The sequence below is a fragment of the Micromys minutus genome (assembly GCF_963924665.1).
Source record: "Micromys minutus genome assembly, chromosome: 1".
In the NCBI taxonomy this organism is placed as follows: domain Eukaryota; kingdom Metazoa; phylum Chordata; class Mammalia; order Rodentia; family Muridae; genus Micromys; species Micromys minutus.
In genome coordinates, this window is record NC_137969.1 from 142,088,003 (window position 1) to 142,160,091 (window position 72,089).

At 40.3% G+C, this 72,089-nt stretch overlaps 2 protein-coding genes and 1 pseudogene across 3 annotated transcripts; 2 read left to right on the forward strand and 1 right to left on the reverse strand.

The window, feature by feature from the left end:
* Nucleotides 1–974: 974 nt before the first annotated feature.
* MOB1B (MOB kinase activator 1B) lies at nt 975–26,591 on the forward strand. Its single transcript, XM_080930703.1, has 6 exons — nt 975–1,172; nt 9,892–10,058; nt 11,692–11,785; nt 14,945–15,078; nt 17,956–18,119; nt 20,798–26,591. The coding sequence occupies exons 1-6, from the start codon at nt 1,159–1,161 to the stop codon at nt 20,873–20,875; spliced, it is 651 nt and encodes a 216-aa protein (XP_080786829.1). The 5' UTR covers nt 975–1,158; the 3' UTR covers nt 20,876–26,591.
* Nucleotides 26,592–29,565: 2,974 nt separating this feature from the next.
* Nucleotides 29,566–46,438, forward strand: DCK (deoxycytidine kinase). The gene is made up of 7 exons (XM_080941308.1): nt 29,566–29,850; nt 33,808–33,923; nt 37,670–37,863; nt 38,863–39,010; nt 40,731–40,846; nt 42,155–42,245; nt 44,539–46,438. The coding sequence occupies exons 1-7, from the start codon at nt 29,760–29,762 to the stop codon at nt 44,563–44,565; spliced, it is 783 nt and encodes a 260-aa protein (XP_080797434.1). The 5' UTR covers nt 29,566–29,759; the 3' UTR covers nt 44,566–46,438.
* Nucleotides 46,439–62,546: 16,108 nt separating this feature from the next.
* On the reverse strand, nt 62,547–63,035 carry LOC308423237 (putative ribosome biogenesis protein RLP24; annotated as a pseudogene). Its single transcript has one exon. The product of its transcript is annotated as a putative ribosome biogenesis protein RLP24 (transcript).
* Between the last annotated feature and the right edge of the window lie 9,054 nt (nt 63,036–72,089).

The following is a 72,089-nucleotide window of genomic DNA, read 5'->3' on the forward strand; positions in this document are numbered from 1 at the left end:
CAGGTAAATGCCAGGTGGGCATAGCCACTCACCTATAATGCCAATGGCTCAGAAGAAATGACTGGGGTCTCCACAGGAAGTCAGCTAGATTCCTTAGTGAGCTCAGGGGTCAATTAAGAGTTTCTGCCTCACCAGATAAAGGGGGGAGAGCAATTGAGGAAGACTACTAAAATCAGCCTTGTGCGTCTACACATAGGAGCACCCATACACAAGCTACTCCACATGCACGCGCACACACACATCTTTGAATATAAAACCTTTGGTATGCTCACACTCCAGAATAGAAAAAAAATTTATAGGAAGTGGAATAACCTATGTACTGTTAAAGGAGAATTTATCATTAATAAAAACATCTATTTGAATGCAATTCTGATTCCAAAATGCCTCCTAGTATACTGAAGACAGTCACTGCTTGATTTAAAGTCTAACCTTGCAGAATTATACTCTGTATTGTTAACATGACATTTTTTTAGGTTTTTTAAGGATGCCAAGTCAAGAAGGCATTTCCAGCGCAGTTAGACTTGCAGAGGCTTCCTTCCCTCTGCCAGTCTTTTCCCTGATTCAGTATCAGTGTGGGTGTAGCGCAACTGGGGACGTAGCTCACACAGTTCATGGGGTGCTCGCCTAAATCAGAGCCCAGAAAGCGAGTCCAAGGCCTGCCGCCGTCCTCTTGGATGGCGACTCCCTCCCTCTCTACTAGCCCCAGGCGTCTTGGAATGGACGTCCACTTCCCCGCTGGGCTCCGAACCCCGCGGAGCAGCTCCGGGCACCGGGCCCCGACCCCGGGCCACGTGCTCCGGCAAACTTGCTTGGGGGTCACCGTGGGAGGCCGAGGTGACCCGAAGGTGATCCCCGAGGTGGGCGGGGCGCCGGAGCTCGCTCTCGCGAGACTTGGCGCGGGCGCGCGGAGCTGGCGAGGAGGCCGCGGCGGGCGGTGCTTCCTCCGCCGCTCCGCTACTAGTCCACCGAGCCAGCTGAGTTCAGGTCCAGGTCTTCCACTTCCGCCCCTCCGCCGGCCGCTGGGAGTAGCGAAGCCGGAGAAGTCGCGGCCGCTTCGCCGCCGGCGTGCGTCCTCCTCCCTCCCTCGCCTTTCCTCTGACTCAAGGCCGCCGCCCCAGGTTTTGCTCCGCCGAACCCGCTGCCCACGCCGTGGCCGACATGAGCTTCTTGTTGTAAGTAACCGGGTCGCGCCGGCTTTGTTCCGCCATCCCCTGGGCCCCGGGCTCCCCAGGCCCCGACCTCCGTGTGCTGTCCGGCCCTGCCTCCCTGTCCTCTTTGTGTGTTGGGGGCCTGCCTCCCCGTCTCCTGGCGTTGCCCGGGCCGTGCGTCTCAGTCTTCTATGTGCTACCCGGGACTTGGACCCCAGTGTCCGTGTCCGCATTTCTCTACCCAGCTCGGTCTTCGCTCCTCTGCTTGTTTGTTGTTTCTGCCTGTCTCTGTCTTTTTGTCTCATTCTCTCGATATAGATTGTGTGTGTGTGTGTGTGTGTGTGTGTGTGTGCGCGCGCGCGCGTGTGTTTGCAAGCTCACCTCCCACTCTTGTGTGCATGTGTGTGGGTGTTTGCAAGCTCACCTCCCACTCTTGTGTGCATGTGTGTGCGTGTTTGCAAGCTCACCTCCCACTCTTGTGTGCATGTGTGTGCGTGTTTGCAAGCTCACCTCCCACTCTTGTGTGCATGTGTGTGCGTGTTTGCAAGCTCACCTCTCACTCGTGTGTGCATTTCCACGATTACCTCCCACTCCTGTCATCTAACGCTTGCCACAGGCTCAGTGCCAGCTGCCCATTGCTGTTTTTCTGGAAGATGGATTGTTCTTATCTGGCTACCTCGGACCCCTTTAACATCTTTGTTAGGTCTTAGGGTTGAGAAATTGAGAGCCAAGTTCCACGGAGATGATTTCAAACCAGCCCTTGGGGGCCTGAGGGCTTTAGCACCCCACTTGCAGTGCTGTCTTGATTAGTAGAGTTTTTTTTTTTTTTTTCATTTACCTTCCAGATAGGGTGTGGGTAATATGCCCAGGGTTAATTTAGGTCCACTGGGCTGTAGTTCTCCAGGTGTTTGTTAGTAACAACTTCACTGTTAGATTTAGTGCAGGGCATCATTTTACCCACCATTCATTTCAGACCACTTTGAGGTGAAGGTGGGGATCAGTGCACAAAAATAAGACAGCAAGGGTTTGGAGCTTCAGCTCTGTGAGGCTACACTGAAGGGTAATTCTTTTGAAAGCCTTTTCAGAGTCACCCAGATACTTAGAAAGCTAGTTTAAAACCAAAATAAAAACAAACCCTTTAGGGTTGTAATCCACCTCATAAGCAGACAGAATTTAGCCATCCTTTTCTCTTCAAATTCTTTCCCTACCACTGTTTTCATATGCTCATATCTAGGGTATCATCTCTTTTTAGGGTGTTGGGGCAAAGCTGAACATGATGAAAGGCTCACCCTGGACACATTTTCTCCTAGGCACAGGGTCTGGCTTGTGTTAACCTGCCTGACAACGTTTGAACTCAATAGTAAATTTATCCTGGGGCTGATCCTGAGTTTGTCAGTAGTAAGGAGAGAATCTGGTGGCTTATAGAATAAGTTGTCTGCCTCATTGTTTACCTTTAATCAACATACCCAAGCAACTCCCATGCTGAGTGTAATTCCACATTGCTTATATTGCTCAAGAATGTAAAAGCTGTAAAATAGCAACTCGAATGGTTGCTGCTGACACGCCTGTGTCTTTTGGAACTCATAAGCTGACATGGTTGAAGTGTCGGAGGGCCATATTTGGCTGAAACTTGGTGATTGGAAAGGGGCTAGTGCTGCTTCCTGAATACAAATGTAATAGTGTCCTGTTTTTATGTGGTCAGTGTTAGGTGCAGACATATGGTAGGTTAGTTTATTTTTTAACTGATGAATATTGGTTATATAAGACAATATTGCTATAACGAATGTGATCATCTGGAGAGTTTGTACTATTTGGGAAACAATTTTTCTAGCAAGGCCACAGATACAAAGCTTTCTCAGAAGGATTGCCCTTAACATACTTTGAACAGGTTTTGCCTATCAGTTTAAAATCCAAAAATGTTAATCTGAAGGGAGCCAGGCATGGTAGCATACAACTTTAATCCAGCATTTAAGAGGCAGATTCAGGTGCCTCTCTGTGATTTCAAGGTCAGCCTGGTCTACTTACAGAGTTCCAGGCCAGCCAGGGCTAATAGTGAGACCCTGCCAAAAAAAAAAAAAAAAAAAAAAAAAAAAAAAAAAAAAATTAATCTGGCAATTTTTATTCGATAGTTTATTATACAGGGGAAGCAGAGAAAGAAAAATTAGTAGAGTGAAGTACAGACATCTTTTTGAAAGGTTACTGTTAGTAAAGTGGAGGAAATAGGCTAGTGAGAGATAGGGTGAGGGCAGGATGAGTCATGTCTGAGGAGGAGAGCGATTATAGCCCCACAGCCTTACTGTGTCGTGTATGGGATAGACAAGTGTCCTGCCTAGTGGGCATACTTCACTCAGTGACCAGTGTGGAAGAACAACAGAAGTGCTGTGGGACAAATTAAGGCAGGGTAAAGAACTCTTGGCTAGGGACTGGAGGCAGCTAATGGCAGTCCCATTAGGCACACAGTCAGTCCTCCAGAGTGACACTTTTGTGTAACTTGTACAGATGCTCAGGGTATATTTTCCTTGCATTGTATGAAAAGGCCAGGCTAGACTGTGGATGTGTTGTACATTGGCCTCTGCATGTCAGCAGAGTAACTTGAACTCCTAGATGTTGAGTATAGGAACTGGATAAAAACCTCAATTAACTTCATAGCCTGTGTGGTACTCCAGAGACAGTAGACTATGTCTTTCTGATGGTCACAGTGCAGTTTGTTCTACGCAGGTTTCAAGGAGGTTCATGAAAAAAATTTGTATGATATTTAGTGAAAGGTAAGAATTCTCTAAGAAAGGGAGAAATTTTACTTTTTACTTCTCAGTAAATGGGATCTTCAAAGTTCACTATTCTACTGGAGGAACAAAAATCACAGTAGCCAGCTGAGGATTGCTGGTCCTATCTTTGGAAAACAGGTGTCTTTTTACTTAGGTTTTTGTTGTTGGTGGTGGTGGTGGAAGGTTTTGTTTATTTATTTATTATAATTTATGTATGTAAAATGCAGAGAAATGAGAAAAGTGATTTCAAAATACCAGGGAACCATGAGATTCCCAGGACCCAACGAAGATGACTTTAGCTGGAATTCGCAGAGAAGGGGAAGATAGATCCTGTAGAGACCTCCTCCAGCAGTTAGGCACAGCTCCTGTTCGAGGGATGGGACACTTACCCATCTCAAAGTTTTTAATCCAGAAATGTTCCTGTCCAAAGGAAGAACGGGGACAAAAAATGAACAGAGATTCAAGGAAGGGCCAACCAGGGACTGTCCCACCTGGGGATCCATCAGGCAGACAGGAAACCCAACACTGCTGCTGTGGTCAAGAGGTGCTTGCCTACAGGAACCTAGTGTGGCAGCTCCTGAGGAAGTCCGGCCAGCAGCTGACCAATGCAGATGTTGATGCTTGGAGCCAGCCATCAGAAGGAGCTTAGGGAACCTGGTGGGGGAGATGGCAGAAGGACTGGAGGAGAGGAGGGGGCTTGCTATCCCATTAGAAGAACAACATAGGCTGGCCTGACCACTCAGTTCTCCCAGAGTCTAGAACACCGACCAAGGAGTGTACCTGGAAGATCCATGGCTCCAGTACATATGTAGCAGAGGATAGCCTTGCCTGACAGTAGCAGGAGGGGAGACCCTTGGTCCCATGAAGGCTTGATACGGTAGGGGGGATGCTGGAGTGTGGAGCAGGAGAGTGAAGGTGGGTGTGGGAGCACTCAGACAGGCATAGGGTAGGGAGGAGGGCGGATGTGGGATGGGAGGGGGCTGGTGGAGGGGTGACCAGGAAGTGGGATATTATTTGAGATGTAAAAAAAAAGAATGATTAATTAAAAAAAATGATGGTTTAGGGATGTGAATGAGTATATAAATCTTTCTATATCTATACAGGAGAAACAAAAGTGGTTTGGGAATGGAAGGGAGAAAGGAATTAGTTACTATGCTGAATACCTTCCATCTTTCTATTGTAATAATAACTGTAAAAAAAAAGACCCAGACTTTTTGTTTGTTTTTTTTTTTTTGTTTGTTTCTTTTCTTAATTTATTTTTTGTTTTTGTTTTTCCAGACAGGGTTTCTCTGTAGCCCTGGCTGTTCTGGAACTCACTCTGTAGACCAGGCTGGCATGGACCTCAGAGATCCATCTGGGATTAAAGGTGTGCACCACCTTCTACCCAGCTGAGGTCCAGCATTTTATCTGAGTTCATATTCACGTGTTTTTCTCTCTTGTCCTCTTTTCTGTATCTAACCCACCATCCCTATTTTTCATTTTTAAGCAAATAAGTTAGATGATTTTAGTGCATTACTGTTTTCCTCTATACCAAGTTAATTAGTAGCAAAATATTAAAGATTTATTTATTATATAGTAGTACACTGAAGCTGTTTTCAGACACACCAGAAGAGGGCATCAGATTCCATTACAGATGGTTGTGAGCCACCATGTGGTTGCTGGGATTTGAACTCAGGACCTCTGCAAGAGCAGTCGGTGCTCTTACCTGCTGAGCCATCTCTCCAGCCCCACACATTTTTAAAAGGCGTTTTTCAAGTCGAAGCTGTTTCTAGAATAGTCTCTGTTAGCAGGTACTATGTTTGTACTAGTAAAGAGACTCCTTTTCTAAGGCTTTGTCACCAATACAACAGGAGGACAAAGAAGAAACTTTAAAACAGTATTATAACTCATTCTTACATTAATATTAAATTAGTTTACTGGAGATATTACAAAATAAAAAAAGAAGAAAATAATTCCTGGTAGTCATGCTGGTACATGTCTGTAATCTCCAGGAAGCAGGAAGATTCCAATTTGAGACCTTGCCTCAAAAAGTCAGAGACTATAATTTATCACCGATAAACAGATGGTCTTTCCCATACATAGGCATGTCAGTTTCTTTGTGATGGTGCGTATAGACTTGTGGGCCAGTGAAATGGCTCAGCTGGTTGAAGGGTGTGCATGCAAGCCTGATGACCCGAGTTTGACAGGGACCCATTGTGAGGCTGTGGCTGCTAAGGGTTCTACCACCACGCAAGAACATCATCTCCTTGAGCAACAACAGCCCCTTTAGCAAATTAACCTTTCAGGGAATACTGCCTATGTTCAAACTATAGCACTAATGAATGTAAGACTATTTTTATAATATCTTCAATTCGATAGTAAGCTGTTAAATAATCATAGAAAAATTAATTAGAATTTTTAGTAATTATAACAATAATTAAACCTAATAATAATAATAATTACAAATTGCAGCTGTAAAATCTTCTCTTTGCTGAATTGTTTAACATTTTATGTTAGCCAGGCACAGTGGTAGAAGCCTTTAATCTCATCACTCGGGAGGCAGAGGCAGATGAATCACTGAGTTTGAGGCTAGCCAGGGCTACAGAGAGAAACATTGTCTTAAAAACCAAAACCAAAACTTTTTAAAGAAATTTTAACAATATATAATTCTAAATCTTTATCTGTATACAAAGCCCATATTAATGTAAACAAATACAACCTTAATTTTGTATCACTATACAAAGATCTATACTAATATAAGATTTTTGGCTAGTAGTAGCTCTATTGATTTCAGAATAGATTCAATAATCTATCTATTCTTTATTCCTATAATTTTTCTGTTTCCCCTTTCCCCCCAGCACTAGATAGGAGAGAAGTAAGGATAGAGACCTCCCTCATTGTGTTTCTTCTGTGCTTGGTGCCTGTGGGTGCCAGAGAAGGAAGGCATCAGATTTCTTGGAACTGGAGTTGCAGACCTTGGTGTCAGTGCTGGGAAGTGAACCTGGGTCCTCTGCAAGAACACTCAGTGTTCTTCATTACTGAGCTGTCTCAAACCCAAGTTATGGTTTCCTAAGGGACAGGAGTAGACACTGGCAACTGAGGAAACAGGAGAGCACTGTAACTGTGGTGCCAACAGCAGTACACTGTGCTGTCTCAGACAGTTGTTTCCACACTGAGGCTGTGCTTGACTGTAGCTCATGGTGGGCTTTGTACCACCAAGTCTTTCTTTATTACTCTGTTATTCAAGTTATTCAAGTTCAGGAAAAGGAGAGAGAGTGAAACCTGCTAACAGTTAATTGCATAGTATTTTACAGTTTTAAAAGCTTTTTCCCATATGGTTTTTATACTGTTCCATGACACAGAATTGGAGATGCTTTGCATTATTAGGCTTTTAACATTGAAAAAAGTAAGCAACTACAAAAATCAGGCTCTGGAGAATTTGCCTGAGAAAATATCTTAAATTGAGAGTGGTGAGCTACTAAATAAAGCCCTAGGGCACAGGAAGCTGCACCTGGTGAATATCAGGCAGAACTAAGCTAGAATGACATCACGTTTCAAAAAAACAAATGAGTACAAAAACACAGTAACACACACGAAAGCTGGTATTCTGTAACATCAAAACCAGATTCTTTTTTCTAATGTAGTGAAAGACTTTATGTAGTAGATTTTAGTTTGGTGAAAAATCAACTCTTAGAAGACACTGATCCACAGATACCTCCTCAAGGAAGAGGGGTGTGGTTGACAGAAGGCAGTGAGTTTCAGATGAGACCCAGACACTCCCATTGAAGCAGACAGCCCTTCTCAGAGCTGCATACCTGGTTTGTTCTAATTTGTATTGCTCTGAGCCAAGTGCTTAAGGAGAGTATGTAATGGACTGCCTCAATATTTGAACTACAGGAGTAGTTGTGAGTACAGCTATTTTCATAACCGATCATATAGATTAGGGAGAATACCCTTTTGTAAAATATAGTGGTAAAGTATATTACTCACTAAATTTTGATGAGAAGGCCTAGGGATGTAGCTCAGTTGTGCAACACTTGCCTCAGCTTTGTTGGAAACCTTGAGAAAAACAATGATGAGAGGCAAAAGGGAAGGAATGAAATAAGCCTTGAGTTTGGAAAAAAAATATATACATACATAAATACATACATATATAATTATATATAGTTATATATTATATAAAAATATATAATTTTAGAGCTGTTTAGAGAGTTTTGTTTTGTTTTTTGTCTTTTAAGACAGGGTTTCTCTGTGTGTAGCCCTGGCTATCCATGTGTAGACCAGCCTGGTCTTGAATTCACAGAGATCCACTTGCCTTTCCCTCCTAAGTGCTGGGATAAAGGTGTGTGCCACCATTGTCTGGTTAGAGATTTTGGTGTTTAATGCATTCAACTGAAGAAACATACAAACATTTCCGTGTGTTTTATAGCTTGACCTTATCCAGCATTTCACCTTTGGAGTTACTCTGAGAGCATTGGGAGGCCACTGAGTGGTTCTCAGAGGAGGAGTGACATCTAGTTATTAATGTTTTAAAGAGATTCCTTAGCTGTTGAGTAAAGACATAGGAGGAAAATGTGTTCAGGGTTGAGAAATACCAATTTAATTTTAATTAAATACTCAAGAAGAGACAACATTTAAATGAGAATGTCAGTAGAGTAATACCACCACTTGACTTGGATATTTGGGCTGATTGTAGACTTAGCTTACTTCAGGATCCTTGGTTATAATGTAAAGCTAGGTCAAAAGCATAGCTGTACCTTGGGGAAAGAGGGAATGAATGTGGAGTTTCAACTTCAGAAAAAGGGTTGAGGATTGAAAAACCATGGAACCTGTAATGTTTCACTGACTTGTATTCTCTGTGTTCTATTTCCATCTTCATATCTTCAGGTGCTGATGTTGTTTGTTTGTTTGTTTGCTTTTGAGGTGAGGTTTCTCTAGTCTTGGCTATTCTGGAACTCACTTTGTAGACCAGGCTAACCTTGAACTCTCAGAGATCGGCCTGCCTCTGCTTCCTGAGAGCTAAAGTTGTGTATCGCTGCAGTATGCTCTTATTGTTTTAAAACCATTTCTAAACACACACACACACACACACACACACACGCTTGTTCCTTTGCATCCACTAGTGATTGGGTCCAGGATCCTGCAAAGAAGAAAGTCTCTGTGTGTCTCTTACAGAAAGTTAGGACTGTTGCATGTATACCATATTTACCCTCTTACGACTTTTCAGCTCATACCTTGTTTACTCACACAGTCTAAATGCTATTGTGCTGCTTAGAGAATGACAGCAAAACATTGTGTGTGTTTTGAAAAGATATTTCCTCAAGTATTTTCAGTTTTTTGTTTGAGTCTACAGATGTGGACTCATGGAGAACTGACTGCTATGTGTATGGTATGCACACCACATTACATGTATATGTACATTCTGAAACGAGCACAGCAGTCATACTAACTACCTGTTTACCTAGAACTCCTGCATTAAGATTGATTGCAAATGCTTCCCATAATTGGGTAGAAAAACACTGAACCTCTTTTCTCTTTGCTCTTGGATTTTTGTATTTTATTGATATGAAAGTGTGTCTGTATCTTATAAGAGAATACACTTCTGTGTATTAAAATGAAAAATGGGTTGAACAAGAGGTAAAATTACTAATTTATTATGGAATTGCTTTTGTTCTCATTGATTACAGTTCCAGAATGGTTGGTTTATTGTGAAGAGCTGAATTAGCTACAGCTTAAAGTTCTTTTTCTCCTCCAGAGTTAGGTTAGAGAATGTAGAGGATGTGTGTATAGGTTTAGGCAGATGACATAGATACAGTAACCACTTTACTAATAGGGTTAATGTAGCTAGTATAGTTTAGGTTTGGGGACTAAAAGTGTAATTCCTATTAATTCTTAGATATTTAAGATGATGTATTCAGTAATAAATGTAGATCCCATTGATATGTATTTAAATAATCAGTATTTCCTTCCTCCCCTCCCCCCCTTTTTTTTATTCATAGTGGTAGTCGCTCTTCTAAAACCTTTAAACCAAAGAAGAACATACCAGAGGGGTCTCACCAGTATGAGCTCTTAAAACATGCAGAAGCCACACTGGGCAGTGGCAACCTGCGGATGGCCGTTATGCTTCCTGAGGGAGAGGATCTGAATGAGTGGGTTGCAGTTAACAGTAAGTTGTCCTTTTGTTTCTTAGCAGATTCTGAATTGGGTCAGTGACCTCCTTAGGTTGAGGTGCTGTCTGTTCTAGGATCTATTTATGATGCGATGCGGGAGTAGTCTGACTATTACAGTACAGTGATGACACTCTAGCTTTGGTCTTTATATGACTAAATTTCTGAATATGAAATTTTATGAAATGTCAATAGAACTGTACTGTCACTATTTTTGAATTATGCAATTGATTATTAGTGATTATAGTTTTGGACTAAGACACTTGTTATTAGAAATGAAATAGTTTTTTGTTTTTGTTTTTCATTTTATTGGTGATTTTTGTGACATTTCAAAGACAATGAGAATAAATTACTAGTGTATATGTACATTATTACAAGGTCTCACTGTGTAGTCCTGACTGGTTTAGAGTCACGATGTAGATTATGATGATCTTCAATTTAGAGAGATTCATCTGCTGCCCAGGCACTGGGATTAAATGGGTGTGCTAAACATGCCTGGCCCTGCCCTTCCTGTCCCCTTCTGTTTGCTGCTCCTTTTTCTTCTTATATTTGGCACTTGTTTGTACTTTTGTACCTTTGAAAGATCATTAATTACCTTATTTAGTTATTTAAAGTTTTATACTTGTGCATTCACACATATGTGTTAATGTGCATGGGTACACATGCCACAGCAATGTGGAGGTCAGAGTCTCTACTGTGTGGAATTTAATCAAATTCAGGTTGTCAGACTTGGTGGAAAGCACCCTTTTTTTTTTTTTTTTTTTTTTTTTTTTTTTTTAAGATTTATTTATTATGTATAAGTACACTGTCGCTGTCTTCAGGTACGCCAGAAGAGGGCATCAGATCTCATTACAGAGGGTTGTAAGCCACTATGTGGTTGCTGGGATTTGAACTTAGGACCTCTGGAAGAGTAGTCTGTGCACTTAACCACTGAGCCATCTCTCCAGCCCAGGTGTTTTTACTTGCATACACTGCCATATTTTGCCAGCATGCATATACTGATTAAGAAGTATGGCTGTGTAGAACCCTGTATTGTAGAACACATAACATTGTCTTAAGTCTAGAAGCAGAGTTCTTTCTGTCTCAGTTGCTGGACCTGAGTGTTGCTAGAATAGCACATTCCTCTTCTGGCCTCCACATTACACACACAGACATTTACAATATATTGGCTAGTCTTCGATTTTTATATTTTGAAGTTTAGTTGTGGGGGTGGCTTTGGAATGGCAACCCATTATCATTTAAACTTGTTCCATTATAACCAATGTTTTTCCATAGAATTATATGTTTATCTTGAAACTTTTTTATGAGGTGGCATTTTAAATTGTTAAATTTACTGGTGTGTTGTCTTTTCTTATATAGTTCTTTGTTTTATATACATATATATGTTACATAATATTATATATATAAAATAGTTCTTTGTTTAAATTTTTTTATGTGAGTTGCTGATACTTTTGTTTTCTTGCTAATACTCTAATACAAGCTTCTAACTTTTTAATAGTATAGTCAGCAGTTGAGACTTCGCTGTGAGCTTTTCTGATTGTAGGAAAATACCTTGGATTTTACTTAAATAGAGTCTAAATTATTACTTTCTTTACTATTTAAATTTACTAATGATGGACATTTGCTTTGCAGCTGTGGATTTTTTCAATCAAATCAATATGCTTTACGGGACCATCACAGACTTCTGTACAGAGGAGAGCTGTCCGGTGATGTCAGCTGGACCAAAGTAAGACATGCTAATGACCAGTTTCTCTTACCACTGTTATTGGGTTCTTAGATGAGAACCTGTGACCAAAACCAGCTGGGTCAAACAGCAGGTTCCCCAGGGCAGGAGTGAGGATTAGACAAAACTGCAGCATGACCCCCAGCTAGTTCTGAGGCTAAAAGGCGGGTTTAATTCCTCCAGTCTCCCTTTATACCATTTTAATTACATGCACATAATAATAAGGTCAGTTCTAGGTCAAGGGAACAAGCAGGACAGTGAACCCAGTCAGGGAACAAGCAGGGCCAGAAACAAAGTCCCATAATCACTGTTTCTAAGGGCTTGTAAAATTGACCAGATTCTCTGAGCCTACTTCCCTGTCCTAGGCCAAGTCATACTCTTGCCTGAAGCCTACTTCTTTGTTCTAGCCTAAAATCAAATTCCTGCCTGAGCTTACTTCCCTATCCTAGCCCAATGTCAAATTCCTGCCAGGAGTAGCTCTACTTTCTTGTCCTGGCCCAGTGACTCCAAAAGCTCTCCACAAAGGTGTCTAGCCATGCAATCTTTAGGTTCTGGCAGTTGCCTCGGTGGCTTCCCTGTCACTGGTGAGCTTGTTACTACCATGCCTGCCTTCCAGATGCTTTCTGCCTTTCCTCTCCCTACACTGTATCTTTCTCCATTCTTCTGAACCAGCTTTCTGGAAACTCCTTGCCAGTCACTCTGTTTCTTCTGAAAAGCTGCCTCATTTGTCCTTGGACATTTTCCTTCTCTTCACTTTGTTAAATCTTACCCTTGTTTACACTGTGTGTGTGTGTGTGTGTGTGTGTGTGTGTGTGTGTGTGTGTGTGTGTGTTCAGGATCAAATCTGGGACTTCAGGTGTGCCACTTAATTCTTTATTCTTTTAAATCTGTCTTAGTGCAAAGATAGCACTTACCACCTCCTCAGCAATCAATAAATATTGGTTGGGCCGGTGCCCTTTTCTGTAGACAGAAAATGTAGATGCCTTTTGTTTCCTTTTCAAAATTTTATTTTTAAATGAGCATTAGTGCTTTGCCTTCATGGATATCTGTGAAGGTGTTGGTTCTCCTGAACTGGAGTCACAGACAGTTGTGAGCTGCTGTGTGGATGCTGACAGTTGAGCCTGAGTCCTCAGGGAGAGCAGCCAGTACTTTCCACCACTGAGCCATCTCTTCAGCCCACCTTCTTGTTTCTTAAAGATTTTTATTTATTCATTATTTCATGTGTGTGTGTGTACATCATGTGCATACCAGAGCCTTCAGAGGCTAGAAGAGGATATCAGACCACATAGAGCTGGAGTTGGAGGTAGCTTTGAGTTACCATTTGGGTACTGGGAACTGAATCTAGGTCCTCTGTAAGACAGAAAGCGTACTTTACTGTTGAGTCATCTATCTCTCCAGCCCTAAGCTCATGTTTCTTTCTTTCTTTTTTTTTTACATAGAACAAGAAAATTTATTATTGCCAATGTTGGTGCATAAAGATTAACAAGCATAATTAGAAGGGGAGGGGGAGAGAGGGGCAGAGAGGGAGAGAAGGAGAGAGAATGTGAACAGGCACCCAGGTGGACTTCTGGGTAGGTTTAAAACCTTCAAGTTTGACATAAGCTCATGTTTCTTAAGTGAGCAGTAATAATAGTTAACTTCTTATAGTCTCCGCTCAAGAGTATCAAAGATGAAGAAATAGGCTTAAAATTGCTTCATGTATTTAAATAGAAAATTCTTGACTGTAAAAGTGACTGACCATCACAGCAGGGTACTAACAGGTGTTTGGGAACATGTCCCTTTTGAAACTTGGTACTGGTTTTGATGGTTACTCTGTGGCTCAGCAGTGGTGGTCTGACTGCTCCAAGGGTGTCTGTAAAGCACCCTTGGGATGGTCTGGGATTATCATTAAGGTATGAATTTGATAGAGAGCATCCTCATTTGTACTATTAAATGTTTATCAGTGTAAATACCTTGTACTATTTCTCTGCTATATTGCATTTCCTTTGTTAAGCTCACTGGTCTATTCTTCAGTCAGGTCAGACTATGGAAAATGTTAGAAAATAGTTGATAAGAAAAGTGAAGTAGCAGAAGAATTGTTGGAAACTTAAAATCTGAGTGCCGGTTCAGCTTATAGATTTCTATATTTTGGAGTTTCAGTTATGAGCTTAGTTCTTTTTTGTTGATTGAAAGTGTATGTTGTACAGTTTGCAAGAAGAGTTTTATTATCTTAAAGTCAGTGTGTGTGGGGGGGCAGACAAAATGAAAATTGTTTAAGAAAATGATTTGAGCGTTCGACCTGAATATATATCAAATAATTTGTTTTATATTTGCATTTATAGGTAGATCTTTCAAGGATAAGTTGTTCACTTTAGACAGGCAGTTCATATATTTTTTATATCTATGGGCATCTTTTCTACTAATCTTGTTTTTCAGAGTAGGGGAAGCACACTTCATTTTAATGTTTTTTGTTCTTGACCTTGCATTTCTCATGTGATAGTTACATATTAAATGGTCATTAAATGAAAGGGTAATGTTAATACTCAAAACATGAGCATTTTTGAATTGCCAGTTTTTTTAAAGGGTATACCAAGGGTTCCTTAGCCAAACTTATTAAGCTACTGAGCCATTCTTATTTATATTAGTTTTACTTTGAGTTTTCTGTCATTCTTTATACTTAATCCCAGATTTAAAGCCCCCAAGTAAAAAGAATTTTGCTGCATTATATATAAGGAAGAAAAGCTTAAAGTTCAGAGATGGGCATCATAGGACAGAGAAGTAAGTTCTCCACTTCAGCAGTGTATTATTCTACCCTGTACTAGAGCTTTTTAAGAAAATTCAGGGGCTGCTCATGGTGGTCTGTGCTTTAACCCCAGCACTTGAGAGGCAGAGACAGGTGAATCCCTGAGTTTCAAGCTAGCCTGGTCTACATAGTGAGATTTTTTTTTTTTAAAGGAAAAGAAAAGAGAAAGAAAAGAAAAGATAGAAAACCAGACAGGCGAGGAAAACAAGTAGAAGATGAGTTTGATGTGATCTCCTTAGGTTGGATTGTGGTAAATGCAAAACAGGTTACCGTTGATTAGAAATGTGTACTTACCTGAAGAACAGATTGTTTAAAACATGTTTAGAATACGTGTATGCATACATTTATACCTCTGTTCTGATGTAATCTTTCCATTGCAGATATGAGTATCACTGGGCAGATGGGACAAACATAAAAAAGCCCATTAAGTGTTCTGCTCCAAAGTATATTGATTACCTGATGACCTGGGTTCAGGACCAGCTGGATGATGAGACATTATTTCCGTCAAAAATTGGTAAAAGTATTTTATGTAATTGAGATAAATCATAGTGTATTTGAATCTATGTTTCTGCAGTTGTTCTTCCCTTCCTGCCCTACCCATTTGAGCAGTTTCTTGGGACTGCATTGTTGAGGCAGTTTCTCAGAAGAGGCACAGGAGCTTGCTAGCTCAGTTATGACATAAGCAAGCTGTCTCATGTAAATTGATTTTTTTTTTCACCTTTGCACCTAGTATTTTAATTGAAAGGCTAGACAATAGAAAATAAGTGATCTCCTTCTTGACTTAATTTATTATTTGCCGAAATTTTTGTGATATTTCAGATTAAAATATTATTCACATTATTTCTAATAAAAGAAGGTGTTTTGTGTGTGTTTGGGTTTGTTTGAGTTCTTGCCCCCTGACATGTTTTTCTGTGCAGCCCTGGCTGTCCTGGAAACCACTTTGTAGCCTCTGCTTCCTGACTACTGGGATTTAAACCTTGCCACACCATTACAAGCTCCTTTCTTTTCTTTTCTTTTTTTAATTTTTTTATTTATTATATATAAGTACATTATAGCTGTCTTCAGACACAGCAGAGGAGGGCATCAGATCTCATTACAGATGGCTGTGAGCCACCACGTGGTTGCTGGGAATTGAACTCAGGACCTCTGGAAGAGCAGTCAGTGCTCTTAACCACCGAGCCATCTCTCCAGCCCCCAGCTCCTTTCCTTTTTAAAAAGAAAATTATAAGCATCTAGTAATTCTCATTTTTAGTAGAAGATTCCAGGTAGCAGCTTACTACTGTTCTGGGAGCCATAGCAGGCCATCACATCAAATGGAAAGAGTTATGATTTTATGCACTTCAAGAGTATTCTTGGGTCTTTTTACTCTAAAATTATTAAGGATACCTCCTTATATTTTAAGTGATGAACAAGTGAGTTTATAATATAGAAAGGTAATAAAATCTGGCCCATCTTATAGAATAAAAGATAGTGGATACTATATTTCTTTTCTTTCTTCCCAAACTTTACGGCTTGTAATTAATTTATACTTATGATAAAGAAGTGATTTTTATGGGTTATAAAATTATCCTTAAAGATTTTGTATTTGTTTTGTTTCGTTTTGTTTTGAGATAGGGTCTTCTCTGTAGCTCAGGCTGGCATCAAGCCAGTGGCAGTCCTGGCTGAGTCCTGAGTGTGACTGCAGGAATGAGCCTCCAAGTGTCACACAGATTTTGAAATCAAGATATGTGAGGGAAAAAAAACAGGCTTGAGGGTTTGGCCTGACATAGAGTGACTTGTTTGGTGTATTTGCTTTTTAAAGATAGACCTATTGAGTCTCAATTGCTGCCATTCGATAGTTCACATGTATTTACCTTTTAAAACTACTTATGAGTATGTTTTCTGAAAATAAAATTTACCCTTAGAATATTGCTAAACAACTTTTGACCAACACTGTATGATTTAAATAGGGTACTTATCTCTGAAATCTTAGGTCTTCTTGAATCTTAGGTCCTGTTTGTGGTTTTCAGGTTTTCCTAGTAATGTCCTTCATAGCTAAACAGAAGATCATTGCAAATGGTTTTCATGGAGCACTCTGTCTAGTTAATCTCTGTAGTCTAGAATATGTGGACTTCAGTCCTTCTTTGGTTTAACATGACTTAGATATTTTAGAATGTGCTTTGGTTGTGTTGTGTGTGTGTGTGTGTGTGTGTGTGTGTGTGTGAGTGTGTGTGTGAGATTTTTTTTTTTTAGTTGTGTTAAATGGGCAATAATTTTGTGACACTAAGTAATACTAGTGTTTTGTTGTATTATTTTCTTTTTAAGAATTTACTTATGACTATTGTGTGTGCATGTGTGTGCATGTGCGTACATGTAGGGATCAGAGTTCGACCTTGTGGAACCTGTTTTCTTTTCCTTTACATGCTTTCTGGGGATTAAACACAGGTTAGTGGGCTCTTGCAACACGTGGTCTTACCTACTAAACCATCATATGGGCTCGGATTTTTATTAAAATTTAAAAAGTTGTATGTATCTGTTACATAGCATGACACTAGACAAATTGATATGCCTCCTGTTACAGGTAACCCATTTTATTCTGTTATGGAAGTAGCTATAGTCACCCAACTAATAACATTCAGTATAGGACATTACTAATTCACGTTAGAGCTTTAGAGTTGACTGCCCCACGCTTTTTCTACAGGTGTCTCTGACCTCCATTATCTCACACCCAGTCCTTACCCAGTAACCATGAGTTTCTCTATAGAGTTTATCTGCTTTCTCAAGCTAAATACAAGGAAGACCAAAGAATAGTCTTTTTGAATCTGGTTTGCACTTAGGATAATATCCTCCCAAGGGCAAATTTCATTTTACTTTTGTTATATTGAGCAGGGTCTTGATATATATCCCATGCTGGTCTTGAACTTACTATCATCCTGCCTCGGTCTCCCAGGTGCTAAGATTACAGATATGAGTCACCAAGCACGGGTCAGACTCTCCTTAAGGCTAAGTGTGTGTATGTCTGTGTGTGTCTTTGTGTGTCTGATACATGAAAAACACTTTAAACAGAGCTGAAATGGTTAATACATTATTTATGTTAGTACATATTTGTTTAGAGCTTAACGTTGACAAATCTAGCAACCCGGGTGTGAATTAGCTTTGCTGCTTCTTAGGTGTTTATTTGTAAAATAAAAGTATGTTCTAAGTACATGCCATGAAGAAGAGCCATTCATATTTAAAAGGCACTCTGGAGTTTACTTTCATCATTATGTGGTAAGAACTTTGCAAAAGTTTATGTGCTTGTAGAATAGGGATTTGTATACAGTACATCTTTCAGCCCTGTTGCTACTTGATGACAAATCATGCTGCTTTGTGCTCTTCTCTTACTAATAGAGAGTGGTTATCTCTTTACTAGGTGTTCCATTCCCGAAGAATTTCATGTCAGTGGCAAAAACAATACTCAAACGACTCTTTAGAGTGTATGCTCACATTTATCACCAGCATTTTGACCCTGTGATCCAGCTTCAGGAGGAAGCACATCTCAATACATCTTTCAAGCACTTTATTTTTTTTGTTCAGGTAGGTTCACTCATGAAGTTTTTGTTGCTTCAGGTTTGTCTTTTGAATTTTAGGATAAGCGAATGAATAAATGAATATACACTGTCAGGACAGATTTTGCTATCTCTAATCTGTATCCTGTTTTACATTTCTCTTGATGATAAATGATGGGCCTTTTGCTGCTTAACTTCATTAGCGTCCATTTCATATTAGGCAATGTAAAATGGTTCTGATGCACCTTGCTTGGCCTGCTTCAGGTCTTAGGCCATAAGGGGTTAAATAGGGAACCTGGATAGTGAGTCAGATATGTTGCCTGCCTATAGTCTTGGCACTTTGAGGCTGAAGCCTAAGGATTATGACTTCGAGGATAGACTGCTACTTGCTGAGTTTCAGGAGATCCTGTCTCAACAAACACAAAATGGATAGGTAACAACCAAAACCAACAGAAGCAAGTAATGAATAAAAACCAATCAAAGTAGAAGGGAAGAAAAAAAAAGAATTTGAATCTGAACTCAACTAGTTGGACAGACATGTTGTGAAGTTGATCACAAGTGTTTTAGTATTCCTTTTATACCTCTACTTTAAAAGGAAAAAAAAAACTTAGATCTTTATTATGGGACTCTTTTTTGGATATATGCTTTGAATATCACATGTGTTTCCCCCATTTCTTTTTAACACCATATTCTAAGTGATTTTGAAGCTAATAACTATCTGTAATGGGTAAGGAAAGGCTCAGTTTGTTCTAGAGGTCCCTTAACTGACTTGCAGGTTGCCTTTATCTTTGTGTAGTCCTCAGAGAGCTGACTTTAGAAGTGCAGTCTTAAGAGCTAGGCATGGCCCTTACACAATCTCAGTAGTAGGGAGGCTGAGCAGGAGAATTAGGAGGTGAAGGCCAGCTTGGGTTACCCTCAGTATTTGTCTCAAACAAACAAGGAAAGGAAGAACTATATATTAGTATGGTTTATTTGATTCTCTAATTAGAGAAATAATAAGGAAAGGTGATAGAGTTGGAAATAGATGAGCCAACTATTTTTTGTTAGCTGTTCTGTAGAGATTAAAGCAAGTTTTACTTTGTATTTTTGTATGAGAGCATAAGTCTATTAATGTCTTTACTTTCCACTGAAGACACATGTCCACTTTTACTAATATATACCCCTTACAATAAAGGCACACTTTTTAAAAATTATCCATAAAAACACATTGAGAGGTTGTAACTTCCTAAAACTTTCTTGGGAAATTATGTGACAGTCTCTTCTGCAGACCCATAGCAACAAACCTACTTTCATTCTAAAATTTGCATTATTATTTTAGTTAGCAGAAAATGATTGCCAAAGTTTAGGTTTTGTTTTAGGGTTAGAAGAAAATAATCTTTCTTTTCTTCCTTTAAAAGTTAGTTTTACTTTGCTCTGTAGCTGTAGAGTGTACTTTTTGCTATGTACTACCAAATAGTGGGGGTCAATTTAGAACAGTTTGCTCATCACAATGTACTAGCAACACCTCTCTTAATTTAGAAGACCATTGTTTGGACCTTTGGATTTAGAGGGTCTTGCTCTGGCCCCATATAATCTTGCTCTACAGGGCCAACAACATATTTGCCCAGGTCCCTTATTGTATCTTTTTGTACTTAGAATATATGTGATCAAGAATTCCTTACCCACATGCTCTCAGATAAACATGGTTGATGCTTATTCTTTAGAGATGAGGTCATTCTTTGCTAGGTATAACTTCTGACATAAGTAGTTCCCAAATGATATCTGCTTGTTACAGGAATGTGCATGTATCTCTCATACATGCAGCTAACTTCTCTTTACTCATTTGTACAAGGCCTCTTTGTACGCAGATGGAGACTAGGGTTAGAAAAGCCAAAGGTTAACTGAGGTGCAAGAACTCAGAGCTGGCTCTCCTCTTGTGATGTACTTTCTAGTGTAGAATCCTGAGGAGTTTTTTGGAATTCTAAATTTAATTGTTTCTCTGCTTACTCTGAAGATTTGTCAAGACAGAAAGACATGCTTTATGTAAGTGTTACTTTAATATGTAATACAAAAAAGTAGTCATGTGGTATATATTCCCATATATTCGTGGCCTAGACTCCATCCATTTGAGGAATGGGCTGGAAGTATTAAGGATAATGCTTCTCTAAATTTCAGCTTGTAGTGCTTAGCATATGATGGGTGCTAATCATGGATTACATGGAAGTAGAGAAAGGTCCATCTTACAGAAGATTTGGAAGTATATGTGACCTTTATTTTTTTAAAACTATAGTTCAGGAGAAATCATTTAAGCAGTCATTTAAAAAGATATAGTACCTTGGTTATTGGCACATTTTGAAGCATCCTGACTTAAGTTTCCATGGTAAAATCTTTTTCTTTCCAGTGATATCAGATCCCTATTTGATTGACATATTTCAGTGCCTCCCAGTGTATTCTTTTCAGTGGGAAGCAAGAGCTCCCACTCACTGATTGGCAGTGGGAGCCATTTAGTATCCACAATAATTTCATGAGGAAGGGGGGATTTCTTTTTAATACTATAGATATTTAATATCATAGATATGTAAAAGTAGAACATCAAGGAAGCTTAGGGATTTTCTTAAGGCAATGAATGATTTAAATAGTGATTACTTAGTGCAGAAGCTAATACCCAGTGATGTTCATGGTAATTTGCTTTGGAATTTGATGCAAATAATATTTTGCTGTTTTTAGGAGTTCAACCTTATTGACAGACGAGAGTTGGCACCACTGCAAGAGCTGATTGAAAAACTCACCTCAAAGGACAGATAAGAGGATGCAAAGCCGTGCAGACGCTTCTTCAGACGGAGCTGTGTACAGTGCAGTTGGCCTTGTCATATGTCATTCTTATCTAGATTGTTTCTGTCTTAGGTTTTGGGGCTTGCTTGGGTTCCCTTTTCTCTTCTGAATATATAAAATCATATTCTGTTGCCAGAGGAAGCTGAGAACCATTCTCTACATTTGAAAAGAGCAAATTTTTGTCATAGTGGTATATGGTATTTTTTTCTGTTTTATTTTTATGAACCTGGTTTTGGTTACTTGAGGAGCTTTTATGCTGTTGTACGCTGGACACAAATGCAAACTGACTGAAGTGCTGATGGGCTGGGGACTGTTGTGTAAACTGTGGCCCACTTTGAAGTCCCTAAAAAAGACTCCGTGTTTTTAAGTGCCTTGATAGGCTGACTTCTGAGGTGCAAAGCACAGATACAGGACTGAATAGAGCTTGGAATAATACTAGAATTTCTATCTAGGGCACTTACTTGTGCATGTTATAAACTAATCTGTTATAAAAGCCATAGTTTACTCAAATTGATGATCTCCAGCTTTTACTATGTTAAAAAAAAACATAATTTGTAAAATTGTGCATGTAAAACATAAATATAAAACAACAAATTATTTAATTATTTTTGACATAATTTGTAAAGGTGTGCATGTAGAACATAAATGTAAAACAACAAAATTCTTAATTATTTTTGATATTGACTAATATATTCTGTTCAGCAGACGTTTAAAGTTCTACAAGCAGGTCTTTTTCCACCTCTTAATATCTGTGATATTGAAATTTTAAGGTGTTGAAGTGTAATAGATACTGCATTTCAGCTTCTTTCTACATGTAAGTGCACTGTAAGTGTAAAACTTCAGGTTATATATAGAATCGCCATCTTCAGAAAGGATGTTGAACTGTGAGGTTTCCTAGCAATTGCCAAATGAGCCGTAAGTGCAGAATCCCTTTGTACTTCAGAGAGGAAAGGAAAATGAGACCTGTCACAGCAGGCATTAGTTTGGGGAATTAGAGAGAGGATTAGTGTGGGAGTCAAATTGTAGAAAGTCCTGTTTTAGAACCCTGGGATAGAATGGTGTCTATTACTTACAGTCTGGGAGACTTCCTTTTAGAGATCAGCTTCCATGAGAAGTTAAACATAAGTAATTAGTTTTAGGTGTAGACATTAAACATGGAATTAAACAACTATTTGGGGAAATTAATCACTTTTTAGCATTTCCATTCAGTGAATGGAGCTGATATTTGCCTGTCATTTTAAATGATACACTACCTTGATTATTGGTGCAGTTTGAAGCATCCTGACTCCTTATTTTTCCACTGTGAGAAATCTTTTACCTTTGTAGTGATATCAAGTAATGAAAATGTTAGCTCAGTAGTTAATAACTTTTAAATATTAGTTGAGATGACATCCTGTTAAACTATCATCAACGACTACAGGTTCAGCAATTTGGTTTTAGAGTAAATACTGAGATTCTCTCCCCTTGAGTTTTGTTCTTGAGAAATGCTCTTTTCAGACTCTGAGTTTTAATTTTGTCAGTTTGGGTATATCCTTCTCCCACTCTTCCCCCCCCCCCCCCTTAATTTTCTCTCTCTTTCTAGTTAAAGATACATCGCCCTCCCCCCAGATACTTTTGAACTTGTAAACTAGAAATGCTTGCTGTGAATTTGTACACAGATACTTAGTGAAAATGAAAAGGACAAGTGGGTAATGACACAGTTGGATTCCCTTGCAATTATGATCACAAGGAACTGCCTTTTTCTCCATTACTTACCACATACCGATAATAAAAGAAACAAAAGAGCGTGGAAAAGGTGGACAATACTGGGCATTTATTAGTAATGCTATTTATGAACTGACAGCTAGCTGATTTCTTTAAAATACTTTTTTAGTATCTAAATAGATAATGTCAACCATTATGGGTTGTTTCAGAATTCTGTTTGATTCCTCTCTATACAGGAAACGAAGCACATAATTACTCACTAAAATAGTCTTCCTTAATATATGACTTTATATCACCTCTTAACAGTGGCTTTCATAGCAGCAGCAAGTAGAGAGAGGAGTAAGAGGTTGCTTCTGGTCCTTTAAGCCTTACATACAGTACTCTGTCCGAATGGGAACTAGTCTTAGAAACTAGTGCTTGACAGTAGTGCTTGAAGTAGACTTATCACTCCGAGTGGTTCACTGTGCCAGAATCTCAGGTGCCATGTTTTCAAGAAGGAGGTATGTGTGTGTATGGGTGTGGGTGTGGGTGTGGATGTGTATGTGTGGTGAGAAAGAGAGACATTTCCTCTCCTGGGGAAAGGCTTGGCAATTATACACAGTGTTGGGTGGTTATAACTAAAGAAACACCAAATTTTTATTAAAGTCAGTTTAATAAAAATTTGCTTTGAGAGTAAGCCCCCCCAACCCCTCCCTTTTGTTTTATTTTTTGTTTTTTTCAAGACAAGGTCTCTGTAGCTCTGGTTGTCATGGAACTCACTCTGTAGACCAGGTTGGCCTTGAACTCACAATTACCTGTCTGGCTCTGCCTCCCAAGTGCTGGGATTACAGGCATGTGCCACTGCCGTCCCACAAAATGTCGTTTTATAAAGTAAGAATCAAAGATAGATTTTGCAGGAGAACTTGTTTATAAATGTCTCTTAGGTTCTTTTCAGAACTGTTACTTTATAAATAAATAAGATAGTTATCTCCTTTTCTTTCTTTTCTTTATTTTTTGACACTGGGTCTCACTATGTAACTCTGGCTTCTAGACCAGGTCTCATCTTGTAAGAGATCCTCTTGCCTCTGTACCCCAAATGCAGGGATTAAAGGTGTGCACCACCATACCTGGCTACCCCATTTTTTTATACAGTTAGAAAAGTGCAAGCTGCTTTTTTTTATTCTTTCATAAGCTCCTCCCATACAGTTGAACTTAGTAAATTATCAATACATTGTTACATTGCTTTGGTTAAATGTGGACATGATGAAGCAAGATTTAGGAATTATTTAGTAGTGGTGGTGAAGAGTAACTGACCGGGTGAAGTGTCTGTGGTTAGCGGTAGGTAGTAGGGCTGGCCTGGTTCTTCCATCTCCCATAGAAGCCATGCTATTAGACTGCCCCAGACAGAAAGCACGTGTGTCATGGCAGCTGTGGAGCTCTGTGTACCTTAAACTGAAAGACTGTTGCCTCTTTTTAACTAGTCATTGTAAACTCTAACTGGTCAACCCAAAGTTAGCAGAGTATATTTCAACATGGACTTCAGACTAAGTTATTGTCTGGATTATTAGGATAGATGAAGCACTACAATCTCGTATCAGAAAATGGAAATATGGATATTTATATTTGCATATTTCATCATTAGATTCCATTTTATGAAATGAGCATTTTTCTTGCTTATGGGGAAAGAAGCAAAATAACATTTCTTGTGTAGCTTTGTCTGCATCCTCTTTGAGAGAGATTTTGATGACCACTGAAATGGTAGATTATGTGAGATGCAAATACTCAGTTGTCACCGTCTTTTAAGATGAGCAGGCTTTGAGGATTGACTTATGCCTGTGTGAGAAAAGTCAGTTTCATCTCTTTAGTTGCGCAAAAACAAGTTTTGAAGCTATATTAGAAGCTATAATAGAGAACCTATATTAACTACCAAACCACGCTCACTGACTTGGCTGTTTTCTGAGAACCAAGCCAGTGTGGAAAAGTAGGAGTATATTTTGGGCTGTAAATCTGCTCAGATGAAGGCTACAGATACTGCATCACAGATATAGGTTTCTGATGTCACTATTGGAAGTAAGAACCATTATTTACATGTGAAAACTTATTACTTTGTATTTATATAGAATTTTAAAACCAAGATCTTTCTCTAGAACTTGCTTTCTGTTTTTTCCCTTCCCCCCTAAAACTTCTGAATTGTGTTTGGATAGTTTTGATTGAGAGGATAGTATGGAAAATGGATCCAGTGCTTACAATAGTAATTTAAAGGAACAGAGCCTTTATTTATCTCTATTGTTTTATATTTTATTTTAAAAAGTTATTTTTTTTCAATATGTCTTCAATGAAAGACTGGAGATTGATGTATAGGAAAATTGGGAACAATTTTATTATTATGCCAAATTTTAGCCTACCTATCATTAATACTATTTAAAATTATGTAAGTATTCAGCATATATCATTTATAACCTTCAATTCTGATGGTGTTTTGAAAATATTCTGGACCAAAAGTTTATTTGTAATTTGGAATGTGATTGCATACTAAGAAAACATCTTATTTTGAAACTTACTTGATATATTAAAGAACATAGCAGTTAAAAACTCAGCTTGGTCTTCAAGCATCACTCCTAATGAACCTTACGCATTGCAGGTTTGCGGTAATACAGAGATGTCCACAGGGGTGCTGGTACAGGTGTGGCTGTGTGTGAGGTGATGAGTGATCAGAGGTCTGCCTCAAGATGTAATAGGAAAGTTCAGTGTTAACAATTCTGAAGACAAGTGGTTTGAATTCTTAAGGATTCCCTAAGCAGTTATTCCGTGAGAGTTCATTTTGAAGGTATAAGACTCCTTGCTCTCTATCACTCAGAGTTGGATATATTTGCATTTTGACAAAAGATAAAAAAAATACAAATTAAAATATTGGGCCACCTTGTGTGGTACAAGCTTCTTACCTCCCTCCTTTCTCTTTTGCATGTAGTGCTCCACAGTAGAAAACTTTGGGATAAAATTCTTAGACTTGCAGGAAGCAAAATCACTGGCCTTTAAGATTTGTGTTTCCCCACTCATGTCTGTGTCGTGTGCACACATCCCTGCTCACACGCACTCAAGGCTGAGTTTACAGTTCAATATCATTAGCCATTCATACAGGTTTACTTTTTTTTGATTGACAGTTTTTTTTTTATGTCACCAGAGCTGCAGTTATTGGTGATATAATGTGACAATTTCATAATTTCTCTTTTATAATTATTCCTTTATGGAATTTCTTCTACTTTTGCACAAATTTGAGTTTTAGTTTTGATTTCAAAATAGTTGTATAGGTTGTAAAATAGGTTAGTGTATTTTTATTTGAGAACACTTTCCTCCTTAAATTGTCCTGCAGAAATATCTATTTTTTAGGGAAAATAGTTTTTTACAGCTATTAAACTGTATTTGTTATTTTTGTATATGCATAACCAGGGTGGTGAAATCACTAATATTTTAGGGAATGCCTTTGTTATATTTGATTTTTTTTCCTATACATTTAAGTTATTACTTAAGATTATTGGTAGAAATAATGTTGTGAAGACAGCATATAAGGAACACTTAAAAGTCAGAATAGAAATCATTTCTGAAGACAGAAATTAGAAATGCTGCCAGTTCCAGGTACTGGAAGCAGAAGCACAGTTTTCCCATTGTGCAGAGACAAGAGCCCGTTCCCACGTGGGGCAGGCTCTCTAGTAAGGCGGTGAGAGGGACAAAGTGATCTAAAACATAAAGTGCAGTGTAGGCGCCATATTGTAAATTGTGCCAAGACTATGCAAATTGTAGTTATTGATCAAAGTTGTTCACTGTTGTTAAAGGAAATACTGAATGTGAGAGAAATCTGTAATATGTTTTATCTGACAGATGTAAATAATGTATACAGTCTTATGTGGCAGAATGGGAGGTATTTAAATCTTAGGTTTTTTTTTTTTTTCTTTAGAAGAAAATGTTTATAAGAAAAAAACCATAATAAATACTTTTGTTTGGCCATGAATCCTGACTTCTTATTACTGTTTATTTTTACTATAGGTATTTCTATGCTGAAAACAATTCAAAGCAAAGTAAAGGTATATAGAACATATTGAACATTTTTTAAAATGTATTTTTTAAAAATTTGTTTAATGTATATGAGTACACTATAGCTGTCTTGACACAGCAAAAGAGGGCATCAGATCCCATTACAGATGGTTGTGAGCCACCATGTGGTCACTGGGATCTGAACTCAGGACCTCTGGAAGAGCAGCCAGTGCTCTAACCACTGAGCCATCTCTCCGCGCCGGCCCCCCCCCCCCCCCCCCCCGTATTGAACATTTTAAAATTTGCAGTACTTTCAGTAATTCTTACAATACTGGTAGTTACCATCTGTGTACCATACATACTAGGAATCTAAAATTTAGAAATTGTACAAGTCATTGGTTCTCAGACTTAAAGGTTCTTATATGCCTGCACTTAAAATAACTAGTGTTTTCTTTAGTGTGTACAATTGCAGTGAGGGGAAAAAGCAGCAGCAAAATAATGTAGTATTTATGGGCCCTTCAACTGAACTTAGAAATAATCTATTTTATCTTTATTATAAATCATTAAATAATATTAGTAGTGTTAACAATTTACCCTAAACCTGAAGTTATAAAAGGAAATGTATATTCTAGAGTATTATCAAAATATTGTTTGGAGGTTTTTATGTTAGAGACATTGTGCATAGATCTTAGGGTTGAAAATACTTTGATTGTGGTTGTAGTCGGTCACATTAGACCACTGCCACACTACTCAGGAGGTCAGGTGGACATTTATGTGTGTGTGCGTGGGTGCACCTGTGTCAATAGACTCAGAGGCCAGAAGCCAGTCTCCAGTATTTCATTAAAGCTCCTAACAAACACTACTGGAGTCTGACACACACACACACACACAGAATTTTATGTTTATATGTGTGTGCCCAAGTGCACATACATGTATCACGTGCAGTAGTCTGTGGAGGTCAGAAGAGGCATTGGATCTCTCAGAACTGGAGTCAAAGATGATTGTGAGCTGTCATGGAAGCTGACAATTGATCCTGGGTTCTCTACTAGAGCAGTCGGTGCTCTTAATGCCTGAGCCATCTCCCCAGCATTTAATTGAAAGTATATTTTCTTCATACAATATATTCTGCTTATGGATTTCCTTCCCCCATCTCCCCCCAGATCCTCTCCTCCCCTCTACCCAAATCCACGGTCATTCTATCAGAAAACAAACAGCATCTACAAATAGTAATGAAATAAGATAAAATAAAAATAAGCCATAATAGGTTGAAACAAACAAACTACTAGGAGATAAAGAACCAAAGGCACAAGAAGCACAGACGCGGAGACATAGATAATTCCATATAAAGGACACTGGAAGTCATGAGATACAGGAGAAAGACCAGTAAGGGGGAAAGTGAGTAAAAATACAACTAATGCCCAGACAAAGCATTAATAGCCAGGGCTCTTAAGAACTGCCACTGAGTTTTGTGTTGGCCATCATACTGCTGGGCATGGAGTCTGTCCTTAAGAGTGGTTTGTATCCCAAGTGAGACTATGCAGTTTTCAGTTATCAGTCTGGGCTAGGGCCGGGGCCTTGTGCTCTCTTTCAGCTCTTTGGAGTCCAACTGGCTTAGATCCATGCAGGAACATGCATGTTGTTTCACTGAATTCACATGTGTGTTGGTTCTGCTGTGTTTATAGGGCCTTCTTTCCTTGTCTTCCATCACCTCTGGCTCTATATGCTTTCCCCATCCTTTTCCATAAGGTTCCCAGAACCCTGAGGAGAAGGTTTTGGTGGAGACATCCCATTTAAAGCTGAGCGTTTGGAACTCTGCACTTTGTTTCTTTGTGGGTTACTGTTTTTGTTCCCATGTTCTGCTTCTCTGATGCTGGCTAAACAAGATACCGACCTGTGGGTATAGCACAATGTCATTAGGCATCATTTTATTGTTTAGTTACTTAGGCAGAACAGTATTTGGATTGCCACCCGAGCAGTGTCAGGTATGGGTTACATCTTATGGAGTAGCCCTTAAATCCAGTCAGTCCACCGACTCACTTAATTTCTGCTCTTTATTTTGTAAAAGTAAGTTGCCATTTCTCTGCTGCTAGGTCCATTCTTAGGACATATTTTAGGTGAAATGATAGTTACACGCTAAAAAAATAATAAGTTCCTTTGTTTTTGTAGATAATTTCAATCTGACTTCCAGACTGGGTAATCTTTTTTACCAGGTCTCTAGCTCAGAATGTGTGTGCAGAGTACATATCTATATAAACATATATATGACTTAAACATTAATTACGTATTAGGTGATGGACATGCAATGTTAAGTCAGCGTGCTGCTGAGAAACATACCTAGTGTTCGGTAACTTTATAAACAGCGTAGCGGAGCATACAAATTAAAGCAGAGAGCTTGGGTGGCTTGATTCCTGTTTCCAGTCTCACTTCTGGTCCTAGAATTTAAACCAGTAGCCACTCCCTCCCTTCCTGTCACTCCAGGCACTTCCGTCATTCCAGGAAGTATGGTGGGCCGCACTGGATCTCCGGTTAACGAAATAACGCTTAAGACAGTGCCGGACAGCTACATGTTTCCTGTGAGACATCGGCTGAGGCTCTCTGAAATGACTACTTCCTACTTCCCAGAAAAATTCAAACCTCGAAGCCTGATTCCCAAGGGCTGGTCCTGCAAAGCCTACCCCCATCCTCCCTTAGTGCTTCGCTCGAGCCCAGCCCCTGTCCTCAACTGAGCTCATTGCGCAAGGCCCGCTCCCCGCCCTCCTCCTCAGGCATAGGCTCCGCCCCCTGCCCTAGAAACTGGCCTAGCGCAAGCCCCGCCCCTGCCCGCCCAGGGCTCACAGCTCTGCGCGCACCGTCCCTGGCCCGGCAATCGCTTCGCGTCCCAAGCCCCGCCCCTGCCCGCCTCTCCGGGGGCGCCTCGCCTGCCGGGAGGAACCACACACAGGGCAGATCCCGCAAGGGCTAGGCGTGGAGGGTGGGGGTCGGGCCGCCAGGGCGGGGTCCTCCGCAGGCCCGCCCAGACGCCTGCCCCTCCGCGCGCCAAAGTCAAAGTGCGGGTCCCGCCGGCGCGAGACTGACGCTGCAACCCTGAGCTACCGGCCCCGTCGTGTTCTTGCAGGTCCCGCGCCCCAGTTATCTGGAGCTAGGCATGGCCACCCCACCTAAGAGGTTCTGCTCTTCTCCCTCGACCAGCTCTGAGGGTACCCGCATCAAGAAGGTCTCCATCGAGGGGAACATCGGTAAGGTGCCCCCGGTGCGGTGCTGATGCCTAGGCGATGCCTCTCCACCGCCCTGCCCGCGCCGGCGCGGTAGCTCGTCTGGTCCGGTGCCAGCGAGGGACTTTGTGAGGCGCTCCCTGGACCATTGCACCCTTTGTTGGGAACTTAGAAACCCCAGGGTTCTGGGGTGCTGTTTTTCCTGAGATGTAACTTAGGTAAGCGAACCCCTTTTAGGGTGCTCATCCGGTAGGCTTCACTGACAAGCGCCTTTACCGCAAAATTGAGACCATTTTTGTCATTTCCATCTCCAGTTCCTTTTGTGCTTTCTCGTAGTCAGCGTTCTCCCTTCCCATCCCCTCACAAGCCCTGACATGCTTCCTTTTTAAAAATCTCTGCCAGTTTTGTTTTTTCACAATGCCCTAAGCAAAACCAGAGTGTCTGGTTTTCCGTGTCTTGTTTAGTTTATCAGAGTGCCTTCAAGACTCACTCAAGCTGTTTATTTCTGTAGAACTTTATCTGTTTGTTTTGGGACTGGCTTTTTCTTTAGACCTGCCTGTCTTTGAACTCACTATGTTGACCAGGCTGGCCTTGAACGTTCAGAGATTCGCTTGTCTCTGCCTCTCTGTGCTGGAATTAGAACTTTTTAAATGTAATACTTTTTAAAAAAAATGTTAAGTAATATTACAATGAATGGTATTTACCACATCTTCCTCATTTGGATTGGCATTTGTAGCAATCCCTAACACTGCTAGGCATATGAAGAAAGCAGTGTTTAATGAGTTTGGCTCGAAGACTGAGCGTTTCTGTTCTTAACCTTATTGGGGTCAGCTATACCGTGCATGTCATTTTGCAAGGTGAGCATGATCCCCCCATTCTCGCACATTTCTTACCACGGGAGACCAACTGACGTTTCCTGTTTTGGTACAGCTGGTGGGTTTTGGGCTGTAGGTTGAGTCCTGACTATTCATGTATGCAGCAGATGTTTTCAGTTTTACCACCTTCAAAGCACCGTCTCATTAAGGAGGTAGGAGGATGTCAGCTTCAAGAGAGCAGAGCTGAAGCACTAAGACGGAGGGTTTTCCTTGCCCCACACTTAGATATCCTCATTTCTTACAAGTTCTTTGAGATGTCACATCTATTAGTAAGAATCCTCAGAGTGTCTCAGTGGATAAAGATGGCCGTATGTAATGATGGGAGAAAGTGCTCAGTAAAGTCATCTTTGGGGTAAATTCCAATGGACAACCTTTTGGATCCGAACTATAATGGATTATCTCCCCTCTCTCAAACCCAGGCAGGCAACATACGTCTAGTCATTCGTCTCCTTCCCTTCATGCTTCCCTAATCTTCCCAGCACTCACATTTGTGAATGGGTCATTCTGTGCTCCCTTTCCAGAGCTGTCTTCCTCCATTACAGGTAGAATTGTGCTATCCGTGCCTAACACTCCTCGCTGACCTATTGAACCGAAAAGAGATGTGCATTAGTAGCCTGCATTTGCCCATTAGGAAAAATTACTTACTAGCAGTTACAAGTTATGGTTTCCCTGAAGCATCTAGATCTTTGACCAAAAATATCTGAAGCTTTGGCAGGCACTAGGGGTGCAGCTCTCGGAGGGAGGCTTGTCACTGCCTACTGCTCTTGTGTGGTTGTTGACATCACTGGACCTCATTTGTCAGGTCTCAATAACCTGTTACTGTAAAAGTTACGTAATCTGCGAAGACTAGTTCATAATTCTTATGTTCTTCCTAAAAAGTTGCAGTTTGCTTGGTCATTTTTAGTGGCTTGGTTCCGTAACCTGTTTTCTCACGTTCTGTGTTACGGAGCTATCCTGTAGGTTAGATTCATGGAGGCTCACTTTAGTGTGTTCAGGCTGACTTTTAGAAGGGTGACGCTTGTCTGATGTTAGGGACTCTGTTATCAGCCATGACGTTCTAGTTGTGTCTTGTTTTGTGTTGACAGGGTCTCACCATGCGGTCCTGACAGGCTTGGAACTCTGTGTAGGTCAGGCTGGCCTCAGACTCACAGAGTTCTACCTGCTTTTGAGTGCTTGGGATCAAAGTCTTGTGTACCACCCCTCTTCCTGTGCCTGGTAAAAGTACTCGTAGCTGTTCTTGTTGTCTTTTACCTTCATGGAATATTAGTTTATTAGCTCTTTGTCCAGCTCTGATCTCCCTCCAAAAAGTTAAGGAAGGAGCTGGCAGTGACTATTTGGGTACTACCACTGTCTGTGTATGGCTGCACGGCTTGAAGTAAAATTTAACATTTACAGTTTTAAAGTCTGACTATGTGAGCCGTTTCTGGTTATGATCACTGTTGAGTTCACCTTAAGAGCTTAAATTTGGGATACATGGGATCAGTGTGTTTCTTGCATACCCCGAATATCATGTTCTCTTTGATGCCTAGTCCAATGAATGATTGCTTATTTCAGTCATTCTTCTGAACGCATTACCATCTGTAACGGAAGCCCTTCTGCACAAAATTTCAGTCACCAGGGTTTTCTCTCCACAAACTCAGAAGCCACCCAGTTTTTACCTTTATTCCTTCTCTGTTATGGATACACTTCATGTTTAATATACTTCCTTGTGCTCCTTGCCTGCCCGTCTGTCACCGTACGGATCTCCCTTTCCCTTGCTCTGTGCAAAGTCTGGTATAATGCTGGAGTGTACTTCTCAGGTCAAAGGGGGCTCTTTTGTGCTACCCTTAAGTCCCTTTATATAAGGAAGAGGACACTTGACAAATATACTAAAGCTATATAGTTGTGTGTGTGTGTGTGTGTACGCATGTCTAGTAAGAGGGAGAGGAAGAAAGAACGTGATACTGGCTGGTGATGCCTTCCTTGTATGACCACATTTGGTGACTTCTGATAGAAAGGGCGTGGTGCTCATTAGAAGTATTGCTACACCCTCCTAAGGCACAGAGTCCAGACTCACCGGTACAGAACAGTGAGTATAGTATGTCCTGATTACACATGAGCTCAATTTGTTCTTTTCTTCCCTTGACATCGTAGAAATTAGTGAACAGTCGGGAAGTAAAGCATGCCTTCTTTTTTTTTTTTAGATGGCTTGGTAGAGAGCACAGGACCATAAAAGTGAGAAGGAGTTCTACAGCTTTTACTCCTAGGAAGTGCTTTTCAAGACTTAAAATAATTTCTGGTAGCTATAGGGTTTATTATGGTCAGATAGCAATAGTTACCAGCTCTTTACGCATTGGGTACATCTTCACATTGATTTTTATTGGTATTTCTTAATTGGTTTAATTATTATTATTATTTTATTTTTGTTTTTTTTGAGACAGGGTTACTCTGTAGCTCTGGTTGTCCTGAAATTCACTCTGTAACCAGGAGATCCACCTCCCTCTGCCTCCCAAGTGCTGGGATCAAAGGCGTGTGTCATCACGCCTGGCTTCTTGGTACTTTTTTGTTGTTATTGTTGTATCAAGGTCCCTAGCTTCCTTTTCTCCTCATTTTTTTTTTTTTTTTTTTTATATTGGGTGTTGTTTTTGCAGGGGTCTTGCTCTACAGCGTAGGCCAGTTTGATAACTTCATCTCTGCAGTCCTGGTGCCTAAGCCTTCAAGCAACTTCTGGCCTTACAGAGAGAGACAGTGTCTCACTAAGTAGCCTAGGCTGGCCTGGAATTCAGAGTCCTTTTGCTTTAGCCTGCTGAGGGCCACAAGTGTGCTCATCCCCAGTAAGCTCACTAGACAGAGAGCAGAACTCGTTGAAAGAATGGTTTTGAAAATACAGAAGCCTGTGTGGACTGACCAGGTTTTTAATTCTTCTGTTCCTTGCCTTAGGCTAACTAAAATAGTAACACATAGGCATTGTCTAGAGACCGTTATTGAATTTTAGAAAGATGGAAGAGAAAGGTCTCAGTGTTTCTGCAGTGTTCAGGGTTAGTCTTGTAGAAACTGATGACCGCTGGTTACATTTTGCTTTTTTTTAAACAACTTCTCTTAATTTCATCTTTCTCTTCCACCACAGCTGCCGGGAAGTCGACGTTCGTGAATATCCTAAAGCAAGTCTGTGAGGATTGGGAAGTGGTTCCTGAGCCTGTCGCCAGGTGGTGCAATGTGCAGAGCACTCAAGACGAGTTTGAGGTATGCAGGCAATTTAAGGAAATCCAGCAAAAGAGGGGCCGGCTCAGTGGGTAAGAGCACTGGCTGCTCTATAGGACCCATGGGGCAGCTCCTAATCAGCCACAACTTCAGTGCCCTCCCCCTTCTGGCCTCCAAGGGCACCAAGGACATGTGTATGTACAGACACCCATTCGTGGGAAACATCCATACGTTAAAAAAAAGTTAAAATTCCGTAGGTTAGAGAAGCAGCATATTGTGTCTTTTGGGCGGCGCCCCTGCCCCCACCTTTCCAAGAAAACTAAAAACAAAAAAGTCTAGTTGTATGTGCAAAAATTTAGTGAGCTATGTATTTTAAGATTTATGTATTATATATAAGTTTGAAAGGTTTTAAAAGTTTAAAAACTTGAAATAATTTTAAAATCTAATTACAAATTAAAACTTTTGAGTGATTTTTTTTTTTACATTTTAAATGAAAAATAAAACCCAAATCCTCCACTAATTGAATTTTATTAATCCTTTCACCCCTTTGTTGTTTGGAAACCCACGTATCTCTCATTTCTTTGTACTATACCATCATTCTCCACAAAGTTTCATTTTGGACATGTTTCATTTTACTAGCCCCTTTCAATACCATATTGCAAATATGGGAATAAATAGAGTTAAATTTCATCTTATCATAGTGGAAGTTATGGTTGTGTGTGATAGTGGTTGCTAGGAGTTTTTATTTCTGGAGAAGTGAAACTGAAATTGGAGAGAAAGGAAACTTGTTCAGTCTGAAAAAAAAGTACAGTTGAAAAAATGTACAGCTATTTATGTGAGCATTTCTGGGAATGATGGGATGTTTAAAGTGTAAATCATGTAGAAGGAAACTCAGTAGCAAGAAATTCAGTGTGTAGCCTTGTGGAGTGTCTTAACTAGGGTTACTAATGCTGTTATGGGACTTGGGGAGGAAAAGCTTATTCTGCTCAGACTTTCTCATCCTGGTCATCTAAGGGCAGGGCAGGACCCTGGGGGCGGAGCTGATAGCAGAGGCCTTGGAAGACTCTGCTTACCTCCAGCCCAGGGACACCCCCACCCATCAACCACAAGTAAGAAAAGCCCTACATGCTTGCCTGCAGCCTGATCTAATGGAAGCATTTTCTCAGTTGACGCTCCCTCCTCTCAGATGACTGCAGCTTCTGTAAAGTTGACTAAAACTAGCCAGCACAGGGATAATGTAACTTTTTCAGGGTAGGTGTGGGGATGGGTGGGGGGAGGTAGGAGGTGGGTTGTTCTTTTAGATATAAGGCTTTGATAACTAAAAATATTTCTCATACTTTTATCTGCAAAGCATAGTTAACTTTAGGCTTGGGGTCTGTGAGATACCTTAGGGGCAAAGGAATTTTCTACCAAGTCTGACTGCCTCAGTTCAGAGGAGAAAACTAACCAGAAGTTGCCTTCTGACCTCCCTGTGCCATGATGTGCCTCACACATACACAGTAAATAAATGCAATAAAATACTAATAAGTAAGTAAGTATGCAAATAAATAATAAATAAATAAAATGAATCAGTTACTTTGAGTGCTTTAGCTTTATTCATGCAGTAAGAGGCTAAGGCAGGTTTGCAAAGATTTGTATTATTTATGTGTGTATATGAGTGCTCTATTTGCATGTACGCCTGACAGAAAGGGCACAAGTTCCCATCACAGGTGGTTGTGAGCCACCATGTGGTTGCTGGGATGTGAACTCAGGACCTCTGGAAGAGCAGTCAGTGTTCTTAACTGCTGAGCCAACTTTCCAGCCTCACCACTCCTACTTTAAGATGAAAGAATTTTAAATTAATTTTTTTATGTTTATATTTTTTCCTCAATGCTGAAAACATTGGTTCTAACGACATCGCATTGGATCACAAGTTTGGAGCATGAGTTTTCTCTGTCATATTACAAGACTGGGGTTAAAACTCCTATCCAAGGGAATGAGGCATTGAGTACACCCAGTCTTCTATTCAACCCTATTTCAGGGCTTAACTCGTCATCTTTTTAACGTTATGATGTTGTGAAGACATGCACATGTAGTGGTCAGTGTACTTTGATATATATATATATACACACACACACACATATATATATACATACATATATGTATATCTAAAATATATACAATTAAATACATATATGTAATATATATATTTTTTTTCCTCTAGGCTAGAGAAATGTGATGTGATGCTCTTGTGCTGGATAGCTTCAGTAAAGTCAGAGTGGACCACGACAGTCAGAAGTTCCCCACAGTGTACTATTTTAAGCTATGGCGCCTTTTCTCCCCTTGATAATTTCAATTTAGGGTTTGTTTATAAGGATGAGTGCTTAAGTCGCTGGACGAGCACCTTTAAGTTAGATCTCTTAGACAGCTGGAGAATGGTGGGAGAGGCAGATGTGACTTGGCTGTTGCCGACTTTCTTAGAGATTTACCTATGTCATTTTACGAGTGGGAATGTGTTGACTGTGTGTATGTGCACCGTGTGTTTGGTGCCTGCCGAGGTCAGAAGGGGGCATCAAACTCCCTGAAAGGAGAGAGCTGACTTGTGGTTGCTGGGAACTGTACCCTAGTAGCTGACTTTTTAAAAGAATGTATTTGTGTATATGTGGTACATATGCGGGCATAAATTTGACACTGTGGTTGGAGGCCCGAGGACAACGTTTTTGGAGTTGGTGCTTCTCTACCCATATGTGTGTTCCGAGGATCAAACTTGTCCCGTCAGGCTTGAGAGGTCACGCTTCCACTGAACTTGCAGCCCTGTAGCTATTATTCTGAGAAGGCGACATGCATTCAATATTGTTTCTCTTTTCTGTTTCTAAAAAAGTATATATCAATCTGAGTATCTCTAGTCTGAAGTTTTGCTAACTTCTTCTGTAGGCTGTTAGTCACTTATGAGAAAGATCTAAGGCTATTAGGCAATAGGTCACATAAGACATGGAAAAGGGTAAGGAATAGGAACTTAGTTTTACTAATAATTATGTATTTGTGAAATTTCTCTCTCTTTTTAAAAAAATATTATTTATTTAATGTATATGAGTACATTGTAGCTGTCTTCAAATACACCAGAATAGGGCATCAGATCCCATTGCAGATGGTTGTGAGCCACCATGTGGTTGCTGGGAATTGAACTCAGGACCTCTGGAAGAGCACAGTCAGAGCTCTAAACCACTGAGCCACCTCTCTAGCCCGTGAAATTTCTCTCTTTTAAAGATTTATTTATCTTTCTTTTATATGTGTGGATGTTTTGCCTGTATACGTGTCTGTACCACGTAACTGTCCATGAGACCTGAAGAGGGTGTTAGGTTTTTCCTGAATTGGAATTACAGTCACCCCCCCCCCCCCCCCAAACACACACACACAGGGTTTCTCTCTGTAGCCCTGACAGTCCTGGAACTCGAGATCCACTTGCCTCTTGGATTAAAGACTTGTACTTCAACCACTCGCCTATTTTTTAGTTACCACAGGGATTTAGGGAATCAAAGGTGTGTCCTCTTCGAGAAGAGCAAGGACTCTTAACCACAGAGCCATCTTTCCAGCTATTTCTCTTTTGAACTTCTTAAACAGTTAAATAAAATAAAATAGTGGCGCATGCCTTTAATCCCAGCATTTGGGAGGCAAAGGTAGGTGGATGTCTGAGTTCCAGAACAGCCAGAGCTACATGTTGAGACCTTGTCTCAAAAAACAAAACAGTATCTCTATTGGCAGTTTTATTGTTTGTCTGTTTGTTTGTTTGTTTTGACCCTGTAAAGTAGGAATTGACAACATCTCAGAAGAGTGGTGGGAATGTTCTTCAGATGATGTATGAGAAACCTGAACGGTGGTCTTTTACCTTCCAATCGTACGCCTGTCTCAGCCGGATCCGAGCTCAGCTTGCCTCTCTCAATGGCAAGCTCAAAGATGCAGAGAAACCCGTAGTATTTTTTGAGAGATCTGTGTACAGTGACAGGTATGCAAATGGCTTATATGTGGCTCTTGGGAGTTTATAACTAGACATTTTCTTTTCTCTCATTTCCTGGTAATCAAATTAGAGGCTGAGCTGGAGGTTTTAGATAGAAAATGTTGTTTAAAAATACTTTTAGCACTGAGTTGCTAATGATATTAGGATAGGGACTAGTGAATAGGATGGTCATCTAATTAGAGAATTTCCAAAGAAATTCTTTCTTCCCTTCCAGTCCTTTAAAATCCTCATCTGTTCTGATTAATCTGGATTTACTCCTGGACTCTCAACTAGAAAAAGGACACAAAAATTAAACATGTCTGAATGTGTTTTAGAATTACCTTTCTTAGACCAGGAACTTTTCACCTCCAAACTATCTTAGAATAGGGGCTTGTAAAGGTTTTGGTCTCTGAACCCCTTTCCTTTAATTGCTGAGTAGTATACAGAATTTTTGTCATTTGGTACGTATGCTATTAGAAATTAAGACTGAGAATCAAGCCAGGGGGCTCACTGATCTACAAGATGAGTTCCTGGAGTAGTCCAGAGAGTAGTCCAGGGCTGCACAGAGAAACCCTGTCTCAGAAAACCCACAATAACAGCAAAAAGATTGGGAATTCCATATACAAATATTTTGTATTAACAGCTGTAACTTCTGATTTAAAAAAGTTTTAAAACAACAATCTAGTGAGGAGAGCTTTCTAGCTCGTTAGTGTCTGACTTAATAACGGTGGGCATTTATATTACATATATGTGTTCTCATGAAGGAGAGTAGTGTGTGAGGCAAGCCAGCGTCTCAGAACTGGAAGGAGCATGGGGACCTCCAGGGATATTTAGCCAACATTTTGAGGGCTTCTGGCAAGGAACACATTTCTTACACTTGGGAAGACATTTCATGTGTGCCCTGGAGGCACACAGGAAAGGGGATTTAGGAACGTGTTCGTACCCATGTTCTCTTTTCTGTTTCATGTGTTTGAAAGGATGTATATGCTGACAAAGATTCCCTTTCAGGTACATTTTCGCATCTAATCTGTATGAATCTGACTGCATGAATGAAACAGAGTGGACAATATATCAAGACTGGCATGACTGGATGAATAACCAGTTTGGCCAAAGCCTTGAACTGGATGGAATAATTTACCTCCGAGCTACTCCAGAGGTAAGACCAGTAACGCTTGCTTTTGCCATTGAAAATGTAAAGTATTAGAAATCACAAGAGGGTTGTAGCCACAAGTGGTTAAGAGAACTGACTGCTCTTTCAGAGGACCCAAGTTTAATTCTCAGATTCCACATATGGCTCATAATCACCTGTAACTCCAGTTTCAGGGCACTGGACAACCATTTCTGGCCTCTGTGGGCACTAACCACATACATGGGATGGCCATATGTGCATGCAGCCTAACACTCATACACACAAAATGGACAGAGACCTCTCCATACATATGTAGCAGATGTACTGCTTCGTCTTCCTGTGGGTCACACACACACACACACACTCACACTTGTAAACACAGCATGTTGAATCCCTTCAGTGTTGTCCCTATGGTATGTCCTGGGATTGGACGACCTACCACGGGCTTATCCCTGGAGAAGACTGCTTCTCTCTGTCTCGGCCTCTTGTTTATTGAGACAAGGACTGCTCACTTGTTGGCTAGCACGGCTGGCTGGCCAGCTCTGAGGATGTGGCTGCTACTGACCATCACCTCTCAAATTTTTTGTGTCCTGGGGCTCTACTGACTGACTCTATGTAGTCCTGGCTGGCTGGGAACTCACTGTGTAGACCAGGCTGGCCTCCAGGTGGCAGAGATCTGCCTGCCTGGGTTTTTGGCTGCTGGGATTAAAGGTGTGTGCCACAATATACCTGGCTCCTTTATATCTTTTAATTAAAGATTATTGAAACAGGATTCATAGCAGACTGTGGCCCAGTTTATGTGATGCTATATCTCCTAAATGCTATTTGTTAGAGATTCATCCCCCCGCCCCCTTTTGCATGGCTGGGGATTGGACCCAGGACCGTGTGCATTGTCTTCACTAGAGAGCGCAGTATGGAGGATCTTACATCTGAGTGTCTGTCCACAGACATTCCATTGTCTGTGTGCTGTTAGAGAAAAACGATTCAGAATGCCACGGTTTAACATGGCTATTTAAGTGTATGATTATTAAAATTATACATAAAGTCTCCACATTAGCCATGTTTCAAGTGATGAACAGCCACAGTGACTGGTCCCATCTTGCTCAGTAATACAAAGAGGACAGGGATAAAGTGTTCTGTGTTCTTTTAGGCCATGGCAGCTTAGAGCTTCCACGCAGAGATGAGCCACACTTACAGAGACGGAGCACAGAAAAGCACGGACCTCAACAAGTGTGTTTAGCACCCAGTTAGGATGAATAGATTGACACACTGTAAAAAAAAATGAAGTAAATATTTAATAAACTATTAGCTGCCCTACTCTTTTATCATAGTTAAATTAGTTTAGTGTATTTCATGTGTGAACACTGATTTGTTTTTCAAAGTTCTGCTTACTTTAAAAATATCACATGGTTGAAATTAGTACTTACGGGGGAAACTAGGTATTTCAGTTTTTTAGAAGAAATATATAGGGGGCTGGAGAGATGGCGCAGTGGTTAAGAGCACTGGCTGCTCTTCCAGAGGTCCTGAGTTCAAATTCCAGCAACCACATGGTGGCTCACAACCATCTGTGATGGGATCTGATGCCCTCTTCTGGTGTGTCTGAAGACAGTGACGGTGTACTTACATACATGAAATAAAGAAATCTAAAATAAGAAAGAAAAAAAAAAGTCAATGCAGGTTTTTGGCTAAGGTAAAAAGCACCAGAAGATAACAGTTACTTGACTTTTCTCTTACGTCTTGCTTTTAGAAATGCTTAAATAGAATATATTTACGGGGAAGGGATGAAGAACAAGGCATTCCTCTTGAATATTTAGAGAAGCTCCACTATAAACACGAAAGCTGGCTTCTTCATCGGACTCTGAAGTAAGACTCTCACTGTTTTCTGCTCCCTGTGGTTCTCTGTGTCAAATTTTAGTCTAGACGTGAGCAGCACCGTGTACAGTGTTTATTTTTATTCATGTATTTGCTCATTTTCCCAAGACACTCACTGTCTGAAGACTTTGTCTTCTAATGAAACTTATGCTTTAAACAATAAAGTGAGACCTTGTCTGTGTGCACTGAGATACATTCAGAAATAATTTAAGGTGGTCTGGCCTGACATTATATACTGTCTTAATTTTTAATACTTCCAGTTATATCCATTAGCTTGTTGGCTAGGCTGCTTGTGCCTGTGTGTTGTCTGTTTTCTGGGAGGCCAGGAGCTTGAGGCTGTCCTGTCCCGCTTGTCTCCGTGTATCCAGGAAGTGCTCTGTAGTTGTTAGTAACTATCCCTGTATGACAGTATGTGTCACCAAGCATCCCTTGCCTCAGTAATGGCTCTGAAGTGTTGGAACAGGGAGGGATGCTAGCATCCTTAGGCCACAGAGATGCTACAATGTGCTTTCAGCAGAAAAGGGAAGTTCTCAACACAAGGAAAGGAAAAGGCAGGGTTTGTTTGGTTGGTTTGGTTCCGGTTTTCCGTATAGCCTTGGCTGTCCTGGAACTCACTCTGTAGACCAGGCTGGACTACCACATGGCTAGGAAAAGGCAGTTTTAAGGTAGAAAGAACACAGAATTAGTATATGTATATGTAAGAAAAGGCAGTGTATATGAAGGAAGTGCATACTACCGGTGATTTCAGTCTTCCTGGAGATCTTGGTATGCTTCCCACATGGCTAAGGGAAGCTTCTGGGTATGTTTTAAGCTCATGTTTTCAGTCATACTTGAAAACACGTAGGTAGTAGCCTGGTTCATGGCATGAATGCTGTCCAACTCAGCTCTTAGATGATAGTCTGTAACTGTAACAGCATGGCCCCTGAGGCTCTGAGTGGCTTTTCTGGGTTACTGTTCTTTACTTTGTGGTAGTGTTGGGAACGGAGCCCATTGCTTTGGATATACTAAGTTACTGCACTATAAACTATGCCAGTTGCGGCTTCATCTGTGAAACATAAAACCTCTTTCCCAGTGTTTTGCTTTTGAGGAATGATGTCTGATGCCTAGTTGTCTATAACTGTAACTGAGATTGTTGTATGCATAGCGGTAAATCTGCATGCCAAGAGCCTGCCAGCGGCATCCCTACAGCATAACCTTAGTCTAAAGCGACTGGCAGTGTGTTGAGTTTGGAGGAGTAGGAGTTTCTCAGAATTTTCCTCGATTGAGTGCTTTCCTGATTTTGTTCATCTTCTTAAACAGAACCAACTTTGATTATCTCCAAGAGGTGCCTGTCCTCACACTGGATGTTAATGAAGACTTCAAAGACAAACACGAAAGTCTGGTTGAAAAGGTGGGTTTAGAGAAAGACTAGTAATTGTTTTGTCTTCTCCAAGACCATCCTATTAATTTGTGAAAACAGCTTCTTACAGAAAAGCTTCTATAGAATTATACTGAGAGGACTGGGGGTTTAGCTTGTGGGCATAGTGCCCTGAGTTTGAGCCCCAAGATACACTCCCCCCCCCACTCTCGAACCAAAGAAAACAAAGGGGAAATTACATTAAGAAATTTAAAATTTGTAAGAAATTTTAGCTTGTTTAGTGTGAGCCCTGGCTGTGAATTAATTCTAGCCCGGACCTGAAGCTGAAATGTCTTTCGCTTTTTGATTCCTTTTCCGGCAGGCAGGAGTGATTGTAGCGTTGTGCCTTTTCTCGCCTTTTCTTCTGCTTTCTCTCATTGTTCCCTTCACACCCCAGCAATACCTCGATTTGTTTTTTAATATAAATTGCTTGGAAAACTATTTTATGTTTTTCAAAGAGCTCATTCTGGAGGGCATTTTAGCCTCATTCATCTCTCGCCTACATTTGGAGATGGGCAGTGTTGCTTTAAATCTTTGTTGGAGGCCATGTTAAGGTGAATTGACCTTATTCTAATCATTGAGTCATTGTGTTAACAAAGGTTAATTTAATTCTCAAATAGTTGAGGATTGATGATTATCTGTGAATAATGTCAGCTATACATATCAAGGAGAGACTTGCTGATAAACTTTAAGGTGGTAATTAGAATTGTGTAATAAATATTCTTATCCACATGCATTAACTTAGTGATTTCGTGTTTAAAGAAAACCACATATTTGTTTAGTGTTGAAAAAGACTTAAAGGTTATTTCTGTAGTTGGTGTTTGTTTGATTGTTTTTCTCATAAACTGTCTGGCTGTTTATTATAATAAAATCCAGACTGTGTCTCAAGAAAATCGAAAGCCTCGATATTTAAAATACTTTATGTATGTGGTTGGTTCCCCATCATATAAAGTAATACATATGTGGAAAATGCAAGTGACTTACTATTTATGATATTAAAACATAGGTAGAATTAACATGATACATTAAAATAAAGTTCACAACAGTTGTGAAAACACCAGGTATCCGTTTAACCAAACCTGTAAAACCATTTTTTAAATCTTATTTTATTATTTAAATTAAAAAGATATTTATTTACTTATTGTGTGCGTATTGGCGCATTGCCTTTATGTCTGCATTGGCTGTCATGGGACCGTAGTTATAGATGGTTGTGAGCTGCCATGATGGTGGGACTTGAACACAGGGCCTTTGGAAGAGCAGCTGTTAACCACTGAGCCATCTCTCTAGTCCCTATTAAAACTTAATTTGTTCTTTAATGTGTGTAAGTGTTTTATCTGGGACTATGTAAGTACAGCACTTGTGTATAGTGTTCCATGATTGTAGAGGAAGATGTCAGAGGCCCCGGAATTGCAGGAGTTACAGGAGGTTGTGAACTGTCATATGGGCCATCTGCAAAATCATCAAGTTCTCTTAAAACACCAAGACTTCTATCCCACACTACATTTCTTAGCTATAATAAACGTTTTACTTGCTTAGGCCTGGGATCATTTCACATTATTTTTAAATTAATCCTGGAATCCGGGGAGTATTTCTATAAGGCGCTAACCTTTACCTTCTAAGGAGAATTTTATAGTCTAGAGTGGAGGATGAGAGTCTTTATCTGCTGGCTAGCTTTATTCAGGATGTTCATGGCTTTGTCCATGCACTAACATTCCGGAAACGTATGCCTTGGGGCTAGAGAGCTGCCTCAGCAGTCTGGAGTTGGATTCCCAGCACCTGTATGTATATATACAGCTGACTTATGCTGTAACCCCAGTTTCAGAAAACCTGACTCCCTCTTCTGGCTTCTCCTGGCACCAGACACGCACATGGTACATGCATATGCAGACGGAGTATTCTCACATAAGATATATTAAAAAAATGTATGCCTTAGTACTTCAGATTTAAATGTAGATGTTTAATATCTCATAAGTCTCCATGTTAGAGCTGTATATATCATAGACCTGTTATTTAAATGTACATATGTACATGTATATGCATAGAGACCATAAAACTAGTGGTACAGGTTTTCTAAAACTTTTATCAGCCTTAAATGCAAATTAACAATTTTAGGCTATTCATCCTACTACTGAATTACTTAGTATTTGTTTTGAAAATAAGTCTTGCAGCATTGTGATAGCTGTTTATATGGTTGGGCTGTTCAGCTCTTCTGGAGTCTTAGCTGAAGATGAATATTAGATTTCAAATTCAGTGAATGAGTTGTATTAATTTGCTTTTCTTCCTTCAGGTCAAAGACTTTTTGAGTACTTTGTGACTGACAGGAGACCACGGGCGGCAAAGTGTTCCCAGACTTCAGTTCCCTGTATTGCCACAGTTTGATATCCATATGAAAGTCTATGAAATTCAAGGTTTTAAACCATTTTTGTTTTAAGGAAACCCTTTTCTTTAGTATATATAGTTTATTTAATACTTGTAACCGTATGTGAATCTTTGTGTCCCTCCTTCACTCTCTACATCCTTCGCTTCTGTTCTCCCTTCCACGGTTTTAAACCAGAGGTGTACATCTCACAGGAAGTCTGGGGGTGGGTCCCTGCAGTCAGTGCATCAAGGGGTGAGCTGTTCTAACAGGCACAGCCTTCGCCGTCTTCTCAGTTGCAATTCTGAGCGGGTCAACATGGATTTATTGTGTCCTTGCTTCAGGGGTGAGCAGTTTCGGAACCGGACACCTTGACATGGTGTGTACAGGGTGTGTGGAGTCTGGGGAGTCTCTGGAGTGGGGATGCTGAAGTGTTTGGTTGCTTTTCTCGCTTTGCTAGTGCTGGAGACTCAAGCCAGGGTCTTTCATGCCAGGGAAGCCCCACACAAGTGTTCCCAGCTCGGGATGTTTTTACCAAGTGCCTCTCCTGCTCTACGTAATGTTGAGGGTAAGACCATGTTAGGGTCACCACAGTAATATTTACCTCTGTCTGTGGTGCATTTGTAGAGGACGAGGTTAAACTTTCTAATTACTTTATAAATCTTGTAATCTTTAATTTGTTCTTTTGTCTGGGATGAGTACTCTTTATTCACTTGAAACTTTGGACCAGAAGAAATCTTTATTTAAGAGGTAGCTGAGAAGTCTATCCCATCAGTAGAAAGCTTCAGTGAGATTGCTCCTGCTTTTCTCAGACGACTGCTTGTTTAAATTATGTTTTTTTTTTCCTTTTTAAAGATAGGGTCTCTACATATCCCTAGCTGTCCTGGAATTCACTATACAGACCAGGTTGGCCTGGCCTTGAACTTACAGAGATCCACCCACCTCTGCCCAATACTCAGATTAAAGGTGTGCAACACCACACCAGGCTCTGACTTTTTAAAATCATTTGGGCTGCAAGTACTTACTTTTCTAACTATTCTTGTTTCTTTTAGTTTTCATGTAGAATGATGATAGAACATGCCAGGGTTTTCCATTTTCCCCGTCGGCCCTGTGTTGATAGAGTGACCTCTTTGGCTTTCCTCGGTGAGACACTGAGAAGCCTAGGCCAGCGTTTGAGCCTTCTGGTCTGTGCAGCTCCGCTCTCTCCACCCAGCACACATTCTGCCTGTTCTATCTGAAGTTAGTAGGGTCGACTTGAGATGTAAATCACGTGTCTGCTGAGGGTGCTGTGCTCATGCCATGCTTCATAGTTTGCTCGCTTTGTAGAATTTTTTTGTACATTTTTTGCAGTCATAGAGAAATTACTGATAAAACAGTTTTTCTTTATATAGCGTGCATCAATGAAATGTCACAATATAGTTGAACTAGAAAATAAAATTAACAAATACCGGGAGGCCCAAGTCTCCCATTATTTCTAAAGGACTTTCATGTTTAGTTGTAAAAGAATGCTTGAATTCATCTTAGGCCTATATATAATTAACAAAGTTTTTTTTTTGTTTGTTTGTTTGCTGTAGCTTTAAAGTTAAAATGTGTATTATTTTTACCAAGTAATTAACCTTTCTATTTCATATTAGGAAAAATGTATAATTTCTTGAGACAAAGAATTGCTTTTTTTAAAATGTTACCTTTTCTTTTTGGGTTTCTTATTCAAAGATGATAATTTCCTGGGGCAGTAGCACTTTGAAAAGAGGACTCAATTTCACATCTGCATAACTTGTTTTGAGATATTTGTGATATTATGTTTTTTTATTGTTGTTGTTTGATATATAAATTTGCCAACTTAAATATTTGTCAATAAATAAATTTAAATTTCCTGAACCATAGAGGGAGAGTTTAAATTTTCTGAAGCAGGCATCATCTAGTTACCTTCTTGGAATTTTCTGACTTTGTATTTTTCACTTAAGTCTGTGATCCATTTTCAGTGTGTGCACACCTGTGCTGGTTTGTTGTGGATCTGTGTGTGTGCACACCGGTGCCGTCTGCCTGGCGCAGCCCCGTCTTTGTACCTCTTACAGCTCTACTCAGCTTTCTGAAGAGAAAGGACCATCTTTATGTGAACCTTTCCCTAGGCTTCTCTCTGGTGGCTGTATCTCTTCTTCTGTTGACACTGTTGACTGTTGTAATGTTACAGTAATCTAGGTGTACTGGCTGGTTGTGTGTCAACCTGACACAAGCTGGAGTTATCACAGAGAAAGGAGCCTCAGTTGAGGAAATGCCTCCATGAAATCAAGCTGTAAGGCATTTTCTCCACTAGTGATCAAGGGGGGAGGGTCCAGCCCATTGTGGGTGGTGCCATCCCTGGGCTGGTAGACCTGGGTTCTATAAGAAAGCAGGCTGAGCAAGCCATGGGAAGCAAGCCAGTAAGTGACATCCCTCCATGGCCTCTGCATCAGCTCCTGCTTCCTGACCTGCTTGAGTTCCAGTCCTGACTTCCTCTGGTGATGAACAGTGATAAGGAAGTGTAAGCTGAATAAACCCCTTTGCTCCCAGCTTGCTTCTTGGTCATGATATTTTGTGCAGGAATAGAAACCCTGACTAAGACACCAGGTGACTAGTGTCTGTTTACAAAGCTTGGCTTTGTACTGGGCTAACCTGGAACTCAGTCCTGTTCTAGTGTCCTCGGTGTTGGATCATGGCTGCACACTGCATGCTCAGCTTCTTTCTAGTGCTGAGTTGGGCAGTGCTGAGACCTTTCGCTCCCTGAGAAAACATTACAATCAGTTTGCCACTAGCCACAAAGTTCGCTGAGCCTTGTTCCCAATCCTACCAGGAGAGCTTTATTGTAATATTAATTGTTGCAGCTTCTAAAAAAGGAAATTAATTTATTGTGGCCTGTATAAACCCAGAGGACACCCTACTAGGTCAAAGGATAAACACTATATGATCTTTATACAGAGTCTAAAATAAGCATTGGGGCTGGAGAGATGGCTCAGTGGTTAAGAGCACTGACTGCTCTTGCATAGGTCCTGAGTTCAATTCCCAGCAACCACATGGTGGCTCACAGCCATCTGTAATGAGATCCAATGCTCTCTTCTGGTGTGTCTGAAGACAGCTACAGTGTACTCATATAAATAAAATAAAATCTTAAAGCCAAAAACCAAACATACTGAGTGGAGGATTGTGATCACCAGAAAATAAGGAGATGCTAGTCAAAGGGTACAAAGTTTGGTTAGGAGGAACAAATTTTGTAAGATGTGTCACAACATGGTTAATAATGTATTATTTTTTCTCATTAAAAAATACCCGGGGAGCAGGAACTCTGCCATAGGGACTCGGTATCTGCCCCAGTATCTGCCCAGAAAGAGCTTGCACACAGACCAAACTCTCAGGCCATTTGCCACCTGGAACAGTGGAGATTCAGGAACACAGGCCTGGTGAGACTGCACTGACCTCAGGTTCACGGGAGAGACGGGTACCAATCACAGACAACAAGATGGCAAGAGGAAAGCAAAAGAACCTAAGCAATGGAAACCAAGACAACCTGGCAACATCAGAACCCAGATCTCCCATCACAGCAAGCAGTGGAATGCCAAACACTCCAGAAAAAGAAGACTCAGACCTGAAATCATACCTCAAGACAATGATGAAGATCTTTGAGAAGAGCATGAATAACTCCCTTGAACAAGTACGGGAGGACAACCATAAACAAATAGAAGCTTTTCAAGAGGAAACACGGAATACACTCAAATACAGGAAAACAGAACCAAAGAGATGAAGGAATTGAAAATGGAAATAGAAACAATAAAGAAAACACTAAAAGAGACAACCTGGAGGTGGAAACCAAAAAAGGAAATCAGGAGACACAGATGCAAGCATCTCCAACAGACTACAAGAGATGGAAGAGAGAATCTCAGGGGCCGAAGAAAACATAGACAAAACAGTCAGAGAAGACGGAAAAACCAAAAAGCTCCTAACCCAAAATGTCCAGGAGATCCAGGACACAATGAGAAGACCAAACCTAAGGATAATAGGAATAGAAGAAGGCGAAGAATATCAACTAAGAGGCACAGTAAATATCTTCAACAAAATTGTAGATGAAAACTTCCCTACCCTTAAGAATGAGATGACCATGAACATAAAAGAAGCCTACAGAACTGCAAATAGAATAGACCAGAAAGGAAATTCCTCCCGACACATAATAGTCAAAACGCCAAGTGTTCAAAACAAAGAAAGAATACTAAAAGCAATAAGGGAAAAAGGTCATGTAACATATAAAGGTAGAGCAATCAGAATTACACCTGACTTCTCAACAGAGACTATGAAAACTAGAAGATCCTGGACAGACATTATACAGACCCTAAGAGAACACAAATGTCAGCCCAGGCTGCTATAACCAACAAAACTCTCAATCACCATAGATTGAGAGACCAAGATATTCCAGGACAAAACTAAATTTACATAATATCTGACAACGAATCCAGCCTTACAAAGAATAATAGGTGGAAAACCCAATACAAGGAAGGAAACTACATCCTTGTAAAAACAAGAAAATGACTAAGCAGGAAAACCAAAAGACACACAGACACAATTCTACCTCTAAAAGCAAAAGCATCAGAAAACAGTAACCACTATTCCTTAATATGTGTTAACATTAATGAACTCAATTCCCCAATAAAAAGTCTTAGGCTATCAGACTGGATACATAAACAGAATCCAGCATTTGGCTGCATGCAGGAAACTCATCACAGAGACAAAGACAGACACTATCTCAGAGTTAAAGGTTGGAAAAAAACCTTCCAAGCGAGGAAAAATGGTCCCAAGAAACAAGCTGCAGTACCCATTCTAATATCAAATAAAGTAGATTTTCAACCAAAAGTTATCAAAAAAGATAAGGAAGGACACTTTTTACTAATTATAGGGAAAATTTATCAGGAGGAACTCTCAATCCTTAACATATATGCTCCAAATACAAGAGCACCCATATTCATAAAAGAAACCCTACTAAAGCTCAAAAAATATGTTGCACCACACACAATAATAGTGGGAGACTTCACCCCACTCTCATCAATGGACAGATCATGGAAACAGAAACTGAACAAGGATGCAGTGAAACTAGCAGAGGTTATGAACCAATTGGAATTAACAGACATCTACAGAACATTTCACCCTAAAACAAAAGAATACATCTTCTCAGCACTTTACAGCACCTTCTCTAAAACTGATCATATCATCAGTCACAAAACAAGCCTCAATAGATATAAAAAGATTGAAATATTCCCATACATCTTATCAGATCACTGTGGACTAAGGCTGGTCTTTAATAACAACAAAGACAACAAAAAGCTTATATACACATGGAAACTGAACAATGCTATATTAAACAATAGCATGGTCAAAGAAGAAATAAAGAAATTAAGGATTTCCTAAAATTTTATGAAAATGAAAATACAACATACCCAAACCTATGGGATGCAAAGAAAGCAGTACTGAGAGGAAAACTCATAGCTCTAAGTGCTTCCAAGAAGAAACTGGAGAGAGCATACACTAGCAACTTGACAGCACAGCTGTAAGCTCTACAACATAAGGAAGTAGATACATCCAAGAGGAGTAGACGGCAAGAAATATTCAAACTTAGAGCAGAAATAGACCAAATAGAAACAAAAAGAACCATTCAAAGAATCAACAAAACCAAGAGCTGGTTCTTTGAAAAAATTAACAAGATCGATTAGCCCTTAGCCAGACTAACTAGAGGGCAAAGAGAGAGTATCCAAATTAAAATCAGAAATGAAAGTGGACACATAACAACTGAAACTGAGGAAATTCAAGAAATCATTAGATCCTACTACAAAAGCCTATACTCAACAAAGCTGGAAAATCTGGAGGAAATGGATGAATTCTAAGATACCAGGACCAGGTATTAAGATACTAAAATTAAACCAGGACCAGGTAAACCATCTAAATAATCCCATAACACCTAAAGAAATAGAAATAGTCATCAAAAGCCTCCCAACCAAAAAATAAATAAATAAATAAATAAAAAGCCCAGCACCAGATGGGTTCAGTGCGAATTCTATCAGACATTTAGTGACTACCTAATACCAATACTCTCCAAACTATTTCACAAAATAGAGTCAGATGGAACACTACCTAAGTCATTTTTTGAGGCCAAAATAACCCTCATTTCTAAACCACACAAAGACCCTACAAGGAAAGAGAACTTCAGACCAATTTCACTTATGAACATTGATGCAAAAATACTCAACAAAATCCTTGCAAACCATATCCAAGAACACATTAAAACCATCTTTCACCATGATCAAGTAGGCTTCATCCGTGGGATGCAGGGATGGTTTAATATATGGAAATCCATCGACGTAATCCATCATATAAACAAACTCAAAGAAAAAAATCACATGGTCATCTCACTAGATGCCGAGAAAGCATTTGACAAAATTCAACACCCATTCATGTTAAAAGTCTTGGAAAGAACAGGAATCCAAGGCCCATACCTAAACATAATAGAAGCAATATACAGCAAACTAATAGTCAACATCAAACTTAACGGTGAGAAACTTGAAGCAATCCCACTAAAATCAGGGAGTAGACAAGGCTCCCCCTACCTATTCAACACAGTACTGGAAGTCCTGTCCGGAGCAATTAGACAGCAAAAGGAAATCAAAGGAATACAAAATGGAAAGGAAGAAGTAAAAATATCACTATTTGCAGATGACATGATAGTATATGTAAGTGACCCCAAAAATTCCACCAGAGACCTTCTACAGCTGATAAACAAGTTCAGCAAAGTGGCTGGATATAAAATTAACTCAAACAAATCAGTAGCTTTTCTCTACTTAAAGGACAAACATGAGGATAAAGAAATTAGGGAAAAGATACCCTTCACAATAGTCACAAACAATATGAAATACCTTGGTGTGACTCTAACTAAGCAAGTGAAAGACCTGTATGACAAGAATTTCCAATCTGTGAAGAAGGAAATCGAGGAAGATCTCAGAAGATGGAGAGATCTCCCATGCTCATGGATCGGAAGAATCAACATTGTAAAAATGGCCATCTTACCAAAAACAATCTACAAAATCAATGCAATCCCCATCAAAATTCCAACCGAATTCTTCATAGAGCTGGAATGAGCAATGTGCAAATTCATCTGGAATAACAAAAACCTTGAATATTGCAATCCATCCTCAACAACAAGAAAACATCTGCGGGAATCACCATCCCTGATTTCAAGCAATTACAAGGCAATTGTCTTAAAAACTGCATGGTATTGGTATTGAGATAGGCACATTGATCAATGGAATAGAATAGAAGATCCAGAAATGAACCCTCACACAAGGTCACTTGCTTTTTGACAAAGGAGCTGTAAACATTCAATGGAAAAAGGACAGCCTCTTCAACAAATGGTGTTGGTTCAACTGGCACTCAGCATACAGAAGAATGAAAATAGCTCCTTTCTTATCTTTTTGTACAATGCTCAAGTGCAAGTGGATCAAAAATCTCCACATTAAACCAGGTACACTGAAACTATTAGAAGGGAAAGTAGGGAAAACCTTAGAACACATAGGCACAGGAGAAAATTTCCTGAACAGAACACCAATGGCTTGTGCTCTAAGGCCAAAGATCAACAAATGGGACTTAATGAGATTGCAAAGTTTCTGTAAGGCTAAGGACACTGTCAAGAAAACAAGACAGCAGTCAAGAGATTGGGAAAAGATCTTTACCAACCCCACATCTGATAAAGGCCTAATATCCAAAGTATACAAAGAACTCAAGAAGCTAGACACCAGAGAATCAAACAATCCTACTAAAAAATGGGGTAGAGAGCTAAACAAAAATTTCTCAATTGAAGAATATTGAATGGCTGAGATAAATTTAAGGAAGTGCTTGACATCCTTAGTCATTAGGGAAATGCAAATCAAAACAACCCTAAGATTCCACCTCATACCAGTCATAATGGCTAAGATCAAAAACTCAGATGACAGCAGATGCTGGTGAGGATGCAGAGAAAAAGGAACACTCCTCCACTGTTGGTGGGGTTGTAAACTGGTACAACCCCTCTGGAAATCAGTCTGGCGGTTCCTCAGAAAATTGGACATAGTCCTACCTGAAGACCCAGTCATTCCACTTCTGTACATATACCTCAGAGACGCTCCAACATACAACAAAGACACATGCACCACAACATTCATAGCTGCCTTATTTATAATAGCCAGAAGCTGGAAAGGACCCAGATATCCTTCAGTAGATGAATGGATACAAAAATTGTGGTACATTTACACAATGGAGTACTACTCAGCTATCCGAAACAATGACTTTATGAAATTCCTAAGCAAATGGGTGCATCTAGAGAATATCATCCTGAGTGAGGTAACTGAATCACAAAATAACAGACATAATATGCAGTCACTGATAATTGGACACTAACTCTAGAAAACTCTGAACACCCCAGAAACAACTCACAGGCTATATGAAGCTCAAGAAAAACAAAGGCTAAAAAAAAAAAAAAAACAAAAAAAAACAAAAATAAAACAAAAACAAAGAAAGAAAGAAAGCATTAGTCCTTCTTAGGAAGAAAATAAATGTATAGCACCCTCTCAGAGTGTAGTACTCCTGTCTCTCAAATTATTAATAATCCAAACGCTAAGATAATAGCCGTGTGGCAATTTTTGGTATTCACAGATCGTTATGCTTAATCTATACTCTCCAACAAAACTGACTGTTTTCATGTTATGTTCTGTCCTACATGTGCTTTATTCTTATGGTAACTAGTGGGATTTGAATGCAGACTATCAAATCTCTAAAAGAATTAAGTCTTGACAAAAATATTCATATAATGTTATGCCAAAATGCCTTTAAAAATCTGTATATGTATCCCCCTTTTTTAAAAAATAAAGTTGTAAGAAAAAAAGTAACATTTTCTTATGTATTTTACAATGAAATTATAGTTTTACATATTTATAAAAATATCTATTAGCTCAAAAAATACCCATTGTTTGTTTATTTATTTACCTGAGAGCACTGTAGCTGTCTTCAGACTCACCAGACGAGGGCATCAGATCTCATTTCAGATGGTTTTGAGACACCATGTGGTTGCTGGGAATTGAACTCAGGACCTTTGGAATTGCAGTCAGTGTTCTTAGCTGCTGAGTCATCTCTCCAGCTCCAATATTTTTTTGAAAATCTTTTTATTTGTTTATTTTTTCAGTACTCCAGAACATAACAACGTTAACAAACCCAATGAAATCAAATTGAAAGGCCACTGCATCGAAGAGACACACCAGAGTGAAGATGTGGCCTGTCACATGCAAGGTCGTTCCCAGCTATTCATCTGACACCAGAGCAATAGAATATACAGACATAAAGCTAAATACCAAAAGAACAGAGATTTTAATCATTAATGAGCAACTGCATTGAGCACAGTTCTCAAGACATATCAATGGGTGCTGGAAATGTGGCTCAGCAGCTCACAGTACTTGGGTTTGACTCCTAGCCCACGTGGTAGCTCAAGGCTGGCTGTACTTCCAGTTTCAGGAACTTGACCTCTTCTTTTTGGCCTCAGTGTACACACACACACACACACACACACACACACACACACACACTGAGAGAGAGAGAGAGAGAGAGAGAGAGAGAGAGAGAGAGAGAGAGAGAGAGAGAGAGGAGAGAGAGAGAGAGAGAAAGAGGCTTAAGGCCCGTACACATAAAAGATGTCTTTTAAGTGCAAATGGCCAATAAATACAAATGGTCAATATCATTAATATACAGAAAATAGAAATGAAAACTACTCTGAGATTTCATTTCAGCAGTCAGAAGGCTGTAATAGAGACAAAGGAACATCCGAATGGTGTAGGTTTAAGAAAACTTACTGTTAGTAAGAATGTTCAGCTGCTACAGGAACCCATGTGGGAGTCCTCAATACACAGGGTACAGGGATAGAACTACCATCTGATGCAGTTACTCCACTCCTGGCTGTATACCCAAAGAGTCTTAATTCAAATACAATATCGATACTTTGGGTAAGTATCACACATACATGTACAATTGAGTTTTAGCCGTAAGGCTCAGTCATTTGCTGGAAAGTGGGAAGGAGGAGAGACCATCATACTAAGCAAAGCATACTAGGCTCAGGCAACACACACTTTCTCTCTTGTGCAGATGGTTGATGAGCAACAACTGAAGATGTTAAGTTAGAGTCTTGGGTGGGGAGTGCCAGAATGAATTTTCTTGGAATATACTGCGTACATGGATGAAAGCGTCATAATAAAACCATTGTTTTGTACAAACACCAATAAATGCAAGAAACAGACCCTGTCACGCTCTATTACATTTGCCTTTACGATACAAAGCAGTTATGGTAGCTTTAATATACTGAACATTATGGAAGTGGCGAGTGTGTGCACATGGGCTTCCCAGACAACAGTGAAGCCTGCAAATTCTGGCATTGCTTTTTACTGTCTTACCTTGGACAAATATGGATTCCAATGTCTTTATCAAAAGTAGGGCCATACGGGAACGAAGATGTAGTGATCGCCTCACAGTGTGTGAGTCACTATGCTTAATCCTCAGCACCACAATAAATGACAGCCCATAAACCATACAGTTTACATATGTAATATATGTCTGTCATTAAAAGTTGCTCAGAGACATAGTGGCACAGAGCTGTCATCCTATGCACTTGGGAGGCAGAGGGAGGTTGGCCGCTTAAAGTTTGAGGCTAATGATCTAGATAGTTCCAGATCTACTAGGGTTGTGTAGTGAGACCCTGTCAGAAAAGGAGCAAGACAAAGGAGCTAAAAAAGCATTATTGTTAGCATTGTTTTTTGTTCTTACTTAACGTGGTTCTCACTGTTAGAAATACCCGAGAAATACCCGAGTAAGTTTGTGTGATAGTTGAAAAGGAATGAGCTGGGTGCAATCCTGTCTCTTGGAATGGACCACTAGGATCATGAGTTCAAAGTCAGCCTGAGCTGTACTGTGAGACGCTTCCTCAGAACAGCAGGCCGAGTGAAGGGGAGCCGCAGCAAGGGCTCCTGTGCTCCTAAGTGGGTGCCTTGTGGTCCACATTCCCTCCCTCCTGAGTGTGCAGAGAATTCAGGAGGAAAAGCTCACTAAAGCATCGTCTGTGTTACATCTGGGAAGCAGGATAGTTCCTGAGGTTGAGATATTTGAAAAAAAAAGTCATTAGTATGAAAATTAAATAATTTATTTGCTATTTGATTTCTTCATTAACAAGAATGTATTAAGCTTCTCTTGTATGCTAGGGTCTGATAAAGGAAAAAAACATAAATCAGCGACTACTCTTCCTTTGGAGGAATTTTAAAGTTATTAAGAGACATTAGTTCATAATTTTCTCTACTTTCATTATTTTAAGTGTTGAATATAAATCTTTTTATCTTAACATTGTAAAAATTATAGTTCTTCCTTTGTGAACATCAACATTTTTGCTAAAAAAATAAGTGTCGATGTATTCTTTACAAGTCATATAAATTAGAAAAAATTCAAAAGCATTTTTAACTTCATAGTCCCAACATTAAGAAACCTTTCTTAGGTCATCCAGAGACTGCCTCACCAGGGGATCCACCCCATATGCAGCCACCAAACACAGCACTATTGTTGATGCCAAGAAGTGCTTACTGGCAGGAGCCTGATATGGATGCCTCCTCAGAGGCTCTGCCAGAACCATACTGACACAGATGAGGATGCTTGCAGCTAACCATGGGACTGAGCATGGGGACCCCAATGAAAGAGTTAGAGAAAGGACTGAAGGAGCTGAAGGGGTTTTCAACTCCATAGGAAAAACAACAATATCAACCAACCAAACCCCTCAGAACACGCAGGGACTAAACTTCTAACCCAAGAGCACACATGGAGGATCTGTGGCTCCAGCTGCATATATATCAGAGGATGGCATTGTTGGACATCAGTGGGAGGAGAAGCCCTTGGTCCTGTGAAGGCTTCTTTTCCCATTGTAGGGGAATGCCAGGGTGGTGCGGTGGGAGTGAGTGGGTAGGAGACGGAGCATCTTCATAGAAACACAGAGGGGGGATGGAAGGGGGAGAACCCGGAAAGAGGATAACATTTGAAATGTAAATACATAAAATATCCAATTAAAAAAAAAGAGAGACCTTTCTTATTTGGAGATGTAGATGGGATTAATAGGCTAACAGTTTTGCTCTCCTCAACACTGAAGTGTGTGTGTATTCAAGTGTATGCTTGTGTTTGAGTGAAGGCCAGAGGACAACTTTGGGTGTCACCCTCAGGAAAGCCATCCACTGATTAGATGACGCCCTCTTCTGGTGTGTCTGAAGACAGAGACAGTGCACTCACATATATAAAATAAATAAATCTTAAAAAAAGATGCAAATTTATATTCCAAATGTTGGAATAGTACCTAATTTTATAAAAACAAACTGTTGTTAGACATTTAAAGGATATTTAGGCTCTAGTGTAACAGCGGGAGACTTTTGGGAAAGCTTTTCATTAATTAATTAATTTATTTATTCACTTTGCCTCCCAATATCAGCCTCTCAATTCCTCTCTCACACAGCTCCTTCCCCCACTCCCCCTTCCCTTCTCTGAGTAGGGGGAGGCTCCCCTGGGTAATACCCCACCCTGGCACATCAAGTCATGGCAGTACTAGGGGCATCTTCTCAGAGTGACTTTTAATATCAAGAATAGCTGGATAACTGGAGAAATCACCTCAAATTCATGTGAGATCACAGAAGACTTCAAATAGCTAAGGAGATCTAAGCAAAGCCACAGTGGAAGCAAATTAAGACCAAACACGTTAGGATATCGGCACAGGTGGATTTTCTGGATAGAGACCCCAGAAGTAGAGAAAACAAGAACCGACACCCAGAATGACATCAAAGGTTCTGCCCAGAAAGCAGAAGTGTCACTGGCGGCAAGCTTGAGATTTGAAAAGACTGGGGCCATCGCCACTCTCTGCCGACTGCTGCCGTTTGAAGTGTGAGCCCTTAGGCATTCCTGATGCCATGTTTTCTCCTTGGCATCGTGGATTCTAACCCTCTGGAACCGTAGCCTAAACGAACGTTTTCTTTTACTAAAAACATTTTAAAAAGCGTGTACGAACGCATCACACATGTTTGTGGTTTGTGTATAAGCATGCAGTTGCCGATCTGGCCAGAAGAGGGCATCAGATTACCGGAGCTGGAGTTACAGATACCTTGAACCCCCTGATTATGGGTGACAGAGCTAAAAGTTCTTAACTGTGGAGCCATTTCCCTAGCCCTCACCTCCATCCCGCCCCCAGATTGTTATTTGCGGGGAGAAATCTCTCTTGGATATGGGCAGCCTCATCTAGTTTGCTAGAGTCCTGAATGGAATAAGAAGAAGGAAGCCTACTAATGAAGAATTCTCTCAGCTCACGGCTTCTATGATGAATGTCTACCATACCCTCGCTCTCAGCTAATGGGCTGAACATGCAGGCCAAAGAAAAATCCCGAGCTGTTTTGCTCACCTAGTTTATCATGCTGACCAAAGTCTGTCTAACACGGGTGGGGACGCAGGGTAGCCCACGCAGGCCTGACCTTGGCTGCACTGACTTTCTGGGCGCTGCTAGGATTGCAGTCATGCAATACCACCTCTGTTATCTGTCTTTTTAAAGCAAGGCAGATAAAGATTTTGGTGTTCCATTTTAGAAGATAGATTCAAATAAAAGTAACTCCAAACATTATATTTGTTTTTTACATATTATTCTGTTGTTTATTACAGATTATATATATTTTAAATACTATTTTTGTAAAAAAAATTACTTTACTATTATTGGGGTAAAAGACTATTATGATTAGTGTAATGAATCCACTCTTCCTGGTGTGATCAAAACAACAACACAGAGGACACCTGGGTAAACCTTCATGCAGTAGGGACTAAAAGGAACTTTTTGATAATGTGTCTTTATAAATGGTGTTTATTACAGCAACAGAAAGCTAACTAGAAAAACTGAACAAAGTAAGCATGTTAAAGAAGAGAAAGGAGACATTCCTAAGCAATATTTAACAAAGAGAGTTAAATGATCTAGAAGTATACACAGAACTACCTCAAGCCCAACCATAACCTTGCACACGACTGTTACCTGCCCTCAAGCGTGCACATGGTACAAGCAGAGGCCACATTAGTGTCCTTCCTTTCAGCAGACATGTTTAGATTTAGAAACCAACATCCTGATTTCCATATTGGAAATATAATTTTTTATATTGAAATTTAGTTATCAGCAAAATTTATTGATGTTTATACTTAATGTTAAACAAATGATGCCTCTGTCTAACTTAGGTTTAAAGCTTAAACTTTAAAGTGTAGTAGTTTAGAATTTGAATTTATTAGTATTTTCTATTGGTTTATAACTTTAGATTTAAAAAATTATTATCATTTACTTCCTTCTTGAGAATGGCAATACAAGCAAACACTTATTCTTTTGTTTGTTTTTATCCTTCTCTCTTTTTTATTGGATATATTTTATTTACATTTCAAATGTTATCCCCTTTCCCAGTTTTCTCTCCATAAACCCCCATCCCATCCCCTCTCCTCTTGCTTCTATGGAGGTGCTCACCCACCCCCTCTGCCTCCCCACCCTGACGTTCCCCTACACTGGGGCATCAAGCCTTGGCAGGACCAAAGGCTTCTCTTCCCATTGATGCCCAACAAGACCATCCTCTGCTACATGTGCATCTGGAGCCCTGGGTCTGTCCATGTGTACTGTTTGGATAGTGGTTTAGTCCCTGAGAGCTCTGGTTGGTTGATATTGTTGTTCTTCCTATGGGGTTGCAAACCCCTTCAGCATCTTCAGTCCTTTCTCTAATGCCTCCATTAGGAACCCCATTCTCAGTTCAATGATTGGCTGTGAGCATCTGCTCCTGTATTTGTCAGGCCCTGGCAGAGCCTCTCAGGAGACAGCTGTATCAGGCTCCTGTCAGCATGTACTTCTTGTCATCTGCAATAGTGTCTGGGTTTGGTGGCTGTATATAGGCTGGATCTCCAGGTTGGGGGCGCAGTCTCTGGGTGACCTTTGCTTTGGTTTTTGTTTCAAACTTTGTCTCTTTATTTCCTTCTGTGAATATTTTGTTCCTTCTCCTAAGAAGGACTGAAACATCTGCACATTGGTCTTTCTTCTTCTTGAGCTTCATGTGGTCTGTGAATTCTATCTTGGGTCATCTGAGCTTTTGGGCTAATATTCACATATCAGTGAGTGCATACTACATGTGTGTGTGTGTGTGTGTGTGTGTGTGTGTGGTTTTGTGTGTGTGGTTTTGTATGTGTGTGTGTGTGTGTGTGTGTGTGGGTGGGTGTGTGAGTGTGTATGTGACTGAGTTACCTCACTCAGGATGATAACTTCTAGTTCCTCCCAGCAAGCACTTCTTTTCAAATGAAGAGTATGGGCTAGGGAGACAGGCTCAGTTGGTAAAGTTCCTGCTGTGGGAACCTGGGAACCTGCCTGAGTTCAGACCCACAGCTGGTAGTGTGTGTCTTTAATGCTCACGCATGGGGGTGGAAGAGAAGAGAGAGGTGTTTCTCCACAGCCTGATAGCCAGCCACTGTAGCCAATTAGTGAGCTCCAAAAACAGCAAGAGTTTCAACCCTGTCTCAAAAACAAACAACAAACAACAACAACAACAACAACAACAACAACACACACACACACACACACAGAAGGTGCTCAAAATCAACGTCTGGCCTCTTTGTGTGCATATAAACACAAACCACACACACACACATACACACAAAGTAAAAAAAATAGAGTATGTCCTTTTAAATACTTTAATGATTGAAGAAATATTAAAATAAGAAAATAGCTCCAGCTCACAAAATGCAGAGATAACAGTATTGTAATGAACGATTGTCACTTAGCTTTATGTTCCCTTGTCTGTTAGGAAACATTGTTCTATTTTACCAATTTAAGATTATTTTATAGATTCTGTTTCATGCAGAACTGCTAGCATGTAGTTTTTGATGTATTTGTGGCTTAGCCAGATTCATTCTTGAAGTTGACATTTCATTTTTTAATTTTACCTAAAGTTCATTTGCCAGCACTTTTTCTCACATTGTGTTGATTGGCAGCCAGAAGGTGTAGTTTTTCTCCTCTCAGCTCTGGATACTTAAGAAATCTCTGTGTCCAGCCTCCCCACTCCATGCTGAGCATCCCATTCAGAGCCTTGTGCATGCTTGGTAAGTGCTGGGCCCACCATCAAACTATACCTCAACCCTTAATATTTGGATACAGGGTCTCATTATGTATATAGCCCAGGCTGGCCTGAAACTCCCAGTCCTGCCTGTGGTGCTTGTGAATGAGATTGGCCCCAATGGGCTCCTATATTTGAATGCTTGGCTCCTAGTTAGTGGACCTGTTTTGGAAGTAGTAGGAGGTATGGCCTTATTGGAGGAGGTGTGTCAGGGGTGGGCGCTGAGGTTTCACATATCCTGCCCAGTCTCTCCCTCAGTTTCTCTTCCAGCACCCTGCCTTGCCTGCTGCCATGGTCCTCACCCTGATGGCCATGGACTCGCCCCAATTAAACACTTTCTTTTATACGTTGCCTTGGCCACAGTGTGTCTTCCCATCAATAGAGCAGCGATTAAGACATGTCCCCACCTACTGCATGCTATTGTCACACGTGCCAGCACACCCAGCTCCTTTGTTCCTTAAGCCTAATCTGACTAGCAGTGACAATGTATTAATGCACAGAAACTGCTGAGTACACCTGCTGAATTACCTGCTCTCTTCCCCTAAATCCTGGAATCAAAGTTGTACTCCGGCGAAGCCGTAATTCCTTGCTTATGCAGGGTCTTATGAGTTCCCCTTCAGATGCTAAAACTTTGAAATGTTAAATCTTCGTAAAAATATGCCATCTTAAATTTTAGCTGAGACTTTTAAAACAATATTTATTTATTATATATAAGTACACTGTAGCTGTCTTCAGATACACCAGAAGAGGGCATCAGACCCCATTACAGATGGTTGTGAGCCACCATGTGGTTGCTGGGAGTTGAACTCAGGACCTCTGGAAGAGCAGCCAGTGATCTTAACTACTGAGCATTAAGGTTTAAAAAAAATAAAAATAAAAATAAAAATAAAAATAAATGCTAGATATGATGGTGCATGCCTTTCGTCCCAGAACCAGGGAGGCGAGGGCAGGTGGATCTCATGTGAGTTCAAGACAGCCTGGTCTACAGAGTGAGTTTCAGAACAGAACAGCCAGAGCTACACAAAGAAACACCCACCCCCCCCCCCAAAAAAAAAGAAAAGAAAAGAAAACTGCACACTAAACTTTGAAAGGCACCAAGATTCTTCTGCTTCTAGATCACTAATGGGCTGGAAGGAGAGAATGTTTTGGGATGGATGTCCCAACTTGGAACTGAGCATTCTCCAAAGCATAAACAGCAAGGTGCTATTTATGCAAAGCTTATCAACCCGGCCCACCTCCATCATCACACGGCAGGTCAGATGGCCCAATATAATCTGATTGTACTGTATGCTGCTATGATGCAACTCTAAGTTACTAAACATTCTAAACCAAAACAAAAGAGACTCAGGTAGATATGAGAATAGTCAGTTCCTGTGTGACTTCCATTTCAATAACCCTAATAAACAGATTATCCCAATGCAAGGAAAATATTGCATCAGTTCAAATTTCACATTGGAAGACGGTTGGCTCCACCACGTTATGCCCACAGTTCATGTCTTCATCCACACACAAACTTTCCTGTTTGCATGAGCATACCACAGTGCAGCGGAATGCTGAGCCGAGACCTAGCACCCACAAGGGGATGCTCTTACAGGCTGCAACATTCAGGGGGAAGCACGTTGAATCACCCTTGTCCAAGGGACCTTATGGAACCAATCAATAACTTAAGGGCCAAAAGTCTCCGCTTGACTCCAGTGTGCACAGGACCGATTGCAGCCAGCACCGTTAGGAAGCTTCCTCCATGTCCACATCCTCCCGTAACTGCTGGACCATTTTTTCCTCCAGCTGCTTTCCTTTGCCTGCAAGAGGAGCCCGGATAAGATGCATGTTCTGCTTGACCTCTTTGATGTCCTGAACCTTCTGTAGCTCTTTGTTTTTCTACAACCTGTTCATGATGAATTTAGCCTGGCGCTTCTGTTTGATCTCTTCAACTCTCTTCATTGCATCAATAGTTTTATTCCACAGCTCCGGCTGGTAGTTCACAGGCTCGGTTCTACACTTTTCAAATTCAAATGAGTTGTCCACCCCGAGCTCTTTGCCTGCTGCTTTACAGAAGGCTTTAGTCCACCTGACCTTGCGTGGGTTCCTCTTCTTGAAGTTTTTATGGCACTTGGATTTGCAGAATCGAAACATCTTGCAGTCGTTGCGGACAAACATCATGCCGTGGCCTGGATAGATCGGCCCGGAGCAGAAATAACACTTCTCGATCCTCATGTTGACCCCGCGTGGGACCCAACTTCCAGTCCTGAACAATGTTTTATAAAGTCAGACTATTACAGACATTTCTCATTCTTCTGCTTCCTGTACGTCACCACAGACACCCCTCCAGGAGATTCTCCCCCTGTTTTGGTTCTAGTTAATCCTGGAACCTTCCCAGTAGCTTTTACTTCATTGCCTTCAAGGTTGCAGCATTATCCCATAGACACTGTAGTACTTAGAGTTAGTATAGAAATGTAATACATTTGAAAATTAGTGGAGACAAACCTGACACGTTAAACTGTTACTTTGTTTCAGAGACCAGAGGGTTTTTATTTCTTTAGTCACTTCATAATTTTATTCTGCAAACATGAAGAAAATGGTTCACTACGTACTTGAAGTTAAGAAAAGTTAGAAATGGTGCACGTTCAGCGAGAATCAAGACATCAGTGTAAAATGGTCTCTATAGCAGAAGCTGAGGTGGGAAGAAGAGAAGCAGACAAGGAAGGGGCGGCAGGAGGAGGGACGGTGATGTCACAGCTCCATGAACATAGTACAAAGTGTTAAATCTTAAACATCATTTTATTTGTGTGTATGTGTGTGTGTGTGTGTGTGTGTGTGTGTGTGTGTGTGTAAATCAAATTTAGAACTGGAAGACAGCTCTTTCTTACTTGCCTGTGCCTTGGGGAAGCTTAGACTTCTGTGAGCTTCAGCTTTTTTACTTGGTACAGGCTTGTTTTAAAGAGCCGATAGTAAAAAGGCTGTGAAAGGCCTTTGCTCACTATGACACATAGAAATGTTCACGTTATTATTCAGGAAGCTCCAACAAAGAGAAACCAGATGTAAGGACAGCCTGTGAGCCCCAGCTTGTGCTTGGTTTGCTCTTCCTATCAGAGGAGAGGCAGAATCTACACCACGGCCATAGAGAGCGAAGGCTCAGCCTGACAGCCCAAACTCAATGTCAGAGCTCCTGTAAAAAGTCAGATGTGTAACCTGGTACCCTGACAGTGAGATGGGAGGCAGACCCGAGTATTGCCTGGAAGCCCTGGAAGCCTGGAGTGTGGATGTGACCCGAGATAGATGCCCAGAATCCACCGTCAAGATGGAGGAATAGAACTGACTCCTAAAATTGTCCTCTCGTCTCCACATGCTTGTGTGTCACACACACACACACTCATGAACGTGCACACGCACACACAACAATAAATAAAATAAATCAGAAGAAATTACCGCCATGACTTTTGCATGTTTCTTGCTATAAGTTTTTTCTACTGACCACTTCATACAGAAGAAATATAAGTATCTTTGTGTCACATCAATTTTGAACAAGAACTGCTCCTAACTCTTAAAGACAAAGAGAGAGAGAGAGAGAGAGAGAGAGAGAGAGAGAGAGAGAGAGAGAAAGGCCAGCAAAGGGATGGTATGTTGGCTGACCATGTCCTGCTGTTTTTAGATTGGCTAGGAGTCCCTCTTTGGCTGCCTTCCCTCATTTCATTTGGCAACTCTTGAGCCTGCATCCTTCAGAAGATATAAGGTGCTTACAGGGTGGGAAGGCGGACTTCCTGACTTTCTCCAGAGGCTGCTGAAAGGGCATCACTACAGAGCATTTGAAGGACGTGGACTGTAAGTAAAACCATAGTTGTTTCTGTTCAGTGTTGTAGTGCGTTCCCTGCCTTCTGCCTTAACAGGGAGTGAGGATGGAGCTAGGGACCTCCGTCTTAATTTGATTTTCATCTGTTATCAAGGGAAATGCGTTTAGAGAAAGGTGCAGACACTTTACAGGTTCAAACACTGCATGCATTTTAATGGCCGTTTGCGATCAGATACACACAGAGAGGCAGCATGAATGGCAGGGAGGTATGCCTGAACAGACTTGGGGTGGATGTGCTAAGTGAGATGAATTCAAAGCCAAGTATATCGGCAGTAAATAGAGAAATCTAATGTCCCATCTGCTTGTATAAAGGGCCTGCTATTAGAGCACTGTTCAATTTTATTTGTAGTTTGTAAAAAGTGCTTTGGAACATTTTTGTCAGAAGCCCAAATCTCTATTATCAGGCATTACACACCAAGTCAGGGGTGCTATTTTCTTGCATTGTTTTATTATTCCATTATTTTCCTGTACTAATTTTTCCTGGATGATAAATAGTCAAACTATTATAGCTGAAGAATTTTGTTGTCCAAGTTAATACTAAATAACTACTTCAATGCAAAAATACTTTTATTATAGTTGATGATGTTTGGTATTTTAACATGCACACAAATTTGTTAATTTAAAGCCAGTCCTATTTCAAGCAGTATAATTATTTTTAATAATTGTGTATTTAAGAAGAAATTGACTTTTTCATAGCTTTCTGCAAATTGGTAATTTTTTTTCTCCTTTTTAAGGGCTTGAGAAAGGCTTGTTTTGTCAGCTTAGTCCTAAGTATAGTAAAACCGTTAGGTGCAGAATAGTATTTCCTTTTTTACACTTGTTATTAGAAATTCAATGATATATAAAGGAATAATCATTTAGAACAATGCCAAAGCAAAGATAGAATTTCAGATGTAACTCATGTGTAAAGAGAATACAGAGACCACTTATAAAGTGATTTATTATTTAAAGCACCTTTATATATTTTGTCATTCAGTTCTTAAGTATTTCTTTCTCAGCTAACAGAAAATATTATGAGCCATTTTGCCTGGATATATAACTGCTGTGTAATAATATATAATAGTAAGTCTTCAAATATTGGCTTGACAGAAAATGATTTTTTTAGCTTATCAAGCAGGTTTATATATTAAGTTCTCAATCCACAAACTCTACACAATACATCCAATGGACAAAGATACAAATGGTCCTTCTATATGAGATAAAAAGACCCATAGAAACCCTTAGAAATAATAACAACCTCATCAAGCCGGAGATGGCCCAGAGAAACATGCACACCTGCCTCCATCTCCGTTCCTCCCGGAGTCTCCTCAGAAAATAAATTTATTGATGCAACTGTTGATGCTCTGTACAAATGCCTCATTGCCCAGTCATCCTGAAGCCAGAGTGGGAACTTTATATTTATCTTCATCATGATCTTTCCTTATTTCATCTTCAATTACATTTGTTAACCGATTGTTCAAGTAACATGTAACTACACGTTGGTGCTGTTTAAATGGCCTGTAAGATCACGGTAGGTATGGGGGAGTTTATCCATCACCCAATGTAAGATCGCGGTAGATATGGGGGGTGGAGTAAGAGTGCAATACTGTGAATCATTGGACCACATAACCAAGGCTTTGGCTTTGAGACTGGTGGCCGATGGCTGCGATTCATACTTGACTGTGGTAGGATTTGGGCTGCAGAGGTGTTTCTTCAGTGGCTCTGGGCAGTTGGAAGGCTGCGCATCAGGATCCACATGATCGAGGGCAAACTTGGAAAGACGTAAGGGGAATGTGCTGCATTCTCAGAACAAGCGTGTGTCTCGGTGGATATTTTGAGGTCAGCTTTGTCAAACACAGTCTCCCCAATCTCCTTTGAAAATAGCTCCCGTCCTCCACACTTCATTTGCAGACTCCATTCCTCCCTCAGGCTTCAGCTGTAATCTCCTGTGGTACAGGTCTGACGCTGAATGAGATGTCTCTCTTCCCAGGTACCCCGCACCAAATACTCTTGTTCTTGCCAAATAAGTTTGTTTTTGCCATACATTACAAAATTGTTTGGGATGGCCTATTCTTAATATTGTTTCTATTTTTTTCTATGTGTGTGTTCTTTACTAGATGCAAACTCCATGAAGATGGAGTTTATGTTTTCCTTACCATTTTACCATAAGCTAATAACGGGCAATAAGAGTTTGTTAAAGCCATGGATGAAAGGGAATAACGAGAAAGGAAACTCTGAAGGTAATTGTCATTTACTGAGTATCTGTGAGTGAGGCGGCCTTCGCAGACGTTAATATTTAATCCTGGTAACAGTCTCGATGAGGCAACTGAGGTTCAAAGGACTTCACATGGTAAAAGTAATACCAAGTTGATTTGTTTGAATTAGGGTCTGGAATGGAAGGCCTTTGTTTTCCCACTTGGAAACCCTGCCTCTCCCACATCTTTATCTAGGTAAATTTTACAGGGTGAAAAACATCTTTATTCTTTCTAATAGATTTCTAAGGTTGGCATTGTTCCCTGATTTATACCCAGTGAAAGGCATTGTTTTTAAATGAGATCCCCTACGTACAAATGCTTTGCTTTGCCACAGTCACAGCTGTGTCCTTATAGAGAACTCACACCTTATCACAGTGACATGAAAAAGGCTTAAAGGTCACTAAGTGTCTTCACCTAGAGAAGCAACTCCAGAGAGATACGCTTCAGAAGGGCTGGAATAGCGTCTACCTTTTCTTTGTCATTCTTCCTTCAAGAGAGTTGATAACAAATATCAGCTATATTTTGAATAAGAATATTGAATATACTATCAAGTTCTTCTTCCCCCCTGGTGTCTGATTATTGCATGTTTCCTATTGCTGTGACTCATTCGGCAGGCTGTCCACAGGGCCCACTGCAGGAGGGAGTGGTGCTGTGTCTTGGAGTTGATGCAGGTTCTTCTGCTCTGCCATTGGCCCTTCTGGAAGCAGCTTGTTTACTAGTCTTTCGCTTTCCTTCACAGCAGCATCTGGCAGGGGAGGGTTTTCCCCAGAGGTCATTGACTTAGGCCACTTGGCTGACTTTCCTTCGCTCTTTACCCTCCCTGCTGCCCACTTCTGTTGAGAGGTGAGTGATCTGTCTTGTGAGGTGGACGAGGAAACAGGCACATTAGGTGTGAAATGGAACATAAATGCATCTCCTGGGAGTTGTCGGGCAGTACAAATACAAACTCACAAAAAGAGAACAATGTATTTTCCTAAGCTCAGAAAGGTGTTCCAAGCAGATTTCAGCTTCCTGAAACCAAAAATCTTATTGTAGTTTCTTAATATAATGTTACACTTACATGACTTAAAGGCCAATTGCAAATTTAAGAATAAATTGCTCTAAATCAAATACAATCCTAATACACATCTTCGCCCTTGGTCATTTTGTTTGGTGTCTCAGTGTTCTGTAAATGTTTGATGAGGCCACGGGTCATTACTGACTTTCCTTTGATCTTCCCACCAGTTGAAAATATTTGTGTTTCTGCTTTCCTTGTGACTTTGCGTTTGTGTTGCCTGGCGCTGGAATTTTGTGAGTTGTGGGGGAGAAAGAGAGAGGAATTCGGATAATGCAGGCCCAAGTAAGTTGTGGCTGTTAAAGAAACCCTAGGCTAGCTTTTTAAGGAAAAATGTATATAATGACTGTGAGCTTAGGCTGAGATTGGTGGTACACGCCCACACTCACATGAGGTTGGTGGTAAACGCCCACACTCACACTGCTTGGAGGCAGAGGCACAAGGATCCAGGGTTTGACGACCGTGGGAGGTTCTTTCCTTCCAGCACATGTCTGTGGGGAGTGAACCCTGTTCAGCTGCCTTTGCTTTTGAGCAGTTTCACTAGCCGTGGGGTTATATCAAACAAACAAAAATTAGTTGTACAAAATAACAGGTTTATTACTACAATATATTTACATGCATGTCATCCATTGCTCATTTCTGTCCCCCCGCCAGCACCAACACTCCCATGGCCTGCTCACTGGTTCCTTTCCCTCCCAAGGTAGGCTACCTGTGGCTCTTAAATGTTTTGTTCCAAAAGTGACATATACTTTTTTTTCTTTTTTCTTTTTTTTTTGCATTTTATTGGGCAAAGTAAGTTGCACAGCCAATTCCCAATGCCAGGGAACTAAATCCCATTCTGAGCCCACATAGAGGAAGACTGGCTTTTAAGATTAACACAGAAGAGGGATACTGCCTTGCAAGTTTGATTGCAAGCAATATAATGAGGAAGGTGCTTCGGTTGCCCATTGTACTAAAAAGCAACCAAAGTTCTGATTAGAATGTGAGGCAATTATGGAATGTTTTCGTAGGGAGAGAGAGAGAGAGAGAGAGAGAGAGAGAGAGAGAGAGAGAGAGAGAGAGAGAGAGAGAGAGAGAGAGAGAGAGAGCTTCACTCAAGTCAGAATGAGTGAAAAAGGAACCTTAGAGACAAGGCTCCAGAGAATGGCTTTGGTGTTATACGGGGTAAGAGGCTGATGGCCAAAGTTCTGAGGAGGACCCAGACATTTTTAATAAAACATTCTGTTTACATTTATGAACAGCTTTCTTTGGTTGCCTCAGTTGCTGAGCACGTTTCAGTCTGTACATGGGTAAATCATGGGTAAGAATGAACTTAAGACAATAAATGGGTGGGAACAGACATGAGCAAAATACATTGTAGGTATGTATAGAATTCTCCAGGAGTGAATGGAAATTTCAGAAGAACTGGGTTATGTGTCAAAAATTTGGTAGAATGGTATGACTAGTACCTAGATTTAATGTTCTCATCTAACAATTTAAGAAACTTATTTCTTCAATTTCCTTAGTTTGGGGCCATTAGTAAAGACACTCAACAAACATTATTACTTTTAAAATATCAAAATGCTATTTTCTAGACCACTGAATAGAAATATGTGCATATGTCATAAGACAGAAAATCTACCAATGGACACAATATAACATGAACGTCCTCCTTTGAATTTCCTGGTCACTGCTGCCTTCCCCAAAGCAGTTACTGCCCCTGTCCCCCCCGCCGTGGTGCTACTGAAGGTGCCTTTCCAGAAATGCATGCGTGTAAGCCTTCCCACACAGATGCAAAGCGTAACCAGTGACAGTATTCGATGCTCACCAGCTCTTCATGTGACTGCATGTGACTCTTGGAGGTCATTTTAAAGTTTGTGTGTTTGTCTTACCCTTGGAGGCTGTATTATGTGATTGCATTTTATACCTGAATTCTACTTGTTCTATTTTAGTATTTCAGATATTTCTGAATAAATCTGCACACACACACACACACACACACACACTGACACACAACATACAGTCACTCACAAATACACACACTTACACATATACACTCAAGCACACTCTCTCACCCACATATTCACACCCACACTCACACACATACACATAAACACATACATACACACTCACACAAACACACACTCATGCACATTCATACATTCACACATACACATACTCACACACAAGCACACTCACACACACACTCATGCACACTCACACACATATACACTCACACACACTCACACATACACAAACACACACACACTCATGCACACTTACACAATCACATACTCACACACAAACATACACATACACAAACACACACACTCATACATACATACTCATGTACACTCACATACATTAACACACACACTCGCACATACACACTCATGCACACTCACATACACTCACACACACACTCACACACACTCACACATACACACTCATGCACAATCACATACACTCACACATACTCACATATACTTATACACTCACACACACAAACACACTCACACACTCACACACACACTTATGCACACACACACAACTCTTTTCTCACTTATCACAATCATCTGTCTTATATGATAAATTCCTAGATGAGAAACTTCTAAGTCAAAGGTGCGGCCACTTAATGTCATCTTACCCTTGGCAAGTGTTTGCAGCGGGCCTCCTGTCACAGTGTGTGGCTGTTTTCCCTTCTCCCTCGTGAAAAATTCCTTCCAGTTCTGCTTTCTGAAGTATGGGATATATTTGAATTTATGATTTTAAAACAGTTTTTATGTTTTATATACTAAGTATTGTTTATTTATAAATTTCTTTTGTTTCAGGTACTTTACACTTTTGTTTTTAATGTTCAAAGCTTTGGTGCACTGAAAAATTGTGTTGGTGTGAAGGACAAAAAATGAAAATGCATCAAAGATGTCTATCCTAATTGTTTAAATACTTCCTTAAAAATCTACTTTCCCCCACTGTTGTGCAAAGCCATCTCTATTCCCAGCCTACATTTCCCCTTATGTTTATTTCTTTAGAAAATTCAAACATTGTACATGTGCATGTACCATGTTGTGCAGGTAGAAGCCAGAGGACAAGGTCCAGGGTTCTGTTCTCTGTTCTAGTCTATTCCGGGGAACAGGATATGACCACAGGGCTTGACTCCTTTGCTATAACACTCAACTACATCTATTTACTAATTGCATTGGATACAGGTTTTTTCAGAACTAATGAGATTAAAAAGCCATAAAGTATGAGTCTCTCCATCGTTGTGTGTGTGTGTGCGTGCACACACATGTGTATTATATGCATACCTATGCATGGCTGCCGTGTTTGAAGCCCAGAGGACAATGTGCTATTTCTTTCTCTGTCACTCTCTGCCTTCTCTTGAGATAAGCTGTCTCAGAATTAGGAGCTGCCAATTCTTGGTAAGGCTGGTACTGACAACCCCCAGAGAAACCCTTTGTCTGTCCTAGTATAGTAGCTAAAGTTACTTTGTGCCAGGGATCCAAACTTAGGTCTTCCAAGCACTCTTGTTCACTAGCTATCTCTCCATCCCTGGAGTATTCATTTTTAAATTCCCACAGAAGGGATGCCTTAGCATCCCATTGCCTAACTCCTCCTACTCAATGACTCTAATTTCTTCCAAAGAGATGCCTTAGCCTTTCATAGTGCTTCCTGCTTTTGCAGAGGACAGAAGAAGGTCCCAAGGAGACCACCCACACTGCATGTTTGCATAAATAAAAACATAATCTTTAAGCTCCCCACAGGGAAGGTATTATTAGGACAGAGATGAAGTTACCATATTTCCTGGTGGGATATGTTACATGTAAAAGTGTTTCAAATATTTGTTCAAATGTGCCTTTTTATGAGAATTTTTTTACCCCGATTCTCTGTAGAATTATGTCCCACCTCTTTCCTAGATCATTACTCGTCCATAAAGGTTTTTAACATTTCACAAGTTGTCTATTTAGATGGTCTGTTTTTATAGTGCAAATGCATCTCACTACTCACAGCTCATTAGAGCAGGGGTTTTACCCTTTGAGGTCCGATGGCCTCTTTAGCGCCTAGAATTATACCTTACACACAAATTACATAAAATACACAGATATCAGAACCACACATTAAAAAAACCCTCAATATTTTATAGACAGAATTTT

What these genes read in the sequence shown, in the direction of transcription:
- MOB1B (XM_080930703.1), top strand. An exon ending in ATTATTTCCGTCAAAAATTG is followed by an intron (nt 15,079 to 17,955) that starts GTAAAAGTATTT and finishes TCTCTTTACTAG; the next exon opens with GTGTTCCATTCCCGAAGAAT. An exon ending in ACTTTATTTTTTTTGTTCAG is followed by an intron (nt 18,120 to 20,797) that starts GTAGGTTCACTC and finishes TGCTGTTTTTAG; the next exon opens with GAGTTCAACCTTATTGACAG.
- DCK (XM_080941308.1), top strand. Translation starts at nt 29,760, where the DNA reads ATGGCCACCCCACCTAAGAGGTTCTGCTCTTCTCCCTCGACCAGCTCT. An exon ending in CTCCATCGAGGGGAACATCG is followed by an intron (nt 29,851 to 33,807) that starts GTAAGGTGCCCC and finishes CTTCCACCACAG; the next exon opens with CTGCCGGGAAGTCGACGTTC. An exon ending in GCACTCAAGACGAGTTTGAG is followed by an intron (nt 33,924 to 37,669) that starts GTATGCAGGCAA and finishes CCTGTAAAGTAG; the next exon opens with GAATTGACAACATCTCAGAA.